Raw genomic sequence first — 69,406 nt, forward strand, 5'->3', positions numbered from 1 at the left:
ACCTTAGGCTCCCCTCACCCAGCCCAGGGCACAGGGCGGGCCTTGGCCGCCCCTCCTTCCTGCCCTCTCCTCTCCTGAGTCAAGCCTGGGACCGCTGGTCATGGGAGGTTGGGCCCACCCTGCCCTGCCCTGCAGCCCCGAGCCGCGGGGGGAGCTGACGGCACACCCCTCTTCCGAGGAATTAGGGCTTACCTGGGTGGGGTCCCCAGGCCTTGCAAGTGAATTACTGTCACCCTCCCCGTGGGGTCCGGGGCAGGCTTGGCCGGCTGCTCGGCCTTGACGTCCACCTTCTGGGCCTCCCACCCCGTGCCTGCTTCAAGTCCGGGCCCCCAAAGGCCTCGCTGTCAGGCTCTCCCCACTTTCCTATTATTCTGCAGCCCCAGCTCTGCTTCCTGGTATCCTTTCCCTCCGGTCTCCCCTCTCTAGTAGGTCTGCTCTTCCAGGGAGCCTTCCCGGACTGGCTAGGACCTCGCTGCTAAGTGTGGTCTACAGACGGACGGCAGGAGCACCCCTCGGGGGCTGGAGGAAACGCAGAAGCTCAGAGCCTGCATTTTATCCAGATCCCAAGAGGCCACATGCACGTTACAGCTTGAGAATTACTGAGCGAGGTCACTCTTGCTGTTCCAACCCCGACAAGATGGAGAGTCCGGGGGTCCGGGTCAGCCGGTCAGGCTGACTGGGGACAGAGGAGGGGGCGTCTCAAATTCTGTAAATCATGACGCAGGTCTGCTCGGGCCCCATCCTGAATCCGCCTTGGACAGCAGCCTGCCCACCAGCCTCTCCTGCTGGCTGAAACCTGGACACACCGACTCCCCTGGGAGGCCGCCCCCGGCGGACCCGCTCAGCTGAGGCGGAGGCCCCCTCAGGCCATGCCCGGCTGGTCTGCCACTACTGTGCTCCAGGGGGATGTCTCCCTGGGGCCCCAGAGTCTCCCTTCACCGGGGCTGAGGCAGACTGTGGCCCAGACCGGCTCCCTGCAGGGAGACAAGGTTGGGGCAGGGGGCTCTTTCTCGCTCTCTCTGCTCCCACGTGTGCAAGCCCTTCAAGCTTCTGGGGGTCCTGAGTGAAGAACGCTAACTGCTTAACCTCATCTCGAGTCTCCAAAACTTAGGCCTCCTCTGTCACTCAGCACCTAAGAACGTCCTGTGGGAATAACTTAGGGAAACGCGAATCTGATTCCTTTCTACACGCACGCGCGCGCACGCACATGCACGCGCACGGACGACGCACGCACGACGCACGCACGCAACAATGCGCGCAGGCACGCCCACGCGCACACACGTACGCCCATACAGCAGTTACGAAGGCTTTCATGTGAGGCTCTCTGGTGCTGAGGAACCCTTGCACCCTCGGAAGGTAGGAAGCTGACTCTGGGGGGGTTTCTCCCTGCCGCCCTCCGCGCAGCGGCCGTGGGGCTGAGGCGACGTCGCCTCGCCCGGGGTCTGTGGGGCACGTTGTCCTCACCAGCTTTTGTTTTGATTTCCAAAGGCGATGGTTCTCTCAAATCCACTAGCCTGGCCTGGCACTGGCACCCCTGCTGGTTGTAAACGGCGGAGGGAAGCGCCCTGTCTTGGCACCTGGAGGGCGGGTGGCAGCCTGGGCTTCTGCTGACGCTGTGGTTGGACGGAGGTGGAGCTGGCGGAGCCAGTCCTCATCCTCACCGCCTGACCTGCCAGCGGCATCGGCCGGGCCTCCCGCCCCGGGCAGATGCTGAGGAGGCGGGAGGCTGTGGGGTCTGGGCACCAACCCTGGGTACCCCCGCTCCTGCCTGGCCGGGAGCTGGGGCAGGCGGGGGCCGAGGTTCAGGCTCACACAGTCTCCGGAGGGCAGTGTGGGAGTTGGCCTGACTGTGGGCAGCTGCTGTCTACATGCAGCTAAAGGGGGGAAGAGTGGGAGCCTGGGCCTCAGACCGCGTTCAAGTTCCAAGTCTGTCACCTACTAGCTGTGTGACCTTGAACAAGTTACTGGGCCTCTCTGAACCGTAGTTTCTTCATCTGTGAACTGGGAGTGGTCGTGCCTACCTTGCGGATCGGCATCGATACAAAGATTTAGGTGATTAAATGTGTGGTCGTTGCTCTGTACGTCTACCTGTCCCCACGGCCCAGCTGTCCTCCAGGACAACCTCAGGCCCCAGAATGCAGGGAGGCGAGGCTGGGGAGGTCCAGACGACACACTAGGCTCAGCGGGGGCCCCCTTGGTCATGGAGACCCCGGTGAAGCTTTCCTCCTGAGAGAGGTGCACAGGGTGGGATTTTAATGGCCTTGTGTGGAAGGGGTGGCATTTATGGCCCAGAGATTCAGAACCACTTGATAAATGCCAAAGTGCTTTTTTATGAATTCACCAGGCATGAAACTTCCAAACGGTTGGCTAAAGGGCGTGAAGTCCTTTCTTACATGGGGTCCCTGCTGATCCGCCGTCAGGGGGCTCATTGGCATTGACGTGCATCCCCGAGAGGGCTGACATGCTGGTCGGTGACATTAGCCCTCTGCTGAGCCAGTGGCAGTTTCCAAAGGATGACCAGTTAGGCTGGGGGCGCTTGCTGGGGTCACTGAGGCATAGTTTGCCCTGTGGCCTCGCCCTCATGAGCCCCAGATTCTAACCAAGCAAACCGGCCGCCCCAGACGTGAGATCCTAGGAGGCCTCAGGCAGCACAAGCGCCCGAATCGCTGAAGCTTGAATGACACGCAGCGGAGCCCCCGTGTCCGGCTGTTCACGGGGTCCTCAGCTCTGACACTGGGATGTCCCCGTGGGCGGGGCCCCAGGAGGCCGCGTTCCCCGCCCCCCGGCTTGTGTCTCAGCCGTGCCGTGTGGCTCTGGGCCCGCCTCCCTGGGCCCGTTTCCTCTTCTATGAGGGGACGTTAGTGCCCTGAGCTCTGCCTGCCTCACCAGGGGAAGCAAACGAACACCCTAAGGCTTTGCAAGGTAACAGGCTTATGCTGTGGTCGCTCGAGTAAAAAGCCTGTTGTCAGGATGAAGAAGCTCCGTTCAGTCTTTCTCTGGGCGCGCTAAGAGGAGATGAGTGAGGCCTGCGGGGTCTCCAGGGCAGCCTGGGCTCTAGGAAGAAACGGCGTCACGGCTCGGGGCGGACTGGCTGTGGGCAACCTGGACCTGGGGCCTGGGAGGCTCAGGCTCAGGAGACCCCTTCTCACACTCCAGGCTTGCGGCGGCTCCTGGCGCCCCCGCTCTGCGCCCCCGCTGCCCTGGGGCCCCCTCGGCCTCCCACTCGCATCTGCAAATCCTCTGAGGGGCCAGAAGGGCCTGCGCCCTCTTGACCAGGGACGGCTAGATCACGCCCCTTCGGCACCCGTACACGTTAAATGCGCCACCGACCATATAGATCGGAGTTCTTTACCGTCAGTTTTACTTTCTCTGTCATCACATCACCTGTGTGGACTCCTGGGCAGGGAGACAACGAATCCACACGTGGTTTTCACGTTCGTAAACGCTGGACGTGAGGACGGTGGGGACGGAACATTGTATTTTGCATCGTAGGGTCGTCGCGAAAGGGCTGCTTCACAGCAGTGAGCGTGACCCAGACCAGCGGCGGACGAGCCCTGTGAACATGAGCTGCGGGGAGGGCCGAAGGGCGTGCCGACTCCGTTTATAAGAAGCACAGGTCAGTCGGGACAGGGGGCTGGCGCTCTGCGCTCAGTGGGCAGAGATTCACAGAGCCGCCCGCGCGGAAGCCGTGCGCTTTCCTGTGTGTACGCTTTGGTTAAGTGACAGCTCACCAATTAAACGCTTGATTTTATTTTTTTAAATTAAGCAGCCATTTTTAAAAAATTAATTAATTTACTTATTTTTGACTGCATTGGGCCTTCGTTGCTGCGCGCGGGCTTTCTCTAGTTGCGGCGAGCCAGGGCTACTCTTCGTTGCGGTGCACGGGCTTCTCATTGCGGTGGTTTCTCTTGTTGCGGAGCACGGGCTCTAGGTGCCCGGGCTTCAGTAGTTGTGGCTCATGGGCTCTAGAGCGCAGGCTCAGTAGTTGTGGCGCACGGGATTAGCTACTCTGCGGCATGTGGGATCTTCCCGGACCAGGGCTTGAACCCATGTCCCCTGCATCGGCTGGGGGATTCTTAACCACTGTGCCACCAGGGAAGTCCAAATGCTTACTGGTTTTGAATCTGTAGTTTCATCTCACATTTTGGAGGCCCCAGACCTGGTGTATCAACAATCTGGGCCACAGACCAGCCATCTTTCTCCCGCTAGGCTGAGGTAGAGCCCTCCTCCCTGGCCTTCCTGACCGTCACCAACTGAGGGATGACCCAGAGGTCAGGGCCATGGGCTCTACAGAGAGGTCACTGCCCTCCCAGGCTGTGAAGAGTCCTCTCCAGCCTTCCCTAAGCCTTTCCAGCCTCCTCCATCCGGGAGCCCACAGCCATACGTCTGACCGCCACTTGGAGCTTATGCCCTGTGACTTAGAAAGTTCCACGTGCCTGTCGTGTCCCTTACGAGCCTCTTGAGGCAGGGGGACCCAGGGAGGACATGCTTTCAGTAAACGTGAGGTCCTTTTGTAGTCCTGAAGCTCGCGCCCCCAGGTGCCTGCCTGGACATGTTCCCCTGGGGGTGGCGTTCCCTTTACAAGCTGTGGGACATTGGGCTTGTCTGTCCCCTCCCTAAGCCCCACGTGACTTATCGGTAAGATTAGGGCAGCCACACCAGTGTCCTGGAGACGAGGGTGGAATGTGGGACTCGGAGCAGGCGGTGCCCCCGCCCACGGTGACCCCAGTCCTTGCCTGGCGCAGGGTCAGCGAAAGGGGATCCCTAGAGGAAGTGAGCGGCCCCTCGGTCCTCAGCAGCTCCCCCAATAATCCACTGCTCGGAAGTGTTCGAAGAAATGCCAACAATTTATTGATTTCCTATATTTCCAAAAAAAGCAAACGCATAGCGTACCCCCCAGGGAAACGGGCCCGGCCAGCACAGGGTTCCTCCGCAAACATGGAACGGGGGGCAGGGGGAACGGGCTGCAGAGCGCCCCACCCTCCCTCCCTGCCCATCCAGAGCCCCTTCCTCTCCGCCCCAGCTGCCCCCGCCCCAGCCAGGCTGCAGGGCGGATGGGAGCAGCTCTGCCTCTGCGTGCCGGGAGCGGCCGCGTCTGCGCTGCCAGGCCGGCCCCGCTGGACCGGCTGCCGGTGGCCAGTGAGCAGGTCTGTCTGAAGCGCAGGAGGCCCCGGGTCGGGGCAGCGGCGGGGAGGACAGGGTCCTCCCCCACTCGGCGTTGGACTGTCCTGTTCCAGGTGAGGAGCCCGGCAGCACGCGGACGACGTGTACTTCACGTGCTGAGCCGGGCCTCAGCAGACCCCGTGCTCCTTCCCTCCAAGGTCTGCCTCTTCCAAAGTGACAGGCCCAGCTGGCTGGCCTCACACGTCATGAGAGAGGCGACCCAAGCCAGGCCTGGCCTGACTGTCCACCTGGCCCGCGGGGGTCTGAGAAGCTGCCCGTCCCCAAGGCAGAAGCTGGGCCCCGGCTCCTAACCCTGCGGGGGAAGGAAAGCCGAGGGAAGGGGCACCCCCACAGGGCCTGCCCGGACTGGACGGTCCTCTCACACTGGGGACCCCAGGGCCCCTCTTTCCTCCAGGAGAACGTGAGGTGGGGGTGTGGCCTCTCCGTTCACTGACGTATCCAGAGTGCTGTACAGCACTGCCTGGCTCCGTACGTGTGTCTTTTGGCCCTGAGGGCTGGCAGAGGGGAGTGTCTACCGGGGCCGGCTGCCCGCGGGCCCGAGAGCGAGGCCAGCCGCCACCACGAGGGGCGGGAGGACGCGGCACAGACCCGGCTCCAGAGTACGCCTGGCCGCGTGGCCGTCATCTCGGGTCTGTTCCCCACCCCCTCCCTAGTCCCGTCCTGCTGCCACATCTCTCATCGGGAGGGTCCTCAGCGCAGAGGCTCTGACTGCTGGGGTGGCGGCGGGGCTGGACGGGGCGTGGGGGAACTGCAGGCGGGGAGGAGGGGCGGCCAGGCAGCCAGTTCCCCTGGATTACCACCAGTGCCGCCGGGCGGGGACGCCGTGTCCTGCCCTGTCCTACAGTGCAGACCCAGGACCATTTACACAGCCCTTCTCCGGAGGCCCCTCCTCTACTTCTCATCTGAAACGCACAGGAGTCTGGGGTCTGGGGCGGCCAGTGTCCCTGGTGGGCCTCTTATCACGCCCCCTGCGGTTTGCACAAAGTAGAGACGGGGCTGGGGTCGGGGAAGAAGCGAGCGGCCTCTGGCTGGGACGGGGGCGGCTCCCCTTCCTGGTCTATCCAAATTCCCTTCCTCCAAGTCTCCCGGGACCCGAAACACTCCCTCGCTTGGGTCTTGGCAGGCGCACAGGGCAGGACCCTGCTGGCTGCCTCCCCGCCCTGCCCAGCCCGGCCTGCCCTCTGCTGGGGATACAAGGACCAGGCTGCCCGTCCCTGGACAGCTCCCGGGCTTTGAGCACCACCTGCCTTCTTTCTCCTGCAACAAGCGGACTCCAAGTGCCCGGAAGGCAGGGACTTTGCAGGCCGGGCCTGCTCTGACGGGTACGCAGCCTGCGAGAACGGCCAGCCCTGCTCTCCGGCACCTACCCTCGGGACGGCCTTCACACAGCACAGCCGGCGGGCCTGTCCCGGCCCGCCTCGCAGACGCGGCCCCGCGGCCCGGGCCTCACAAGCGCACAACTAGATCTTCCCAGGAGATACACCGAAACCCGCCAACCTCCCTCTCCCGCAGAGCTGCCTCTTAGCGGGGTTGAGCCCCCACCCCCTGCCGCGGTCCCCGTGGGCCTGGCGCTGGTGTGGCCCCGGCCCCGGCACACACAGCTCAGGACGACGGGGAAGCTGAACCCGAAGCACACGTCGTCCGCGCCCGTGAGGGTGAGTCCCTCCACCACCGCGAGCTGCAGTCCGGCAGCTCACACAGCTCTTTGCAGTTTGAGGCCCTGCCTTCAGCACATGCACGCGCGCACACACACACACACACACACACACACACAAACGCTATACACGTGTATATGTACCGTTTCTCGGTGAAAGAAGTATTGACATCAGACGTAAAAGCCCCCTTAACTGAAGAAAGGCCCCCTACCCTCCCCAATCCCTATCGCCTGTCAGTTCCCCCGAGGAAAAAAAAAAAAGAATCTGAAAGTATTTTTGTCATCCACAGCGTCCCGGTTTGCTCTCAGCTGTGGTTCAACGTTTCCCAATACTGTGCAGCTGGACAGAACAGCCCCTCCAGCAAGGCCCGAGTCTTCTCAGCTGGGTCGTATCACGTCTGGAAAAGGACAAGGCCTCTAGTGAGCGCCCACAGGGGGACAGCCACGCCGCTGGCCGCGCCAGGGCTGTCCCCCTCTCACCACGTCCGCACAGACGTGCCCCGGCCCGAGCCTGGGGTCAGGGTCGCCCTCGACACGTTCACAGGTTGCTCCTGTTGGGTCAGAGCCGCCCCCGCCCCCCCGCCGGTGGCCAGCGGAGCACCGAACGCCGTGACTGCATGCACCAGGCCTCTGCTGGTCTTGGTCTCCTCTCCTTTCCTGCCCTCATGTTGTTGGAGCGCATTTGCCAGGAGTGGGTGTCTGAGGTCTAAGGGAACCTTCATCTGGACTGAAGTTAGAGCCCCTATAACTTGGAGGGTCCAACCAGGACCCTCCCCGGGTGCTGGGATTGGGGTCCTGGCGGTAGCCGGGGTGCTAGGAAGTCCCCTTCAGCTCAGAAGACCCCGTGCTCATCCCGGGCTCTTTGCAGACGGCTCCACCCCACGGCTGCCTGCCTCTGCTGACCTTCGAGGGTTGACGAGGTCTGGTTTGAGCATCTCAGCGTGGTCCTGGGCTTACCTGCACCAGAATCACTTTGGATGCTTGTTTAACAATGCATTCTCCTGGACCCCGCTCCGGAGCCACTGAGTCAGGACTGCTGGGGACAGGGGCCAGGGCCAGGAGTGGGGCAGTTTAGCAAGCATCCCAGGTGAGTCCGATGAAGGTTAAGGCTTACGAGCCTTTGTCACAGACGCTGGACCTGAGGTTTTGGTCCCTAGAATCATCAGCTGGAAACAAGCTTGTCCACACTAGGCATGTTGCAGAGACTGGCAGGTGGATTATAAAAAGGAGAAGGTGGCGAGCTGGAGAAGCCCAAACCCCAAACGACACGCGGTGTCACTGCAGGGGCGCCGCTCACGCTGCAGTCCACATGATGCACCACCTGGGTCGTGCGGTGGCGACGCACGCGGCAGTCCCGCCCAGGCCTCCGGCCTGTCGACGCTACCGGGACGTCGCACACCCCTAACGTGCTGCGTGGGACGCTCACTGGCCAGGCGGTCTGCACGGCTGTCCTCACAGACAGCCTCACCGCGCGCCAGCTGCACTGAAGGATGCTTCTGGACCCCTGGGGAGCGCCGCCGGGCCCCCTTCTCTGGGACTGGCTGAGGCCGCGGTAGGGGTCCTGGGGGCGCCCCCTGCCCTGGAGGGGCCGACTCTTACCTGCAAGCCGGACTTGCCTGGGAGCCTCTTCTTAGAATCGGGAGGTGAAGTTCTGGAGGTTGCTGGCCCCAACTAAGGCTCTCAGCGTGCTCCTATCGAAACCTTGCTGTGGAGAAACAGCAGCGACATGAGACATCACGGGCCGGGCCGGTGTGGGCGTCCACGCGGTCAGAGACTGCCCCCAAGCATCCCTGAGCCCGCGCGAAGCTCTCTGGACACACTCTGTGCGTGTGTCGGGGCTAAAACTGGCCTGATTAAACGTGGGACCAAGCATGAGGTCACTGGCGCTCACGAGTTAGTGAGATGGCTCTGGCCTTCGGCACAACGGAACATCCTACTTTTGCCATCACAGAAATCTGAATCAAGGCGTGAGGGTTTAGCTAGTGCTTGTCACTCTAGCAACAGAGCAGCCACCGAAATCAGATTAGGAAAATTGTCTGTTTCTTCCTCTGACTGGCCCCGCTTTAAAAAAAAATAAATCCCGACAAGAGCTCTTGGCAGGGAGGTCGTGCGCGGCGGGGCGGGTCATGGGCTCTGTCTTCCTGTGTCTTCTGCCACCTCCAGCCTCGCCAGCCCCGAGCGCAGGCCGAGCAGAGACTGAATCTTACTCCTGTACGTCTCATAGCAGACAGCAGGTGCTCAGTAAAGGCTCTGGGGTGATCGAGGGCAGCCCTGGAGAAGGGGCGCCTGGCTCCAGCCCTGGCCTCTGAGAGCCTCGTCGGCGCTCACCGACCGGTGGGGACACAGGGGCCCAAGGCAGGCGGTTCAAAGCCCCGGTCCCACCTGGTCTGGGCATGGGCCACGTGATCGCCCCCCCATTCCCCCCACCCGCCGTCCCCCACAGGTTTGCAGGCTCTCTCCTGCCAAGCTTGGCGGGATGTGGTGGAAGGTCCCAGGAGAGACGAGTCCGGGGTGCCAGCCCCGCTGTCCTCCAACTGCCCGAGTCAAGGCCAGCTCTGCGGCCCCGTCTCCCTGGTCTGCAGGGGGGAACCAAGCCCATGGCGGCCTTGCTGGGGGGGCAACAGCCCCGTGAAGGTGGATGAGCACCGAAGCACCAGCCCACAGGCCCTGCGGGGCTGCGGTCAAAGCCGGCTCCGACTGCACGGCCCAGGAGAGCCTAACGAGGGGACTCTCTGTGCGCCCCGGGAGGGTGCCGCCTCCGTATCTGGGTGAGCCCAACCCTCGGGCCACCTCGGAGCCGCTGGAGGAAGCGCCCCCGGTCTTCTCACCCGCCGCCCCTCCGCTAGGCCTTGCTGGCAGCTGACACCTCGGTCTAAGGAGCGGCTGCCCCCGAGAAGGGCAAGGAAGTCAGTCAGCGTGAAGGGCTCCGACGGAACTGGACCCGACCGTGCGGCTGGGCGGGGGGGAGGTGTTGGGGACAGAGGGGCAAGGTTGCCACCGGGCAAACCCAGCAGCCTGGTCTCGTGTCCACTCCGCCCTGCAGTGCATGGAAGGAGCCTTCCTAGGGCTGGCTTCAGCACGTAACCCTCTCCTCCAAACCCTCAATGGCTCCCCAGCGCCGAAAGCAAACCCTTCAGTCTAAACTTGATGGGGTCTCGTCATGCAGCCCAAACCCGCCCTCCCAGCCGAGCGCACACGTGCCCGCAAGAGCGTGATGAGCCTTTGGTCCGCCTGCTTCTCAGTTCGTCCCCAGAAAGACCCCCCACTCCCAGGCCTCTGCGGCACCTCCTGCATTTCCTGTGTCCTCCACCCCCTCGGCACCTCCTCAGGCCCTGGGCGGGGATGGGTCAGCGCCCGGATCCCAGTCACCGAGGGGCCGGCCTCTCCCTTCCTGAGCCGCGCGGACCTGAGTCAGTGCCGGGAAGGAGCCGGAAAGCCTCGCCGGCAGGGGTGAAAGGTGTGGGCCCTTACCTGTCTGAGGACCCCCTGCAGCTCCCTGCTGGACCACATGTCGGCCAGGAGGAGTCGGGCGGCCTCTGCAGCCTTGGGGGAGGCACTGCACGGGTGGAAGTTCGTCAGGGGTGAGACTCCAGCAACTTGAGGATGAACGAACACCCCCTTCCGTCCCCCCGTCACCTCCCTGTGTGGCGGCCCCTGGGTGCCTGAGCGCGCAGCCCCACTGGGGGCCGCTCTACACGGGGCACAACCCCAGGCCCCTGCCCACCCAGAGGCGCCCGGGACTCTCTTTGGGGCCCCGGTCCCATCCCCCGGCCTTGTCCTCGGAGGAGAGAGGCCCGTGGAGCAGACGCAGTTCCCGCGCGGCCGCCTCCGCCGCTCCGTGCCTCCTGCTGGCCCACAAGGACTCAGCGTCCCTCGGTCCCCTGGCCCGGAAGGGTGCTGCCCGAGGCCTGGACGCTAGAGCTCAGCTTCTGGACTTCCCTCCTGGTCAGCCTCCCCGCCACTTCCCCCGAGCAGCGCACGGCCCGCCCAGGCTGCGGTGCTGCTCCGCGGGGCCGGGCCCGGAGGGGGCCCCCGTCCCGCCCACCTGCTGCGACACAGGTTGGCAACGTTGCTGATCATGCCGCTGGAGAAGTGCTGCTTGGCCGTGCCCGGCAGCGATGCCATCAGGTTCCTCACGGTGTAGCAGGTCGAGGACAGGATGTCCTCCGAGTTGCTGGTGTGGCCGGTGTGGCTGGTGAGGAGTCTGGTCACCTCTGGGAACACTTGGTTCCCTGGGAGAGAAAGGAGGGGAGGGCGCAGGCTCAGGTGACCGAGGGCTCCCATGGGGCCCCGGGCCGAGCGGCTCCAACTCGGGGCTTGGGACCGCATGGGACCTCGCACACCGGTGCCCCATCCTCAGGTGACCTGCCCCTTCCCGTGCCCGAGCCTCTCTTGGGCCAGCGCCCCCCGACCCCAGGGAGCGGTCAGAGGGTAACCTTTCGGTAGGCTCTGGAAAGCGGGGGTCCCTCTCGAGGGGCCGGGGGCCGGCCTGAGCCACGCGGCACTCACCCATCACCCTGTGCAGCGCGGGGTGGCGGGACATGTTGCTCAGGAGGGAAGCTCCGGACCGCACCACGTCTGAGTTGCCCGACTGCAGGAGGTTGGCGATGTGAGGCAGGCCCTTCTCCTTCAGCCCAATCAGCTGGCTCATGTCGCTGGACATCTGAGAGAAGGGACGGACGAGTGAGGCCTTGGCTGGGCTCCCCAGGCCACCCGGCGGGCCAGAGAGGGCCAGTGACCCCAGCCCGAGAGACCCCAGCACTTTCTCTCTTCTGTGTTGGAAGCAGAGACAGACACACGTTTGCTCCCACCCGGGTGACTGCAGAACAAGGCCCCGGGCAGACATGCGCCTGCACCTCACCCGGGGCAGCCTGGAGCCCAGGGAAGGAGGCAAGTCTCCGGCCCCTCATTCACGGTGGGAGGGGCCCCAGAGTCAACTTCCAGATTGAGCCGGTGCCAGCGGCTGCCGACCTGCCCGCCTCACCCTTCCCGGCCCTGGCTGCTCACGTGAAGCCTCGGGTCGAGGGCACCTGTCACCTGAGGAAGTGCCCACCTCCTCTGCCAACCTCCCTGCCTTCTGTGGAGTCGGGACATACTTGAGTCAAGGAGGGATAAGAGCAGGCCTGTGCCTCGTGGAGACGCGACCCAGGCCAGCCCGTCCGGGCCGCTGGCAGCAAAGCCATCCTGGCCGTCACCTGGTCCCGGCTGGCGTGGGGTTCTCGAGGACCCCCGGCCTATCCCCTCACGGTGGGGAGTCCTTTACCCTCAACTCGCCCTTGTCCTCCTTCCGCCCGACCCCCTTCTGTCCTGAGCAAAGAGGAGGGCGGCATAGCCGCAGACACGCCTCCCACGGTTCCACCCAGCCCGGCGAGTCCTCCGCCTGCCTGTGGCCTCAAAATCTCTCCCAATCCCGCCACACCTTCCTCTGGGCCTGCCCACGCCCCAGACCCTCTGTTTCCACCCCTGTCAGTCCAGCAAAGGGGAGACCCCTCTCCTACCACAAACACGCCCTTCATCCCGTCCCCCACGCCAGGCAGAGCCCGAGGCCAGCCCGGGGCGGGACACCAGGGGCTGACTCTGCGGCACAGCCAGAACCCAGGAGGGCCGGGTTCCGCAGCCCCTGTCCTCCAGCCGGGCGTCCCCAGGGGCTGGCCCAGCGCCTTCGCATGCCGGACCCTTGGCTCAGGCAGGCCCCGGCTCGCGGGGACGCGGGGAGCTGGGCCCGGGCGGGGCGGGGGCGCTCACCAGCCCCTTGCTGGCGGTCAGGTTTTGCAGGGCACCGGCGCAGGCCTCCAGGGTGGCGTCCTTCTTGCTCTTGCCCATGAGGTTCAGGTAGGTGCGGACGGCGCTCGAGTGGTACAGCCAGCTGCTGCCCTTGGGGTTGGGCTCCTCCTCAGGAAGTGGGCGGTCGGAGTTGTTGTTCTGGGGACAAGGAGCAAGTCGAGAGGGGCCGCACCCATGCACTTGGCTCCCCCGGCCTCGGGGTCATGGCTCCAGATGAGGACGCGCCTGCCGCCCCCTCCTCTGTGCACCGCAGCTGCTCTCCGGTGGGCGAGGGGCAACTGCGCCCTCCGCCGTCACCATGGGGCACAGGGCGTCCTCGGTGCCCCCACCCAGCTATGGGGCTGCGGTGGGTCTCACACACCCTGACACCTCCGGCCCTCCCAGAGTCACAGCCTGAAGCTGACCCTCCCCCGGCCGACACGGGTGGTCCAGGGCCTGGCTTCCACCGCCGGCCCAGTGACGGCAGCCGCCCTCCCTCCGCGGCATATCCCTCCGCTTCTGGGGAGACCTGGGGGGCTCAGGAGGTGGTGGGAACCAGGCTGCCCCCCAATCTTCAGGGGTGAGATGAAGAGGGGGAGACCTTACTAGTCACCACAGCAAGAGAGGCGAGGCCTGCAAACAGGGGGCTGGGGCTTTTGGCCTCTGGGGGTCTGAGCAGCTCCTACATCCCGAGCACACACACCCCCGTGTCGCAAGACGCCAAGGTCGGGCAAGGGTCCATCCCCGGGGACGGGTCTCAGGCTCCAGCAGGGCAGAGGGGTGGGGTGCGTGAGGCAGCGGGGTCCGGGGGACTCAACGGGGGCAGACGGACAGACGCACGGACAGACACCCATGCTCACCGCCATCCTGTGGCCCCTGCTGCTGAAGCAGCCGGTGGAGGACTTCTCGGTGTAGGCGCTGCGGCTGTTGCGCTCCAGCTGGCGGTAGCGGGTGGGCACCTCGGTGTCCAGGCGGTAGGAGAGGTTGTGCAAGATGCACATGCAGTTCTCCACAGACTGGGGGCCGAGCAGAGACGGCGCTGAGCCTCTGCCCGGCCCCCCGAACGCCTGGCTCAGTCCTGCTGCCACGATCCCCCAACGAGAGGGCGGGCCCCTCGGGCTGCCCGGGGCCAGCACAGACCCCCCCACGGCCCAAGAAGTTCCCGGGGGCAGCTGCTCCCAGATCTTTGCCTCTCGCCTTCCGTAAAGCCTCCCGGCTCAGGGGTGAGGCCGCAGATCTGCCCTCCTAATGTCTGACCCTGCTGGGGTTTGGGAGCCCCCGACTCCAGGGCCCGGGGTCACCCAGGTGGACGGGGTGCTCCATCCAGAGCAGAAGGCCACGGTGCTGCTGGGGCCAGTCTGAGCGGTCAAGTGACAGGCTGTGTCCTGAAGCCGCTTGTCACTTCCAGGGGAGGGAGCAGGAGACAAAACCCCTCCCCGGGGAGACCGGGTGCAGGACCCAGGGGCCGTGATGCCCGTCCCGTCCCCTGGGGACTGCTCGCCAGTCTCCATCCTGCTGTGCGGGAGGACCTCAGCCTCCGGTTTACCTTCCTGCCCTGATTTCCCCTTTCTGTCTGTCTGGGCAGGTGTCCAGAGTCCTAGGGGGTGGGTGGGTGGGAGGGCGGCTCTACCAGGGCCTTTGGGGGCGGCAGCGGACGCTCACAGACAGCTCGCCCTGAGCCGGGAGTTCTCTGCGTGTTTTGCTTATTAACTGAGTCCCCCAAACCCCCCCGCCCCCCCGAGGAACAGAGAGATGAGGGAAGTGTCACGGTGACAAAGCCTCTACGCGCGGGAGACGACCTGCCCCTGTAACCGCTGCTCGGACGCCACCCGCCAAGGAAGGGCCGGGGAGCTGAGCCCCCAGCCGCGCCTTCTGCTGGCCGGGCCGGCGGGTCCCCTCCGGCCACCAGGCCACGCCTGACAGGCTCCCCGGAGTGCGGCCCTGCCCTGTGGAATCTGGGAGAGGAAAGTACCAGGACCTGGAGAGCCAGGCCGCCCTCACCGACTGGAGATAGAGAGGAGTCGGGGTTCAGCGGTGCCACCTGGGGGCGACACTCACCTTGTCGTCACAGCAGCCGGCCTGCACGCGGTTCTGGATATAGACCATGAGGGAGTCAATGAGCCCCGTGTAGCTGCGCATGGTCTGGCGCCCCTTGTCCGCGGAGCTCAGGTTCCTGGTGGAGGACGTGAGGGGGGCGGGGCGGGGCGGGGGTGGGGGCAGGTGGGAGAGGAGGAGATGCAGGGAGGAGGGGAGCCGGGGAGAAGAGCAAAGGAACAAGCGGGGAAACAGGAATGAGGACCAAGGAAGGGAAGAGAAATTGTTCAGCCAATCCTGCTCAGTCCTGGCTGAGGCTGGGAAGGGGTCTCACTGGAACTCGGCCCTTTTCACCCTTCTTGCCCAGCTGGTCCCCAGGCCCGTAACTTTTATGCGTCCGGGGCTCCGGTGCCGCTGGCAGCCCAGGCGCACACCCTGCCCTCGTGGCGCCTGTTGGGCCGGGGACTGGACGTCCCTCCCCGCGGAAGCCGTGCTCTGCCCCCAGCAGTGGGCTCACTCCCACCCGACCCGCGCGGCCTGCGCCCCTCTGCCTGGGGCAGGTGGGGTGTCGCTGCTGTCACCCCACAAAGCCCTCGATTACCCAGCCCAAGCCAACTGTACCGCTGTTCTGGGGCTCCCAGGAGCTGGGGAAGACAAACCCCGTCACAGTGAGGTGGGACCCTTGGAGGGGGGGGATCTGCTCCACAGCTCCACCTCCGTACCGCCCACGCCCCTGGAAGCAGCACGCCAACAGCCTGCGGGGCCTTTGCCACACCCTGGGGCAGACCTCAGGGACCTCTGGGCTCTAGGGCAGCGCCATCTTCACGCCGAGGAACACGGCAGACGCTGTTCGCACCCCAGCCGGGAGCCCATCAGCACACCTGTGTCTAAAAATGCTCTTCAAGGGCTTCCCTGGTGGCTCAGTGGTTGAGAGTCCGCCTGCCGATGCAGGGGACATGGGTTCGTGCCCCGGTCCGGGAGGATCCCACATGCCGCGGAGCAACTAAGCCCGTGAGCCATGGCCGCTGAGCCTGTGCGTCCGGAGCCTGTGCTCCGCAACGGGAGAGGCCACAACAGTGAGAGGCCCGCGTACCGCAAAAAAAAAAAAAAAAAAAAAAAAAAAATGCTCTTCAAGACGGCACAAGAGAGGCATATTTTGTGGGGCGGAAGAAGGGGAAACAGCTGAGCCAGTCGAGCTATTCGGATCCAAGCATTTCCACCCAGATTCCTAAGGAAGACCCCCTCAGCAGTAGTGGTGGGGTCCTGGGCCTCCGCCAGGCCCAGGGAAGCCGGCACGCGGCCAGGCTGGTGTCAGCGGGGCTGCGCTCCCCGCCCTCACCTCAGGCAGCCGGTGGCGTTGAAGAAGACCTCGGCGTCCACGGCTTCCTGGGGCTGGCTGCTGTCGCCGTCGCACCAGCCGGAGAACGGGATGATGGCCCGGTCAACCAGGACGGGCAGGGCGTCCGAGATCAGCTCCTCCTTCAGCTCCTCGGTGGAGGACAGGTTCCAGAGCAGCCCTGGGGGTGGGGACCGCCAGGGTCAGGAGACCGGGGACCCAGCGCCACCCCTGGCTGGACCCCACCTCCCGGACGGGCCTCTGCCGTCGGAGCATCCCGCGAGCCCGCCTGCCCACGTCTCAACTAGACGGCAGGCTCTTGAGGGCAGAGCGTCTAGAATTCTCTGTGCAGGTCAAAGTTACACACAGGGAAGCTGATCAAAACAAATCTGACTCGGGGCTTCCCTGGTGGCGCAGCGGTTGAGAGTCCGCCCGCCGACGCGGGGGACGCGGGTTCGAGCCCCGGTCCGGGAGGATCCCACGTGCCGCGGAGCGGCTGGGCCCGTGAGCCGTGGCCGCTGAGCCTGCGCGTCCGGAGCCTGCGCTCCGCAACGGGAGAGGCCCGCGTACCGCAAAAAAAAAAAAAAACCAAAACAACAAAAAAAACCACATCTGACTCATCAGTGTTTTCTGATACAAATGCTAGCACTCAGAATCTTCTCACGGTCTCTGTTTTCCACCCAAAAATCAGCCCAGAAACTCTTCCTGTTGCTCTGTATGTGCTCCCATCTTCCCCGTCCCACTCAAGGTCTCCTCGGTGACTTCTGTGCCCTGTGTCCCCACCCTGAGTGCTTGCTGGCACAAGCCTTGGATACAGGCGCCGAAGACCTGTTGACCTGCTCTGTCCGCTTCCCCTGCAAATCCCAGGGTCTGCTGAGTATGGGTCCTGCCCGGACACCAACCCTCCAGCCCTGCCCTCTGTACCTCACACATAGATGGTGGGTGGATGGATGGATGGACGTGGACAGGTGGATGGAGGGACACAGTACCCAGGGTCACCAGCTGGACGTGCCCAACCTGGCCGGCACCGGTCCCACGGGACTCCTGGGTGCCAGCCTGAGGCCGCCCCCACCCCACCCTGTCCTGGGCTGTGGCCGCGCCAGCGCCTCCCAGCCGCCCCACTCGCTGCGGCCGCGCTCCGCACCGGTCAGCTGCTTCTGGACCTCCGTGCAGCCGGTCCTCGTCAGGAGGCTGACGGCCTCGCGGATGCCGCTCTGCCTCTGAGTCTCCAGCTTGTTGGCGGCGCTACGGAACACGAGGTTGCGCAGCGCCCCGGCCGCGGCCCGCTGCACGCTCTGGTTGGGGCTGCGGAGGAGGCCGACCAGCCTGCCGATGCCGCCCAGCTGGCACACCTGCGGGACGGGCGACGGGCGGGGCGGTGAGGCCGGGCTCACGGCCCTCCCCGTGGAGCAGCTCCACCTCGACCGCAGCGCCCGCGGCGGCCGAGATCCACAAGCAGTGCGGAGCCACGGCAGCGCTCGGCCGCCAGCTCTCTTGTCCCTCGGCCGGGACTCCCCGAGCCCCTGCTCCCCGGCCCTGCTTCCCCCTCGGGAGCCCGGTGTGAGGGCCAGGCGGGAACACGCACAGAAACACACTTCAGAACCCTCGGGCGGGGCTGCCCGTTCTAGGAAATGCATTCGCGGGGCTGCACCCTGGGGCTGACAGCAGAGCACCGGGTGAGTCCTCCCTGCCAGCCACGCTTAGAGGCACAGACAGCCCTGTTCTCCACCCCAGGTGCCTGGTGAGAGAGGATGGCGCCACGGAGGGACAGAGACAGACACAGAGAAAGAGAGAGACAGAAACAGAGAGAGAGAGAGAGAGACAGAGACAGGGAGAGAGACAAAGAGACAGAAACAAAGACATAGACACACGCAGAGACGTAGAGACAGACACAGACGAGAGAGAGACAGAGACAGGGACAGAGAGAGAGACAAAGAGACAGAAACAGAGAGAGACAGGCAGAGAGAGACATAGAGACAGAGACAGGGACAGACAAGACACAGAAACAGAGAGAGGGGGTGGGGGGGGAAGTTAAAGTGGAGGAAGGCGTCCCTCCTTGGTGGAATCTGAGGAGGGGTCTCTTTGGAACCCGTGGCCGTCACCGAGTGTCTCTTCCACGGCCAACAGGGGAAACACGGCCAAGTGGCGTCCCCTCCGCCAGGGGCTCGGCTCCCACAGGGGGTTAAGGTGCCCGTTCTGAGCTCGGGCAGTGCCAGGCCCACTGCTGGCCGCAGGCAGCTGGGCCGGGGGAGAAGGAGCCAACGGCAAATGCCCCCACCAGCTCAAGCGCAGGGTCGGGCTGCCGTGCCCAGGCCCCGCCCAGGCCACTTACCTGCTGCTTGGCAGACTCATCCTGGAAGCAGGTGTGCTGGATGTAATAGGCCCCGATGGCCTGGCACTTCTTGTCCTGGGAGCTCAGGTACTGCACGGCCTTGGGGATGGTCAGCCCGCTGCACTCAATGTCCTCGCTGCAGATCCTGTGGGGACGGGCGGTGTGGGGTGCGGGAGGGTTACGGGGGCTCGGAATCCCCCTTGCGTGCCCGAGAGCCAGAACGAGGCAGCCCCAGGCCCCGCCGTGGACACGGCTCCTCCACAGGCGGCGGAGGGTTCACCCCACCGTGAACGTTTGCTGCGACGAGGCCCTGTCATGGGTTCGTGTCCGAGCAGCAAGTCACCTCTGCCCTGAGAAGAAACTCGGCCCTGCTCCTGAGGGGAAGCTCTCCGCCCACCCTGCCGTCTCATGTCTGTGCCTGGTGCTGGGAAAACGGAAGAGAACGGCTGGGGGCCTGTCCGTCTATCCACGTCCTGCCCATCTTGTCTCCACCCACACATCCATCCATCTACCCATTTATCCATCTTCTCTCCCTCCATCCGTTACCCATTTACCTGTGCATCTAGCCATCCACCCACCCACCCATCTTCTCTCCATCCACACCTCCACCCACCCACCCACGCATCCATCTCTCTCTCCTCCCTTCACATCTAAGTCTGGCTAATTCTTCTGTTAACACAAGAATGCTCACACCTACACTCTCTCTTCCACCCTCACGGCCACCGCCTTCCTTCAGACCACGGTCACTCTCACTGGGGCTGCAGGGAGACCCCCGCAACTGGTGTCTCCCCCGAGCGCTCCCGTCCAACGCGTTAGCCCCCTTTCCCAGGTGAGCGCTCTTAACACTCTGTGCACTGGGTTGTCCCCCTCAGCAGCTTTTCTCATACCGCACGTTCAAGTTCAGACGGCTTAAACTGATACGCGAGGGCACGTGTTAGGTGGAACCACACTAGCTGGCCGATGATCAGCTTTTCTGAGCCACAAGACCAGAACCATCATGTTCTAGCCCAACAGTCTGGCTCTGCCGTGTCCGGAACACGCTCTCGCCCTAACGCGGCTCTGCTCCGGCAAGACTGCTCCCTGCGCTGAGCCCTGATCGGGGCTCAGGGGTGCCTCCCCTCACCATCCCCGTGACCCACCGAAGACCCACTGCTTTCCCGGGGTGCTGGCTACAGGCTGCCTCCCCAGCTGCCTGTGTCCTGGGCCCCACAAGACAGCGGGGACAGCTCCTTCGTGGCACCCGGCCCCGCCCCGCTAGAGGTCTTCCCAGCGTTTCTAGAGGGGGAAACACTCCTCACGTGTACCGGCCTCGTGCCTTTCCATAGCAGGTGCCCGACTCCATTTCTGCAAAGATCACCCACGGGGCAGCGCCCCCCAGTCTCCCCCGCCCTCACTGAGAGACCGTCGCCCGGAATCTGACAGTCGGACGTCACCTCCAAATGGCCTGTCACTCACGCGCTCCATGGCTCACCTGACCACGTCCTCTTGGGGCCTCCAGTTTGGGGCAATGAGCCGGGGCCAGGCGCTGCCCTGGCCAGTCTCCAGGGGAGAGAGGCTTCTTAGTCCTTCTCCGGAGCATCATAAATACCCCTTTACGGCCTCTGAGTAGCCAGGAGACGGCCGGCTTTGTAACAGTTCTGCTTATGATCGGGACAGCACGGTGAGCGGGGCGGGGGGGCACAGGGTGTGGCCTCGGCTGTGTGGTCTTGGGCAAGCTACCTAACGTCTCTGTGCCTGTTTCTCCTCAGGTCCTAGCCTGGAAGGGCTCTGAGGGTTAGAAATGAAGATGGCGAGGCTCTTGGGCTCCACGGAAGGGGGTTAATCCTGCGGCTGCGGGATGGCCCTAGGCCGTCCTTCTCCTCACGGCCGTCTCCCTGCTCTGACCACAGACCACACACGCTCAGTGAATGTCAAACACGCGAATAAAGGACCACGCGGTGGTGACACAGGACGGCTCCGAGGCTCACGGGGCTCTGAGCTCTGGAGGGCAGAGGCCTCGAGACCCGCGAGACACCGTGGCCGTCCCCACGCCGCCCTGTGCCCCGGGCTCTCCACAGGACTCCCGCCCCATCTCCTGCGTTCCCACCCCCGGCACGAGATCTCAGCAGTTTTCGTGTCTCTTGCCCTGCAAGACGGACCCGGCTCTTTCCCACTGTTGAGCCCAGGGCACGCTCCTCTGCTCTTTCAGAGCGTGGGGAGAGGTGTACGCGCCCAAGCCCAGGGGCTCTCAAACCCGGGCAGGGTCTCCATCTCCTGCAGGCTGGTGGGCCCCACCCAGGGTTTCTGCGCTGGAGGTCTGGGAGGGCCTCACGGGAGGGCCTCTCTCAAGCCGCACGGTGGCCCTGCGGCTCCTGGCCAGAGGAGCGCACTTGGAGAACCGCCGGCCCCGCTAGCTTCTGGGCTCCCCCCGCCTTGTTCATGACCTGCGACCCTTGGACACTCACACGCTCGACCAGTTTGCTCAGGCTCTCCACGCTGAGAACCTCCCGGGCTGACGGTCTGTCTCCCGTGCCCCGCGCCCCCCCCGCCCCCCCACCGCTGAGTGACACTCACTTGGAGCTGGCCCTCGAGTGAATGAAGGCCTGGTCCTTGGTGCAGGAGGCGGGCTGGACGTACACGGGGTCCTGCTTGGACACACCGGAGGGCGGGCACACCAGGTACCTCTTGACCGCCTTCTGGCCGCTGCAGGTGCTGTAGATGCTGTGGCGGTTCTGGGCGGTCCTGTAGCTTTTGCCGCCCAGCGTGCCCTTGCGCAGGGTACCGCGGGGGTCGCGGTAGAGGTCGGGCTCGCTGCGGCTGGCCTTGATCTTCTGCATGAAGCAGATGTCGCTGCCGGTGCCGGGGGGATTGCAGCCACTGCGGGGGTACTGCCGGCCCCAGCTCTCCATCTGGCTGTAGGAGCTGAAGTGTCTGTTGTCTGCCTCCCGCTTAAGGGTCCCATTGTAGATCTGGCCAGAGAAGGGGAGGGAGGCTCAGCCGAGGGTCCCGACCCGGGATCCTGGGTCCAGCCGGCCTCGGGACACGGCCCCCCGCTGCCCCCGTGACGACATGCTCAGAGAATCCCGGGGTGTCTGGCGTGGAGGGAACCTTGGCCAGCATCTCAGACTACTTTTCAAACTGCAGGCTGGGACCCGTTATGGACTATGAAATCAAGTTAGCAGACTGTGACCATCTTTTTTTTTTAATGGGATTGAGTAATATATACTGGAATAAAAACTATCAGAGTGCAGTGCAGATAGAAAGGACTGGGCTATAATGTAAAATGTACTTCATACTGTGGGTTGTAGCCAAGAACGTTTGACGGCCACTGATCCCGTCCCAGTGGGCCCGGTCCAGGAGGGGAGTCAAAGGCCCAGGGAGGAGAGGGCCCTTCCTACAGACGGAAGGACAACAGTGAGACTTGAACGCAAGCCCCCAGGCCCTCGCCCTGCCGCCCCGTGCCCTTCCCAGACACCAGCAGCTCCTGATCGCCTTGGCCGCCTGTACTCAGCACAGGGAAATGTCTCCTGCCCTGGCCAGGACCTCTTTCCACGGTTATTCCTCTGCTCAACTCCCCATCTCTGCCTCCCGTCTGCCAAGCCAAGAAGCAAACGGCAAGAGGCATTCTAGGGGGGCCCCTCGAAGGCCAGAGAGGGAAAATATCCTGCTCCCCGGGCCTCCTGCCCCCACGGAGGCCGGCCCGGGGCTGCAGCAGGGGCGCAGGGCGGCCTCCTAGGCTGTGCCATCAGGCTGGCAGCAGGGGAGAGGTGGGCAGGGCTCCATCCAGCAGGAAACTTATAATAACGAGGCGCCCCCAGGGCTCTGTGTGAGCCCAGCTGGGGAGTCAGGTGCCCTGGGAAGAGCCTGCAAAGCCGGAGACGTGGAGGGAGCGAAGCCCTCACAGGGCCGTCCGAGGAGCTTTCCCAGGAGCTCAAGGGCGGTGGGTCTGCCTGCTCTGACTTGTCCCGAGACTAGAGGATCAACACGCAGCCTGAGAAAATGTCTCCGCACAGGTGCTGACCTGGGACTCAGCTTTGCCAGGATGAGCTGGGGCCAGTCCAGCAGCCCAGAGCCTGCCCGCCCCACCCCGTGAGTGAGCGCGTGCGTGTGCGCGCGTGTGTGTGTGCGCGTGCGTGCGTGTGCGCGTGTGTGTGCGTGTGCGCGCGCGCCCACACACAGGGGAGTCGTCGGGAGGCTGGGAACTCCCCCCACCCCAGATCTAGTCACCGGCCCTTGGCCGGGCCCCGTTCCTTTGGAGCAGGAGACCGCCTGTGGGTCCCCTTCCGTCAGCAGTGACACCCAGCGCGCCGAAGCCACCCACTGTCGACCTTGGCCAAGGCGCTCCGGTCAGCTCCGCCCACGCGTGCAGCTATGCACTCAGGCGGGCAAGGCGTTCACCCCCAAACTGGGTCAAGCCAGCCAACTCCACCGGGAGCTGGGGCTCCCAGTGGGGCGGGGCAGAGGCACAAAGGGACAAGAGGAGGCAGAGGCCAGAGGGGTGGGCCGTCGTCCGACCGTCCTGTGGGCAACCTGCACGGCTCACGAGAAACGTGAGAAACACGCAAGCAGGCCTCAGGCCTCAGGCTGGCGGCCACACCCCACCCTCCTCTGGGGGAGGAAGATGGCGTGGTGCTGTGCAGGGAAGGCTGGGCCCCCCTGCTCCTCGGTGATGACACTCCTGGTCGTCACCCCAGACAGTGACGCCGGAGAGGCCACACGCTTCCCCGGCCCAAACCCACCGCACACGCCGTCCCGCTGACGGAGCTCAGGGCTTGCTCTCCTGCCCTGGCCAGGGGTCAGCGGGCGCTGCCCACAGGGGCCGGGGTGCCGGCTGTGCTGCGGGAGGGCAGGTACGGGAGAGGCAGCGGCCCCAGGGGGCAGCATTTCTCAGCCACAGCCACATCGCGCACCCCACCTGGCTCCTGTGGCGCGGCCTGCTGGCGGGCTGGCGGTGGCCAAGCCAGCTGTGGATGACTCTCCCGCCCTCAGGACCCTTGCTGTCGCTCTGGCAAGCGTGAGAAAGGGTTCCTCTCGGCCGGGCACCATCCCCTCCTAGTGCACAGGGGGCCTGGGCTCCCCTCCAAGGCGCAGACGAGCCCTCCCAGAGCAGGCAGCCCGTGGCCTAGCTGACGCCTGGGCCCTTTGCCCCTTTTCCTCTATCTGCCTGAAATGACAGGGGCGTTGTGGGCTCGGTGGGCTGAGACTTCTGCAGCAGAGGGAGACTCGGGGGCCAAGGACACAGACTCGGGAGCCAGACGGCCTGGGTTGAGCTCTGCCCACGTCAACTGCCCGATGGGTGGCCTTGAGCTCGTGCGTCTTGGTTTCTTCATTGGTAAAGTGGCATCCTGGTGCCCAGTGTGCAGGGCCGGTGGGAGAATTTGGTGCGTGGATGTTTGAGAGGCACAGAGCATGACGTAAACGTCCCTCTCGCGCTCAGACTGGGGGCAGGCTGGCTGCCTCTGGGTCGTGCCGAAGGAGCTGCCGGGTGGGCACAGGACGGCCTGGGAAAGGGGTGCGTGCCGGCTCCCAGGGTCCAGGCTGCTCTCACCCCACAGCCACAGAACAGCCTCCATGGGTTTCAGAAAAACAGAGGAGCCTGGTCCGCCCAGATGGGTGGCTTTACGATGAAACGGCCTGGCGTTTCGTTTTTTTTTTTGCGGTACGTGGGCCTCTCACAGCTGTGGCCTCTCCCGTTGCGGAGCACAGGCTCCGGACGCGCAGGCGCAGCGGCCACGGCTCACGGGCCCAGCCGCCCCGCGGCACGTGGGATCTTCCCGGACCGGGGCTCGAACCCGCGTCCCCCGCATTGGCAGGCGGACTCTCAACCACTGCGCCACCAGGGAAGCCCCACGGCCTGGTGTTTCTTCGCGTGGGCGATGTCGGCCTTCAGGCCGGACAGTTCTTCACTGTATAGGATGCCCCAAGCATTGTGGGACGTCTGGTGCCCTGGCCGGAAGGCCCTAAATACCAGTAACACCTCACAGCCACTGTGACCGGTGAGAACAGCCCACACGACTCCCAACGCTGCCTTGTGGGTCCTGAGCGGCCGCCGGACTAGACCAGAGGGCGAGGCAGCGCGGCACGGTGCTCCCTCCCACGCTCAGAGAGTCACCTGCCGGCAGCGTCCTCCGCCGGGCCCCAAAGGACAGTCACACGCACGCACCGCGTGCTCTGGTCATCTCACGCTTCCTTGGGAAACTCTGGCCTCGGGTGCGACGGCCCATGGATCAAAACACGCCAGAGGCTAGACTCTTGATCTCCCGGGAGCACAGCTGACCCCTCGGCCAGGAGCGGGCTGGGCCAGGCAGCCTTGGGGATGCCTGGGCGGTGTGTCCAGAGAGACACGTTTCAGCACCTGGAACCACCCAGGGAGCCTCCCGGAGCCCTGCCCTGCTCTGCTAGTGACTTTGGTCTTATGACCCATTTTCTCTCTCTCTCCCCTCCCTTCGTGGAAAAGGGGAATTCTGCCCCCCGAGCGCCCTCACCCCCGCCGTGGGCCCCCAATGTAATCTCTCTTTCCATCCCTCCTGAAGTCAGCAAGCTCGCAGAGGCCAACCCTCTCCTTTGCAGGCAAGGAAGCCGGTCCTACAGGGCGGCCGGGCCGAAGTGAAGCAACAGAAGCCCGGAAGCCAGGGCCCCAAAGCACCAAGTGCGGGCGGCCCCCCGCGAGCCCCCCTCGGCCTGCAGCAGCCAGGGGCGCGCCAGGCGGGCGGGCCCAGATGAAAAGAGGGTCTGTGTCTGTGGACGAGCCCTGTCTGAAACCAAGCGTTGCCAGGCCGGCGGGGCTGGGCAAACCTGCTCGGGAGGACACGCCCGGAGCCTCCCGCCGAGGCGCACTCAGAGAAGAGTCACGTCCCGTGCCCTCCCGTGAGAACCAGTGCGCGGGCCACTTCGCGGGCTCCTTGCCCTCGTGGCCCAGGGAGGGGGCTCCTGAGAAAGGACCCGGATCAGAGACGCCTCAGGGACAGACCCCATCGGCCATTGCCCTGCGCCTGCCACCCGACTCGGCACCTAGCCGGGCCCCCGGGGCGGCAGGCAGACAGCAGGCCTCCCTCCCCCTGGGGGTGCGGTCGGGATGGCACCGCAGCTGGTCACAGGCAGCAGGGGGCCTTCCCATGCTGCGTGGTGGCCCGGGGGGTCTGGAGGGCACAGGTCCCCGCCCAGCAAGGGCTCCCGGGGGGAAACTTAGGGCCCAGGGTGTGAGGGGCTCCCCCGGGCGTGGGGCGGCTGCTTGCTTGGCGGCTTGCATCAGTGTGGGAACCACCGGCCTGAGTCACCAAAGGTGGGACCTCGGCGGGGGGGGGGGTGTGCCGGTCCCCGCCGCCCCTGGGCACCACTCCCTCTCTGGCTAGGAGCAGGCGTCCCGCCCTGGGCCGGCCCTCCCCTCCTTCCCCGGCACGCGGCTTCGCGCGCAGCGTGGAGGACAGACAGAGCAGCCCCTGGGCTCGGAGGCCCTGCCGTGTGGGCCCGGAGGAGGCTGTGCGGGTACCCCGGCCAGGCAGTCCCTCAGGGCGGGAGGAGCCGCCCTCGAGAGTCCGTCACGCATACCCGGTGGCCAGCAGTGCCCACCCGGGGGGACCTCGGCTTGAGGACCGGGCGACACTGATGGAGGCCCGGCTCCCAGGCTCAGGGGAGGCGCCGCAGAAATCTGAAATTCAGTGCCGGGGGCTGGGCATCTTTTATCACCTGAATGTTTTCAATGTGAAAAAGAAGAAAGTTTTGATGTTCATTCTGAGAGCAGAGATTTCACCAGAGAGCTGGTTCATCATGGCGTGTCCCTTAGAACCTTGTAGGGTCAGGACTGAACTCCCAGTGACCAGGGCAGGGGTAAGAAGCGTCGTGGGTAATTCAGAAAAGTTTTCTGAAGTATCTGGACCAGGAAGCCCAGGTAGAAAAAAGCCTATGACACTGCAGACTGTAGCCTGTGGGTCTTTCACGTGGGCGCTGCTCTCTCCAGGGACAGTGGCCACAACTCTGGGGACAGAAGCCACCTGAGCTCCTGGGCTCCAGGCTCCAAGTCTGCCTCTCGGGCCGGGGGCAAGGGTCAGGCCCACTGTGGCTCTTCCTGCTCCGGGCAATGGGGCGGGGACGGGGGGCACAAAGTGCGTCTGTGTGCCCCAGCACCTTGCCGAGAGCTGGCCTCCATGATACGTGATGTCTGAAAAAACAACAGTGCCGGTTCCAGCACCCAGCGCCCAGCTGCTCCAGCGGCCGGCACCCACCTCCAGCACCAAGCACCCAGCTCCCGGACCCAGCTCCAGCTCCAGCATCCAGCACCCAGCTCCAGCTCCCAGCTCTAGCACCCAGCTCCAGCTCCCAGCTCTAGCACCCAGCTCCAGCTCCAGCATCCAGCACCCAGCTCCAGCACCCAGCTCCAGCTCCCAGCTCCAGCATCCAGCTCTGCCTTCACATCCTGCTCCCTGTTTCATCACTAGACTGTGGGAGAAACTATTTCCTGAAACTCTGTTCTTGGACCTCTCCCCCTGCACACCTGAGATGTGGGCTTTTCTCAGCTCCTCACCCACCGGGATGGGTTTGGGGAACAAGGACCTCAGGTTTTGTACGTGGAAACCTCAGGCTTCACTTTGGGAAGTCCCCCCTGGCAGGTGTCTGCCTTTCAGAGGCAGCTCTCAACAGTCCCAAGAGGCAAAGGCTCCCTGCACCTCGGCCACCTCTCTCATGGGCCCAAGTGTCCGCCTTTCAGAGGCAGCTCTCAACTGTCCCAAGAGGCAAAGGCTCCCTGCACCTCGGCCACCTCTCTCATGGGCTCAAGTGTCTGAGGCACGGTCCTCCTGCCCCCCAGAAGCCCCGTGTTCCGTGGTCACTTTTGAACCCAGAGGCCGACCCCTTCTTCCCCGTGACGGCTCATCCTGGGGAGGGAAAAGTGAGGGCCCCTCCAAGGTTCCCACGTGAAAGAACTCCTGGAACCTCAAGGGAAGTGCCAGCTTCCTGAGACAGCACACCTGAGCGTCAGGGAGATCCCCCTGGGCCAGGCACCCCACCTTGTGCAGGGAGACCGGGGGTGCCCCTGAACTGCCACCCGAGCCCCGAGCCAGGAGGCGCTCGCCAGCCGTAAGAGGAGGGCCAGACGCTGCAAGACGGCAACATGCTGAGGAGCAGATTCTTCCCTGGCCGAAACAGAGCTCCTTGGAGACTCCTTGGTGAAAAAAACACTCCCACCGAGGAGACAGCCAACTATTTCACAGGAAGGAAGTGATGACTGGCTGGACCCTCCAGGGCTTGGTGACACAGCCCCGACCGGAAGACAAGCCTGTGTGCGTGTGCATACACACACACACACACACACACACTCCACGTGCACACCTGCCTGTGTGGGACACACGTCACTTGGCTGGGGGTGGACTCAGGCGGGTAGGTCTCTGGAAGTGCCTTGAGCTTATCCTAAGAAGCCCATAGCAGGCCTGGTACCTCACAGTTTGTAAAGAGCCCTCCCATTCATCCTCTCGCTGGAAGCTCACAGCCTCCGGCCCCCGCCTGGCCGAGGAGGTGCCAGGACAGGTAGCGGCATCTGTGTTCTCTCTGAGAGCACCTTTTAAGCTCGGAGTACTCGAAGCTGGGCCACGGCCATGAGGCTACGACGGGGCAGACCCTGAAGCTGGATCCAGGCCTCTGAGCTTCCGGGCGTTTGTCCTCCAGCCACTTGGCCACCAGAGTCTGGTGACAGGAGTGAAGTCTAAATGGCCCAGAGCTTCTGCAGGACAGGCTCCACCACCACCTCGGGCTACTCGCTGGCCCGTCACCTAGAAACCCCTCCCCAGAGCCCCAGACACAAGAGATGCCTGCTCCTCCCCTTTGGCTGACGGTGGGAAACGTTTAAGAAGAGTGCAGCTGACCGGCTGTGTGACGCGTGATAAGGCTCTACTGCCCACGGAGCCCGGCTGCAAGGCCCTCTGTCCCGAGAGACGCCTACGGGTGAGGCGGCCTGTGATCACAGCAGGGCTGGCCGGGGGGGGGTCTCGAGAGGGAGGGCACGGAGGAGTGAGTGCGGGCCCCCATGCCCTGCACCCATGCTTCTTCCTGGTGCACACAAACTGCCCTGAGACATCAGGACATCACGTCACGACTGCCGACTGAGGCCGAGCCCAGAGTCTCCTGCAATGAGCCGAGTCTTACTGAGCTTCTTGGGGCTCTAGAAGCCGAGCCCCCTCCCTCCCAGCCTCGGGGGCAGTCAGAGGGAGGAGAAGGGCCTGCCCCGAGCCCCCCAGCTCCCTCCCGGCCTCCTCCCATGGCACCTCGCCCTTCCCCCAGCTCTGTGGGCCTCCCAGAGCTGCTTAGGGCTGCGGGGAGATCGGGAGAGCCTGGGGTCTCCTGCCGACCCTCCCCACGAGAGGGCCACAGACCTTGGCCGGAGACCTCATCTTTAAATGCTCCATTCAAGGGATTTCCCTGGTGGTCCAGTGGGTAAGACTCTGTGCTCCCAACGCAGGGGGCCCGGGTTCCATCCCTGGTCGGGGAACTAGATCCCGCATGCGTGCCGCAACTAAGAGTTTGCGTGCCACAAATGAAAAAAAAACCCCAAAAAACATGCCACAGCGAAGATCCCGCAGGCCACCACTAAGACCTGGCGTGGCCCAAATAAATAAATATTAAAAAAAGAAAAAGAAAAGAAAAGATCTAAATGCTCCGCTCAAAAAGGCCTTCAGCACGGGGCAGCCACCGGTGAGGGGAGGGGGTGCCGCCCGGTAACCTTTCTCCTTGGCCCTCGGCTCTACCTGACCAGCTGGACCAGCTTTGGGAAAATTACCCTGGATGATGAGCTTATGGCCCAGAACACCCCCAAGTGTGGGTCAGGCTCCATCAGCAGTTGTGAGGTGACTTCAGGGCGTTTAAGGGCACAGCTAATAAGTAGCACTGAGGCTCATAGAAAACTCCTCTTTCCCTTTGATTACCATGAGGAGAAGGTCCAGGTTGGTGCCAGGATGTGTCTTTAACGTTTGCCAACCTCCCTTTCTGAGCAGAAAGAAAAAAAAGCCTTGCCCATTTGGAATGAGACAATGATTTCTTTTCATTCTATTTATTATTACTGATTCTAAATTATGGTAAGCCTTCTTTTATGGCAAAGGATACTTTTTTTTTCTCTCAAGTTACTGATACAAAGGTTTTTTTCAAAATGAATGCACTGAAATTTAAAAGGAAGTTTATTAAAAATAAGTAAATAGAGCTTCCCTGGTGGCGCAGTGGTGGAGAGTCCGCCTGCCGATGCAGGGGACGCGGGTTCGAGCCCCGGTCCAGGAGGATCCCACGTGCCGCGGAGCGGCTGGGCCCGTGAGCCGTGGCCGCTGAGCCCGCGCGTCCGGAGCCTGTGCTCCGCAACGGGAGAGGCCGCGGCGGTGAGAGGCCCGCGCACCGCAAAAAAAAAGTAAATAACAGTTGGTGTGATGATTTTGTAAAAAGTGTGACAGCAGAGATCAGATGAAACTCCACTGCCTACAGTGGCCAGGGTCCCCTCCTGTGCCAGCGTGGCCAGGATCATCAGGCGGGGGTGCCAGAGGTCGGGCTCTAGTCCTGGTCCTTCCCTGAGTGGCTGTGCAGCCTTGGGCAGTCACCTCACCCCTCTGAGCCTCTCCGTTTCCCCAACCAGAGCCACAGCGCCATGAGGCTTCTGACTTTCAGTGTCGTTCAGCCCCTCCGGAGTCACACTCGCCCTCCTCCCCAGCCTGGCTCAGAGCTTCGGAGCAAACCCCGGAGGCTGCCTTCAGCCCACTCCGGGCCACGCCCTTGTGCGGGTGTGTGTGTGGGGGTGCCCCCTGCTAGAGTCTCCAAAGCTGCATCCCTCCCCAGCTGTGTCTCCACCTCCTCCCCCAGCCCCCGCCCCACTGGATTTTCGTTTTCAGCTAAGTTTGCTCTCCTGCGGCTGGAAGTCCTTGGTAGCTGCATGCCAGGGCAGGGCCCTGGTGGGCGCGGCTGAGCCCCACCCTAGGGAGGGGTGAGCTCCTCACCCATGGCCGCTGCATTTGTCAGCCAGCGGAGCCCGGTGACAAAAGGCCGCTGCAACCAGAGAAGAGGCACTGGACGTCCCGCCCAGGGCTTTGCTTTGGCCGCCTCCCTCAGGGCCCCCTCCTCCCTCCAGGCTCTGGAGCCCGTGCCGCTGGCCTGCCAGGGCCAGGCAGGAGACAAGGTCCTGACCCTTCCTCCTCCTCCTCCTCCTCATGCCGCCGACACCCCGCGCAGAGCTGACTGGCCTCTGGAGCCGGTTCTGCCCAGTCTACCTGTGAGGCACCCCCCGGGCAAGCCCCTGCACTTCTCCGTAGCCTGACTTCTCTGCTAGTAAAATCGGAATAACAGGAACCGATCCACCTCCAGATCGCGCAAAGGTGGAAGGATCAGGTCGGCCAGTGGAAACAGGATTACCTTGTATACGTTCAAACCGCTCCATCACTCAAGGGGTTCTGAGGATTGGACTCCCTGCCACTGACAGCCCACCAAACACGAAGGTGGTGGTCCTGGCAAAGCCGGCACTTGCCTGATAACCCGGAACCCCAGGGCTCCGTTCCCAAACCTCCAGGACCCCGGGGACCAGGGCTGGTGCCAGGGAAGAAGGCTGGGTGGTCACCTGGTCCCACCTGCCGATGACAGACCAGGAGACTGAGGCCCGGAGAGGGTTAAGGAGCTCGTGCTGCAAACCCCAGCATTTCATCCCACACCCCCTCACGCTGCTGTTTCATCTGTTAGTTGTTTTTCTTTTAGATAAATTTATTTGTTTATTTATTTTCGGCTGCGTCGGGTCTTCGTTGCCGCGCGCGGGCTTTCTCTAGTCGCGGCGAGCGGGGGCTACTCTTTGCTGCGGTGCACGTGCTTCTCACTGCGGTGGCTTCTCTTGTTGCGGAGCACGGGCTCTAGGCACGCGGGCTTCAGTACTTGCGGCTCGTGGACTCAGTAGTTGTGGCTCACGGGCTCTAGGGCGCAGGCTCAGTAGCTGTGGCGCACGGGCTCAGTTGCTCCGTGGCATGTGGGATCTTCTTAGACCAGGGCTTGAACCTGTGCCCCCCGCATTGGCAGGCGGATTCTTTTTTTTTTTTTTTTCTGTACGCGGGCCTCTCACTGTCGTGGCCTCTCCCGTTGCGGAGCACAGGCTCCGGACGCGCAGGCTCAGCGGCCACGGCTCACGGGCCCAGCCGCTCCGCGGCACGTGGGATCTTCCCGGACCGGGGCACAAACCCGTGTCCCCTGCATCGGCAGGCGGACTCCCAACCGCTGCGCCACCAGGGAAGCCCCCTGTTAGTTGTTTTTAACTACAGTGTTAGGGCTTTAAAGTCTTGTTGGCTCCGTTGATTAGTTCTTGTTAGGACTTAAGAAAAAAAAAAAAAAGGCAAAACTAAAACTCACTAATTTTCTTCTGGAGTGAGATAAAGATGTTTGCAATTGTCCTTGATTCTTCAAATCTTCCCTCTAAAGTTTCAGCAGCTCTACTGTGACACGTAGGTGAGAAGGAAGGCAGATCACAGCGGAGCAGCTGACGGGAAGTGACAGGTGAATTAGAGCCACAGGAAGATGTAAAAGCAGGCTCGGTCCTCTCTCAGCGGAGGGGAACTCCTTCCTGAGGCCCACTCCGGAGGGTCCCTGCAGACCGTCCAGGGCTGGCAAAGCCCAATGCTCCCACCAACCACACAGTGGCCACGCTGAGTCCCCTGCACAGACACGCCCCTCTGGACACTGCGACCAACTGCCTGCCTCCCTCCCCCACAAGGGTCCACCATCTGGGACAGTGACAGGTGACAGCCTGCCTTCTCCTGGGCCTGGCCTCTGGAGCTGCCCTTCTCGGAGCGACGCCTGTGCCTTGTGAGCACCCACAAAGGACGGCCCAGGGGCTACGGTGCCAGCTCCAAGCCTGGCAGCACCTCTCTGCCCCCTCCTGTCGGCTAAGGGCCGCCCCCAAGCCCAGCTCCCCGCCTGGAGCCCGTCCTGGGACTCCGCTTGCAGTGATCTGCCGGCCGCGTCCTCTCCCTCCACAGGCCCACGGTGCCGACTTCTCCCCCCCCAGGGAGGACGCACAACACAGGACGTCAGCGCCGAGGAGACAGCCTGATGGCGCACCTGGCGTGGGCAGGGATGGAGGGCCGGCAGCGCTCTCTGGGCGCTGCCGGGGAGCCCCACGCCCAGGCCAGTGGCCTTTCCTCCACCTCACCCCTGGCCTCTAAAGAGTCCCTGCCCCCCCAAACCTGAGCCAGGAAGAGCAGGCTCTCCGAGGCCGGGAGAGGGCCACCCCATGCACACGGCCACTATGAGGGACACCCCAAGGGACACCCCGGCTTGGGCGTCTGAGTTTGAACAGAGGGGACGTCTCCGGCCTCAGCGATGCCCAGCCAGGCGCTGCTCCTACAGGGAGGGAGCCCGGGCGGGGGGCGGGGGGCCGGCCCGCGGCCCCCACCCCGTCGCCTCCTCCTCTCTCGGACAAATTCTGTCCCTCGGCAGCAGCATCCTCGTTGGGCGAGAGCCTGGGGCCCGCGGGACCGGGCGGGGGTGCGTCGCTGCTGGCAGGGAGACGCCGGACTGGCCAGCACGACGATCACTCCCTCTTGGGGCCGGAGCCGTGTCCGCGTGGGCCGGGAGCTCGCGGCCCCTCCGTCCTTCTCTCGCCAGACTTTCCCAACCGACCAGGCCCGGCAGGCACCGCCAGAGAACCCAGCTGAGAGAGGGGAGCAGGGCAGGAGGCAGGACGGGGTTTTTAAGCAGTGGGAATTAGCGGCCCGCCTCCCCTCTGTAAAGCGAAAGGAAATGAGGGCCTACCAGCTCTCCATCCTGCTGCAAGGGTTAATCACCTGCTGTTTCCCCGGTGCCTGGAGGCGCCCAGACGAAAGCGGGGGGTCATGCCGAAGTCCTCACCCATCTGCAGGCCCCGGGGTGGGGGGGCCGCCCCAGAGACCACCGTGAGGCCAGGCTGTGGGCCCCGCAGCTGTCCAGAGGAAGCTCCCGAGCCACACAGAACCCTGAAAAGTCGGGACTGAAGGAGTCCTTGGCTAGGTCCAGTCCAACAGCCTTGCTCCGTGGTTGAGAAAAGGTCTCAGGAGGTGAAGACCCCGCAGGTCCTTCCCTCCGCCGGCAGGAGCCAAGCTGAGACCAGAATCCAGGCCTCCTACCCCATCGATCGATCGATCGATCGGGTGTGTCCTATCTGCAGCCCGGACTGCCCTCTGAGATAGGAATTCTCACCTATTTCAGAGACAGGCAAGCAGCTGGGGTTAAGATTCCCCGAAGGTCAGCCAGCCAGCTGAGGGCGCAGGGCTGGTTCCTCCACACCACCTGCCATGGGAGGGGCCTGTGTTTATTGCGACCTTTCTCTGCTTCAAGGGCGAGAGTCCTGCCGTTTTCTCTCCGGCAGCCCCTCGGCCGTGGGCCCTGCCGCCTGCAGACCCTGAGCACACGTGGCTCACCAGAGCCTGGGATCCCTGCGCCCCCCGGAGCTTTGCACAGCCTCAGCCCTCTCATCTACAGAAGAGGGCCACCCAGGTGTCTCCGGGTCTGGGGTGGGCGGGACCAGTCCCCCTCGGGGAAAGGGTCCACAGCACGTGGTCCAGGAAACCCTGTCGTGATGGGATCATCAAATACTGACACATCAGTTAAGCCAGTACAGCAGAGAAGAGGCCGGGAGGAAGATTTGCTAGCGAATCCTGGAATTTTTTTTTTTTTTTTTTGGCCTCCCCGTGCGGCATGCGGGATCTCAGTTCCCCGACTAGGGATCGAACCCGTGCCCCCTGCGCTGGCAGCACAGAGTCCTAACCATGGGATTCCCTGAGCCCTGGATTCAAGTGGAGAAATGGCGTCAGTGACCAGGAGGAAGGCGGAATCTCCTCTGGCCGTTCTCCCGGGGAGTCTCGGCCTGCCCCCGCCCCGAGTGCTGGGCTGGTATAACTGGGCTCGGCGGCGGGATTCAGCACGATGCCCCCACGGGGTACCCCGGCCCAGAGCGCCCGGCAGCGGCTGCACGCACGGGATCGGCTCCCGGGAGGGCGCTCTCGGCCCGTCCATAACCAAAGCACGTGCCCCTGCATGTGACGCCCGGAGGGACGCAGGCGCCCTAGATGTGCTTCTTGATTTGTAAATAGGAAAACCATTCGGGGCTGGAGGCTGCAGAACAGGAGACCCTCCTCTTCATCCAGACCCTTCCCTGGAAGCTAAACTGTCCACCCGCCGCAACTTCATCCAGGACAGAGCCGCGTGACGGAAGCCCGCGTTCAGCTTTGGAGCAGGAGGGCTCTGCGCCTCAGTGTGCTTCCTGCCCCGTCAACCTGCTGTCACACGACCCAGGGGACGCGTTCAGAGTGCCCCGTACACGGACCTCCGGCGGGCCGTCGGCCTCCCTTTGCTCCCCTAAAGTAATTCCGCCTGGGTCCCCAACCTAGGAGAGGGGCACTCAGGGAGCCTTGCTTTTATTACAGGAATGAGGGGAGATACACCCCGACCTGCGGAACGCCAGACCCAGCAAATAAAAACGCAGGACACCCAGTTACGTTGCAATACCAGGTAAACAACGAATAACACTGTAGGGTCAGTATGTCACAAGTATTGCATTTCTCTACGTTTCACTTGGTAGCCCACCCGGACCCCCACGGCTGAGTGGCTCCAGCTTGAGTCCAGGAAGGAAAAAGGGGCCACTGCCCTGCATCTTTTGTGTGAGGCTGACTCCTCAAGGAAGGAGGAGGCTTGGCTGGGGCACAGAGGGAGGCAACGAAGGCATCTGAACTCGTGCGTCTGTTCCAAGTCCCCAGAAACCACCAGAAAACGTCCCATAAGATGACCAACAAAGGAGCGCAAATGTCTGGAGCGATGAAAGGAAACTCCGTCAGGTCAGGAGTTAGGAGGCCAGGGGTCTCGTCTGCTCTCCCGTTAACCAGCCGTGTGACCCCTGTCCTTGCGGGGCCTGAGTGTCCTCGACTACGAAATGCCAACCTTGCCGGCCTCTAATCGTCCCCGCGTCTGGTTCTGAGAGCTGGGGCAGAAGAGCTGCGCCTGCTCATCTGAGAAACAGGGCGCGATGGGCCCCACGCTTGGCCCCAGCCCACCTGCTCCTCCCGGGGCCCCGGGGCTCCAGCGATGCTGGCCGGCACACGCCGTCTCCGAGGACCAGGAGGCCGGAGCGGCCAGGAGAGCGTGGAGAACGACGGGCCAACGACTTTCTCGGGACCAGTTCTTCCTTTCCTTCTAAGCCCCTTGATGCGTTCTGTGTGACAGACTCGCTTTGTTTCGTTCTATTGCAAGACCGTCTATATTCAATTTTCTTATCTTGGGATGTAAGTGATCACAGATTATAAATAGCATGATAAGACACACATATATATACATGTCTCATCTGTTTCTTTTAAAATTAGAAGGCTCTTGCTGAAATAGAATATAAGGTAAATTCATAAGGTGACACCACTGCTTTTTAAACATTTTTAGAACTTTCTTTTTGGAAATGCCCACAGATCCTTTGCATATTTAAGTAAAATATATAGTCAGTGGTGATGAATCTTTGTTATTTGAAGTTGATTTGATATTTGAAGCTGAAGACAAATGTGAGGAATGAGGCTCTCAGAGGGCTAGTGTCATTGCTGCTCAAACGCAGGTCCCGACAACACAGAAACGGGGCTGGCTTTCTTAGGTGGCCCCTAAAATGGCACTAACAGCAATTATATATATATTTTTTATTTTTAATTTTTATTTTATATATATATATATATATATTTAAATGTCTTCCAGAGGTTCCAGAAACACTTCCGGCAAGGGCAGCACAGCTGGACTCTTCCAGCTTAGCATCCGACACCTGCATTCGATTTGTCTGCGGTCCTCCCAGGGCCGATGGAGGCTCCTCGCATGAAGGTCCGCGTGCCCCGTTCCCTTCCCTTGCTCTCTGCGCTGGTTTCTTGGGAGGGGGGGGCACTGAACTCCCCTGGCTCAGCTGTGCCACCCCTGGGAAAATCCCAGGGCATCTCTATCGCCTCACCCCCTGCTCCCCTTCCCCGGAGTCCTGACTAGAGGTTCTGCCATCACGGCTGACGTGCTCGGCTCCAGCATCAATTCTTCCACCCGCCCCCCTCCCTCCACCAAATCCCCGGGTGCCCCAGAGCCCCTCCTGAGCTAAGCAAGCCGGGACGCGTCCAGGCAGCTCCCGACCTGAATCACTCTGAAATCTCGCTGGCGGAGACAAGCAGCGAGGAGGGCTGGGCCTTGGGGTTGGGGAAAGGAAGGAATTCTCACCGGGCGTCAGAAAACAGTCACAGGGAGGGTGTAGGGGCAGCTGGGAGCCGGTGAGGATCGAGTGAACGGACCGGAAGCAGGGCTCCACCCAGCCGCACACAGGTTCTCCCAAGAAGGCCCTCAGAGCGGGTTCCCTGCAGGTCCCGGTTACAGGTCTCCACGTGGAATAAGCCCTCACTGCCCGTCCGATGACACGGCCCGGTTCATTTCACACGTCAACCCGAGTGGAGGCGAGGCGCGCGCAGATGAGAATGCTGACACCCGGAGAAATCAGAGCTCGGTCGCAAGTCACAGAGCCAGAGAGCAGCTGCCAGGGTGGGGACCCAAGCGCCAGGCTCGGATTGTAGAGACACACAACCTCTGCGCGCTCAGCACCATTACTCATCTGACTGCTGCTGCCGTCCAGGGGCCTCTACCCGCCTCGGGGCTCCTCCTAAGCCTCTCCCCGCGGCGTTACGAAGCCATCGTCTCAGATTCTGCCTGGTAATCGGTCTCTCTGTCAGAGCCCTTTACTCACCACCTACGCCTGCTCTGCCAGCTGACTGGACTCCGTCAACTGCACTTATCAGCTATCGACACCGAGGGTATCAACTGACATCGAGAATCAGGAAAAAGGGAGGGAAATAAATCCACAACACACCTAGTTAAACCTGTAACGTGCAAGAAAGACAGATCCTCCCAAATCGGCCCCAGTGAGAGCGCAGGTAGGAAGGAATCAAGCAGATGACAAAGAACGCTAACTCATAAACCTCCCGCCTCTCCCTTGCCCGGGACCCCGACATCTGTGAGCAATGTGGACTCAAAGCAAAAGCGGCTAAAACGTGAGGCCCAAGCAGCCGGAGCCCAGAGTCCCAGGGAGAAGCAGCCTTTATCCCCAGCTGCACAGGCCTGAAGGGCCTCACAGAAGAATTTCCAGAACAATACAGGCTAATGTTGAAATCAGCAAAACTAAAGCAAAGCCACAGAATTTGCAGACTGGGAGAAAACCTGGGCATCACCTAGCCCAACACCCCAGATTGTGGAGTAGAAGAAAACTCCTGCGTGGGCTTGTATTGTTGAACCAGGGCATCTGCCCTGGTGCTTGGTGGAGAGTTAGGGCTAAAGAAATATTTGTTCAGGGCTTCCCTGGTGGCACGGCAGTGGAGAGTCCGCCCGCCGATGCGGGGGACGCGGGTTCGAGCCCAGGTCCGGGAGGATCCCACGTGCCGCGGAGCGGCTGGGCCCGTGAGCCGTGGCCGCTGAGCCTGCGCGTCCGGAGCCTGTGCTCCGCAACGGGAGAGGCCACGGTGGTGAGAGGCCCGCGTGCCGTCAAAAAAAAAAAAAAAAATTGTTCAGTAATGGGTGGATGGGCATAGCAGGATGAGATCACACAGAAAGATGGTCACAGGGCAGGATTAAAGGATCTAGGATCACCTCTACTCCTGCTAATTAAAAAAAACTTCTTAAGAATGATCATACTCAGGTTTTTTTCTTTTTGCACATTATTTTGTTTGGTCCTGACAAGAATCCCCAGAGGTAGACTTTGTTATAGCCATTTTACATGAGGGGGAACTGAGACCCAGAGGTAGAAGAATCTCACCCAAGGTCACATGCTCAGCGGTAACACAGCTAGAACCTGAACGCTGGTTTGTCCAACTTACAAACTCGAGCCACATTCCCCGCCCCCCCGCCCGGGCACATGCTGAGGAGAGGGTCCCTTCGGGATATTTCTAGAAACAGCTCATCTATACATGACTGGACCATGAGGATTCAAACTGCTTTCAAATCTATGATCAAATCAGATATATTGGGAAATGGACTTTTTAAAAAATATGATGTTTTCTTTATGCTTTTTCTAAAACGTTCTCATCTGAGACATTCAGAAATATCCAGTCAGACAGGAGGCTGCCGTAAGAGCCACGTGTGAGATGATGGCCAAGCAAACGGACCCGGTCAGAGCTGGGGGGCCTCCCCTCGGGGACCCTTCCCAGCCCGCAGCACCGTCTCGGCAACCAGGACACGCCTCCTCCCCCACAAAGCCCGAACCTGCACCCTGCGGGAAGCAGCTCCTTACCGGGTAAGCCCACGGGCCGCTCCCCGCCTGCAACTTCGAGTAGTAGACGCTCCGGCTGGTGGTTCCGCAGCCGTTGTAGCCGTCGGCCAGCTCATCATACGTGGAACCTTGAGGACAGGGGCAGGGGTTAGGCCCTTGGCTCCCCACGGCGTCCCCTCTGCATCTGGTGCCCTGCGGCCCTCGGAGGAGAGCAGAGCTGAGGCCTTGCGGGCGGAGGACGGAGAACCAGCGTTCTGCTCCTCTTCTCCCTCCGCCCGCCCCTCCACAGCCAGACGGCTGCAGGGGCAGCTCCGAGGGCCTCCGCCGACCCCTTCCTGGGGGTCTAGCCCTGTGGCCGGGGGTGGGCTGACACCTCGAGGCCAGGAGTCGGCCCGGAGGGCCTCAGGCCCTCGTTGTCCCGGTCCAGGGAAGCACAACTCCGACTTCCACAAGGATGACCTTCCCTCTCACGGACGACACAGCCAGGAGCCCCACACGCCGGCCCCAGAGCCTCAGGGCCGCAGGGCAGCTCCGGAGGATCCGGGGCCAACGCCACGCGGGACTCGTTCCCGAGCCCGGCCTTCCGCCCCCTCCTGCACCTCCCGGGTGCGCCAGCTGCCACCGGGGGACCGGTCACCAGCCTCAAAGGCCTGGCGAGGCTTAATGAACTGTTTTCTGAATGCCGGGGGCCACAGGTGACAGGCTCCGGGGAGGACAGAGCGCCATTACTATCGTTAAGAGTAAAGTGGCTTTGGATCTCAGAAGGCAGCCTGGACGCCAGGCCCGGGGAACCCGAAAGGACAGCCTAATTCTTCCCGCCGTACTGCTGCCCTTGAAGCGTGACGGACAGTGACCTGCCCGGGGCTTTGCTCAGGCCGTGCCCCGTGCCAACTCTGCCTTCCTTCCTGGGCCACAGCTACTGAATCACAACCGTCTGTAAACCCAAGTTCAAAACCTGCAACCGGGCCCGGCCCAAGAGGCTGTCTGGCTGTCCGTACCCCAGGTCACATCCTGCCCGGTGCCCCGTTTCCTGGGCCTCCGGAGCAAGGGTGGCCCTACACGCTTACTAAGCGATGGCCCTGGGGAAAGTCGACCCAGGGAGAGGGCGTTGACCCCAGCATCCGGGGAAGGGTCCGGCCGGGATCCCACCCGGCTCAATTCACCCCCCCCCGTCGGCCGTGCCCCCTCAGACTCCCAAGCCTTTGCGGGTGGGCGCTGGAGCATCTGAGCCGGGGGGAGAAGACGGAGCAGAGGGGCAGCTTTGGGTTGCGGCAGATGTCCCTGCCTGGTGCCGCCTCCTCCGTCCAGAGCCAGGTGACCCCCAACAGCTCACAGGAGGGGCAGTGCCCCCCACCACGGAGGGTCAGCTGGTCACCGGGGCTGCCGGCTGTGGCAGACACCCCCCGCCCCGGGTGCCTAGTGGTGTTGGAGGTGGTCCTGGCTCTGGCATCCGGGCAAAGGCACTTGCCTTCTCTGGGCCTCGGCTGCCTCTTCTACAGAAAGAGGGGTTCGGCCTCCCTGTACCTCAAGGTCCTGTGGTTGTGTGATTGGAGTGACTTGTGCCTGAGGGCATTCAGAGAAGCCGGACCTCTCTTCTCTAGAGACAGGGTTCAGCAAGGAAGAAGTCTGGGCATGAAAGGTTACAGCACCACCTCCTTTGCTGCCCGCCTCAGGGTCCCCCAGAGGTGTCCCCAGCCCAGAAATCCCCAGGCCCAGGCCTGGCTCCAGGAGGGACGGCCCCGAGGCTCTGAATTACTCGAAGCTCCCCGCTGAATGCAGGCAGCTCGTTCCTCTTCATTTCTCCAGAAGCTCCGGAAAAGCTGCCTTCATCAGGAGTGTGTGGAGGCAACCTCATGGCCGTGGACCCCCGGAACTCGCTCTCACCGAGAAAAGGGGCTGCGGCCAGGAACCCCGGGGGCCGACGGCCAGCGTCCCGTCCATCTCCCCTCCGTCCAGCCCACTCCTGACGTCCCTTCCAGGGCAGGGCGGGGCAGGGCAGGCTTCACTTGGGCAGGGATTTCTCACCCAAGGGCAAGCGTGGGTCAGCCAGCTGCTTTAGATGGAACATCTGGGGCGGTGACAGACACAGAGTTCTGGGAGAGGCGTCCCCAGGAGGCTCCGTGAAGGGCAGGTTCCCACGGAGGCTCCGCCCTGCTCGGGAGGTGGTCTGTCAGCAGTGATGTCACCCGTCCTCTTGGTAATCAGGTGAAGCATATCCTCCCCGACACCCTGCACCTGCCCGCCTGCCTCTCATTCTCCTCTGTGTGACGGGTGGGGAGTTCTCTGCCGTGGAGGCAGATGACCTCTGGAGTACCCTATTGTTCCAAGGCCAGTCCCCGTGACCCAGCGGGGACTGTGGTGATGACAGGTATGGGTTGTAACTCTCACTTCTGGTTGGGCCAAGGCCTCCAGGCCCTTCCGGGCAGCTCCTGAAGGCATCTCCCCAAGATCACCTGCAACTGGGGGTCAAACTGCCTGACTCCCACGGTGAGCTGCTTGGCCTGGCCTCCTGGTGAGAATGAGGCTGCCATCACACCAGCCAGCACCGCTTCTCCGGCAGGAGGCAGCTGCCCTTGCGCTGAGGTTTCGAGGGTGGGGAGTCCAGAGACCTTACACGCTTGCAGTCACACCTTGCGGTGTGCCAGATACCCGAAGGGGTGCAGGCGGGAGGCGAGCCGCTGGTGAGACTGCTGCTCCCACAGCAGAAGCGAGAGCTCCCTCTCCTGACCCTGGGGGGGTCTGGTTGGGAAGTACCACCCTCTGAAAGTCAAGTTCAGCAGGAAGAACGTGGAACTTCTCACTGAGAGGGATGGGACAGCTCTGGTGGCCTGCGCTTCTCCACTGGCCCCTTGACCTCTCTGGACGTCCCTTCTGGGAAGCCTTTCCTGACGACCCCCACCTGGTGTCCGTGCTCCAGGCTGCCTGTCCTCTCAGTGCGGGCTACGGTGGGGTACGGTGCCCCCGCCCAGCTCTGGGGCCCTGAGGCTCAGTGTCCCCATAACCGCAGCAGGGGACTGGGGTCCTTGACTCCACTCAACCAGGCCCCCCTTCCACCCAAAGAGGTCCCTGGCACGTCGGTGAACCAGGGAGAGGCTGGAGCCAGAACGCCCAAGGCTACATTCTCAGGGAGGATTCTTGGTCCAGGGGTGGGAAGGGAGGGGGGGGTCCCAGCACCAGCTCGCCCCACAGTCACCCCGCCTCCCGGGGAGCACCGCATCCGCTGTTGTCGCTGCAAGGGCCCACGGGCCTTTCCGTGTGGCCCAGCTGTGTGTCTGCCTCGCGGCATCTGCCCTCCCACAGAAGCCCGGCGTCAGAGAGCAGAGGTCCGCCTTCCCTGCGGACCGGCACCGCTGGCCGCTCCCGGCGCTGCGAGCCGCACCCCGGGTCACCGCTCCGGGTGACGAGCCGTCTCAGAAAACCCACCCCGCACACGGCAGCACCCCGGTGCCCCTCCCCTTTGGCCCTGCACGGCCACCTGACTCTCCCTGTGTCACTGGGCAGCCCTTTGTCAGGACCCCCGGGATCCCCTCCCCACTGGGACGCGTGAACCTTCGCAAGGATGACTCACCCTTCCACCCCCAAGCTTTCCATGGGTCACACCCGCCACGCCTGAAACATTCCTGCTCTCCTTCCCAGCCAAGCCTCTCCCTGGAGTCCAAGCCCTGCACAAAACCAGCTCCTCCTGGAGAAGACCCACCTCCCCCCCCGGCACCCCAACTCCCCCTCGGAGCCGCGTCAGCACTCGGTCTGCCTGCCCGACACACGCGGTGTACAGCTACGCTCTCCGTGTGTGTCTGCCGGGGGCGCTCTCCACCCAACCCGACCCGGGCCCGGACTCCACCTGGAGCAGGTCCTCGGGGCACCGGCCAGCCTGGCCGGACGGCCGCCCCAGGGGCAGAGGTTGCCCGAAACGCCTCTCCTCCACCCCAGCCTCCCCACACCCCCGTCCCTGCCAGCCACAGGCCCTCACAGAGAGGGGTGTCTGTGAACCTGCCTCTTCTAGCTGCCTCTGCACTCACATCTGTTCCTTAGCACAAAAAGCTTCAGGAGGGAAGCCCGCCGTCTCTCGGCCTCAGAAGCGCCTTTACTTCACCCCCTAATTCCCTCCCATCCAGGGTGCTCGGCAGGGCGAGGCCCACAGCAAGAGGAATTTAAGTTAGATAATAAGAAGAACTGTCGGAAGAGGGCACGGAGATGTCTGGGAGCCCTGGGCTGTCCCGCAGCCCAGCTCCTGCCCCTCGAACATCGCAGGGGATGTTCTGCCCTCCAGCCAGGCCAGCGGGGCGCGCGTGGACACGCCGCCCTGTCCTGGACGGGAGGAGTTCAGCTCAACCCCACCACACACTCTGGCGCAGTCTCTGCCCTTTCCTGGGCACGTGTACAGAACAGAAACACCAAAGCACACCGGGCTGCGTTCAAACCCAGCTCTGCTGGAATCCTGCCTCTCCTCCTGATGATCTGTGTGTGGCCACCGCTAGCCTAAGTGTTGGACTGAAGGCAGGAGCATGCTGGGGCCTGGGCTCAGCCCCCGAGGGGGGTCCAGGTCAAAACATCGTCACCAGCAACTGCCACCCTAGATGTCCATCCGTGCGTGTGTGTGCGTGTGTGTGTGTGTGTGTGTGCGTGTGTGCGCGCGCGCGCAGAGATGTGTGCCTGTGCTGGGGGTGGTCCCCACAGTGGGTCTCCGTGGGAGGGAGGGTGAGAACAAGAACAAGGATTCTTGAACTTTGCTGCGTATCAGAATCTCCTGGGAGCCTTGAAAGGCCACATGCTCACGCTGTCCCCATACGAACTGAACCAGAAGCTCTGGGGCGGGACCCAGGTGCTGGCATTCTTTAAAATTCCCAGACTATCCGATGTGTAACCATGCTTAAGAACAGTGCTTTGGGGGATATTTTTTGGTGATCTGATGTTTCCTGGAAGGAAACCGTGAGGGCCGTGTCTTGAGGGGAGGAGTTTTTTTTGCAGCTGCAGACGGTCTGGGGAAACGGTCTGCAGGCAGAGAGTTATACATCTATTTCCAGTGGAATATCTGGAGATGATCTCACTCCACCTCTTACAGTTGCACAGACCCAGAGAGGGGCAGCCGTTTGCCCGAGATCACACACCAGCTGGCAGCAGATCGGAGAGAACTCAAGCCTCCTGACACCAGGTGGCCTCCTGCCGCTGCACAAGCTGCGAGGCGGGCTTGTGTGCACGTGCGTGTGCGTGACGACACGTGTGTGTGCACAGCGGTGGCTATACGTGTGCACACGTGCGTGCCTGTGTGGTGTGTGCCTACAAAGAACCTCACATGAGGCTACCTTCCATGGAAGACAGTCCTCCATTTTGTTTCGTTCAAACATCACATAACTTCTACGAGTCATACCCTATCACAGAAGTAGCTCCCAGAGTTGTAAAGCCAGAACAAGTGGCTTATTGGTATTTACAATTCCGTGTGTGGGGAGAGGAATTTCTTTTGTCTTGTTTATTTGTTTTCTAATCTCTGTCAATGAGCTTAGCAAAGGAGCAGGATGGTGGGGGGACATCCCAGAATACTCGGCATTTTCGCATGTGTTGTAAAGTTGGAAATTCTGGCTAAGCTCTCAGCTCCCAGACCAGAGGCATTGTGAAGAAATGAGAACTGGTCCGCCTGAAGTTTAACTAAGATGTTTCCCTGCTGGGGCCTAAGCACAGATACCACGTACCCCCTCCTGTCTCAGCTTTGGTCCCGAGGAAATAACCCCAGAAGAGACACCTGTGCCCGGCCTGTGGTCAGGGCAGGACACCTTCCAGGAGAGTAGAGACAGCAGAACCTCCCCGGGTGGAGGCTCACGCCGAGACACAGCCCCCCACGAATCCAGGGAGCCGGCCAGCAGGGCCCTAAGACGGGGTCTTGGCTCCCGTGGGCACAAGCCTGCCCCCAGGAGGGCCCCGGGGAGCAGGACACCTGCCCAGCGCACCCCACCCCACTCTGACCATCACAGGTGGGAAATGGTGCTTCTGAGAAGAGTGGAGACAGCACCCTCGGGCCCAAGGCTGACGCTGGCTCACGGGGCAGTGGGCAGAGCGCGTGGGTTCGGACTCCCTGGAGTGATGTGCGGAAGGCAGCGGGTTCCACCGAGCTGTGTGTGTGCGTGTGTGTGTGCATATGTGTATGTGTGCGCGCGCGTGCGTGTGCGTGTGTGTGCATGTGTGTGTGTGTGGCAGAAGCGGCTTTGGACTTGCATCAGAGGAGATTTGGGCTCAGCTTTAGGAAGAGATCCCAAGCGGAGTAGAAAGGACGTGGATATGGCAGTGTCTCCCCTCGGGCCAACGACGGTGCACCAGTCCCTCACCCCACGGTCCACCCCGCAGGGGCTCCCTGCCCGCCGCAAGGAGGTCACGCTGCCCAGCCCTGATGTCCGGCTGGGCAGCCACGTCCCCGGGTTCCCCCCGCTTCCCACATGGTCTTACACCCGCTGCCCACGGGGACCCTCGGGAAGCGTGGGCAGCGGCGCTCAGGGGCCGCATTCAGGAAAAGATGGGTGGGCAGGTCCCGAGCAGCCTCCCCCTGCAGGGAGTCCGGGTCCCAGAGAAGCCCTCCCTAACCGGGGACTGCCTGACAGGGTGGGCCATGTGTCTGGGCCCCTGTTTTGGGGAGGGCACGGCAGAGACGGGCATTCATGCCGGGCTTCTCCCCTGGGGTCCCGCACCCAGCCCTCGGCGGCTCAAGGCCCCTCCGGGACAGGATGGAAGGCAGCCCTATGGGGCCGGCTCCGAACAAAAGACACTCCTACTGCCGGCACCTTGGGTGGCTGATTCCTGACTCCTCCGTGGGCTACGGAGAGAGGCAGCGCCTCTGCGGGCAGCGGGGCGCACCTGGTCTTCTTCAGGGCGGGGGCCCAGGAGAATCAAAGACCCCAGAGAAACCTGCTCTTCTCTCTCAGGCAACTGAAAGGGAATTCGAGTCTGTCCCGGGCGAGGGGGATGGCCTGGGGCGTGGTCCTTTCACAGCCGCCAATCACCCCTCCCCGGAACCAGAGCAGACACACGCAGTGAAACCAACAGGACAAAGAGGGACCAAAGCGGGGGGAGGCATCACAGAGCAAGCAGGGGGACGCTTGGGCGGTGCTGGCGAAGAGACAGAGCCAGATATACCAGAAACGCCAGCTGCAGGTGGCCGCACGGCCTCTCTCGGCTACCACGCCGCTGGGGAAACCGGTCAGAGCCGAGGGTAGAGGGGACACGCTTACAGGGTCAGCCCTCGGAGGGACGTACTAGCCATCAGAGTCCACCCCTGCCTGCTGACGCCCCCGGAGGACCTTGCGGTGGAGAAGTGGAGAGAAGGGGGATGGATGTCACCCACAGAGAGGCCAGCGCCCCACTGCGGGGAATGAGACGGGGTGTCTGGGCCACCGGGGCTGGTCTGAGACTTTTCTGGAGCCGTGAGCCTCAAGTTCAGGCCAGCGACGGAGCAGGAGTGGGATATGGGGACAGGTGAGCCTTCAGCAAGGGAGACGGGAGGTTGGCTTGAGCTGTGACTGGGCTGTGGCCAGAAGGAGGGGCACGTCGTTTCCCAAACCTACTTCCAAAAAAGGCTGGAAGCAGCTACCAAGGCACCAAACAAAAGGGAAGGGGGCAAGCGCTCTGGAGGCTGTGACCTTGAGTGGGGGTCTGGCGGGAGAGGAGCGGGGGGCCAGGGCAAGGGGCACAGCCGCACAGGCCTTTGGGTTTGGGGTGCACGGGAGTCCTCCACCAGCCATTTCCTCCCCCTCAGCTCTACACGGGGGCCACTTGGGCGGGGGCACAGAGGTTGAAATCGTGAGCTGGCGTGTGTGTGTGTGTGTGTGTGTGTGTGTGTGTGTGTGTGTGTGTGTGTGTGTGTGTGTGTGTGTGTGTGTGAGAATCGGTGAGGATTCATCTCCTTTGTCCCCCTCTCTTTACTACCCCCATTCTCCCCGCTCTCTCACGAACACCTGACTTGATCAATATAACTCTTTTTTTCAATAAATAAATCTTGGTTGACCTGTACTGGTTTGCAGTCTGCAGCGTCTTCATTAGCGTTTAAATAAATAAATAGAAGGTGCCCTGATTTGTGTGTAATTCTCACTGGGAAAGCTTTGTATGAAAGCGTTTGGTCTAAAAATCCTCCGCAAAGGGCCCTGTCAGGTATCATACCTTCCTCCTGTGTTTCTCCTGGCCGCCCCCAGGTGGGGGACCTCACCGTGGCGGGGAGAGGGCTGGCCAGGCCGGCACCTAGATGGACCAGCGCCCACCACGAGGGCCCAGCGCGGCGGGAGCCGGGGGCGCGGGATTCCCAACCTTGTACATCAAATTCCCTACTTGCCCCTAAGACGCTTGTTTCTAGGCAAGCTGAGTGGGTCGGGGCGAATCCCGTGGGAAAGTGGGTTTCTCTCAGCCACGGGAAAGAGGGCATCCTGGACCCCTTCCCGGGCTCAGTCCCCAGGGTCCGCACTGGCCCCGGGCGACCTTGCAACCACCCATACCTCTTCCACGTGCGAGGTTCCCGCTACCACGCCGCGCAGTCACAAGGGCTTGTCCGCTCGCTGCGCCACCGCCCCGGCCGCCCACCCCTCCTGGGCCTCCACTCGGGTCTCCGTAACTCCCTGCTCGCCCAGCAGCCGCGCACCGCCCTTCCCCCGGAGCCCCCCAGCCACTGGGATCCCGCAGCTAAGACGGGGTGAGGGAGGCGCATGACGCCGAGCGACCGGGTAGGACAGGACGCGGAGACAGTTCCCCGGAGCGGGCCGGGGAAGAGAAAGCCCTGGGCCCCGAGAACGGCCCTGACTGCGTCTCCCACCGCGCCCCCACCCCCCAACCCCGTGAGCACGCCGCCCAGCGGCTCGGGCCGCGGCTGCACAGTAGCCCCGGAGGCGGGAGGGAGCGCTGCCGGGGTCTGCGCGCGCCCCACGCCCCGCCGCCTGGGAGGAGCGCACGGCCACGCGCGCATCCGGCCTTTACCTCGGTTGGAGCGGCTCAAGGTGGACGACTGGGAAGTCCTGGACTTCTGCCGCTGGACGGTCATCATCACCTGCTCCTGCACGCGCTGCCGGCCCGACGTGCCGGTCTTTATCTTCTGGTCCGACGGCAGAGCCAGCGTCGAGCTGTCCTGGTCCTGGAAGCACTCGTAGGCCAGGGCGGTCTTGAGCGGCGAGTGGTTCATGGCGGCGCGGGGCGCGGGCCCGGAGAGCGAGCGGCGAGGTGCGAGGTGCGAGGTGCGGGCGCGCGGGCGGGCGGGGCGGCGGCAGCGAGAGCGGGCTCTTCTCGTGCTCAGCGGCTCCCTGGGCTCAGAGAGCGACGGTCCACGCGCGCGACGCCTCCCGGCTGCGGCTCCCGGCGCTTCCACCCGGCGCGTCCCGGTCCAGGCACTGGCGGGCCCGCCCTCCGCCGGACGGGATATACGCCCCGCCCGGCGCCGCCCCCGCCCCGCCGCGGCCGCTCCAGCGGAGCCCCGGGCGCTGAGCTGCGTGCGGGCCGGGCGCTCTGGGGGCAGGGCTTCAAGTCCCGAGCCCGGACCGCGCTCTCTCTTCCTTTGGCCCCCTTCCCTCTGCCCGCGACCCGCCGAGGCGAGGCCTCCGCCGGGGAGCCGCCCTCTGTCCCGGTCCTGCGCGCCCAGGGGTAGAGTGCGTGCTCAGCTCGGCACCGAGGGAGACTCCTCTCTAGGAAAAAGGCGTCTTTCTCCACTGCGCCCCCTGCACAGCCAGGTGCTCATCTGCCTCCGTGCAGAGGTCACTGCGGAGACCGGCCCTGTGGATGGGGGCCCCCAGGTTGACGGCAAGGAGCACAGCCCGGTCCACAGGCTCTGCTCTAAGACAGCTTCCAACCTGCAGGGAGGGGGTGAGGGCCTGAAGCCCACACCAGGATGAGACTTGAGATGCAAAACCACAAAGTAGGACCCAGCCCCCAGGGCATGGGCGTGCCAGGGGAAACACCAGGTGAACTGTGGATGTCTCTGAAACTCCAGACTTAGCCCCTAAAATGGGGGCCTGGGACATCTTCGGGGCTCAATAAAAAACTGTTTTAATGGATGAATAAATGAAGACTAGCTAATTTAAGGTAAATGAAGTTTAATTTGAATCCTACCCAGATCCTTACTGAAACGCCGTGAGGTTGCCTAACCCTTAAAACTGTCCGGCCGTGGACTTATTATCCTAGGACGTTGTGTGCACCCTCCCATACTCCCTGGGGCGTGTGTAGTGATGCCTCATTCTTGTGGCATGGTCCTCAGGCCCCGAGGTAGACGCCACGCCGTCAGGGACTCTGGTGTGTGACAGGAACTGAATATTTTAAACCTATGCTGATGGAAATCTTTCTAAGGGCAGCACACTCCCTGCCTTTCCCCCTCTAGCAAAAGACCCTGCGCACATTTATGCACTTCCTGGCAACTCGGGGTTCCCATGCTGGACATCCAGCGCGGAACTGGCGGTGCCGTCGGGTCGGCTTCTTTGTGTTCCGGGCTCCCCCAGCCATCCCCCACGCTGTCGTTTGTAGCTGGCCCTCACAGCTCACACCCTTCACTTTCAGCTCGCCCTTCTGCTCTGCAGAGGCGGGGACCCTCAGAATCCGTGCTCGTCAGGAGTCCTGTGAGGTAGACTTGAGAAGCCCAGGGATGGTCTCAGGGACCACACGATGGTCCCTCGCTCGCTTCCCGAGACGTGGATGCTGTATGCAGGAGCCCAGCTGTTCTCCGTGACGCGTTCCTAGGAGCCACGTGCAGAGAAGAAAATCCTAAAGCACACCGTGGATTCAACAGAAGTGCTTTTATAATTGAGGGTTGTGTCCCTAAGAACTCAGAGTCCAATAAACCGGAGGTGTGACCAACGATATGTCACGGATACCAAAGTTCAACCCCCGTAGACCTTGATTATCACTTCAGATTGGAAGATTCTGCTTTGAGCCGCAGTCTGTCAGGGCTGGACCGAGCCCTGGACTTCATCCAGCCCGGCCTCTGCACTTTTCTGACTCGAAGAGGAGGTAGCTTGCCCGCGGTCACCAGTTCATACGTGGCAAAGCCTACATTTCAGTCGGGCCTGCTGACTCCAGGGCCGGTGCTCTCCCCTCCACACTATCTGGCCTCCCTTATAAAAGTCCTATCAAATGGCCCTTAAAGTACAGTGCACACCGATGACAGAAGGGCCCCAGCATCCTATAAAGTATACGTGACAGCACATAAAACACAAGTCCATTGCATGATGCCTTTGGCGCATCTACAACCCAACATGCTAGCCATAATAAATGTTAATTACATCTTTAAATAATGATAACTTTGCCACCTTTAGGATGTAGAAGGGCCCTGAAGGAGGTCACAGGAGTAGCCCATATTGCTGTAATAGGCCATACTTAGACCCCGGAGCTTGAAACTGATTATCTTTAAAATGGTTTCCAGATATGAAGTTTTTCTAGAAGCTTCTCTCTCTCTTTTTTTTTTTTTTTTTTTTTTTGCGGTATGCGGGCCTCTCACTGTTGTGGCCTCTCCCGTTGCAGAGCACAGGCTCCGGACACGCAGGCTCAGCGCAGCCATGGCTCACGGGCCCAGCCGCTCCGTGGCACGTGGGATCCTCCCAGACCGGGGCACGAACCTGCGTCCCCTGCATCGGCAGGCGGACTCTCAACCACTGCGCCACCAGGGAAGCCCCATTATTTTGATATTAACATTTTGATATGCTGATAGCCACAGCAAGTATTTGCTGTCCCCCTACAAAGCAGGCACAGTCCGGGCCCTGGACATAGACCATCTCACTTGAGTCCTTATGATCATCCTATGAGGTGGGTTCCAGCACCTTCATGTTTCTTTTTCAGATGAGGAGACAGGCTCCACACGATCACAAGGCTGGTAAGTGGCAGAGGCGGGGCCGAGCACAGGCAGCCTGGATCCAGCACCTGGGCACTCGGTGACGGTGCCAGGCTACCTCCTTGAGATTTCCCTGTGACGAGCAGCGGCTAAAAGCCTTCCATGGACCAACCTTTTAACAGCATCTGTTTCCATCCCAAGGCACGAAAGCCAGGCCAGCTGGGATCCAGTTCCAACTGTATCCCTAACTCGATTCATGATGCTGGACAGGTGCCCTCCTCCATCCTCCCCACCAAATCTGTAAAGCAAGGAGGTAGATTTGACAGCTCCCCAAGTCCACCGTAGCCCAAACACTCTATAATGCAGCTGTCAGTCATGGGGGTTTTCAGAGCAGGAGAATCTTGAATCAGGCCTTCTGGACTTTGCCTCTCCTACCCCAGTAACAAGGTGGAGCGAAGTCTGAATGTGGACACGGATGGAGGGAGGGCGGCACCAACAGTTCGTCCACTCTGCAGACACTGTCGTACCTCCCAGTAACCCCCCAGGAGGTATTGTTTTGCAGCTGAGAAAACACACTCAGAAACCTGACGTCAGCGGTGCATCCGGGATCTGACCCCTGACCTGGGACAAGGAAAGGAAGGTGACTCGAGCCACAGGTCTGGGGCCACAGGGAGCTTTGTTCTGGCTGGGAAGATTGGTCTGGGCCGCAGCTTTTCCTGGCCCCTCTCTCTCCTGCCTGGCCAAGCCCCGCCCCTTAGGGGCCCTGCCCCTGAAACAGGCCAGAGGAGAGGGACACGGTCCCCGAGTGAGGAACAGAGGTCACAGAGGCCCCGGAGAGGAGTACGCTCTGAATGGCATGTCTTTAGATGGTGAAAACACCCTAGTGGGTGTAGGTGGATTTGAGTTTAGAGGGTGTGGGGTGGCCTAGGGAGAGCGTCTTGGAAGAGGTTAATTTTGACTTGATTCGGAGCAAGATGAGTCAATTTCATCTTCAAAGACATGGGATGTTGAGTATGGATGGAGGTCTTATCCTCTGCTGCCCGCCCTGCGGACTGCCTGGGACCCAGATTCCACTCTCAACACTCAGGGCTCCCTGAGAAGCGGAATACGGACTCATTCGTGCGGTGAGGATCTCCCACGAGGCAGGGCCCGTCCTAGGACACGAGGCCGAAAGAGACAAAGTTCCCGCCTCTATCCGGCTCACCTCCGAGGGGTGGGGGAGGCAGGGTCGGCTGGGCCAGGCAGGAGCACTGGCTCAGGAGGAGGCTGAGAGGGTGCCTCTGGGGCTCCTGCTGCTTCTAAGGGTTGAAGCTACTCCTTGCTGTTTCCAGCCCCTCAGGTGAGGGGGCCACCTCCACCCGAACCCCAACCGGAGCTGGAAGCGCTAGCTCCCTGGGTGGACCCCTCAGCTGGAAGGCACGGCCCCACCTTGTGCAGCCCAGTTCTTCCTCACCTGCCCCCTCCCTGTCCCGGGCAGCTTTGGGCTTCCTGCTCCCGGCTGCCTGGTCTCTTCCAGCTGAGTCCCCGGTCAGCTAGTGGGAACCCCGGTGGCAGCCCAACTCAGGAGCTGTAGCGCCTTCCCTGGGGGACCCCGCTGCCCCTTCCCCGCCTCTCAGTAGCCTCCCCTCTCATTCTGTTCCTGCCAGCCCTGCCCGACTCGCCTGGCGCCGACGCCCCCCCCGTGCCTTTGCACGTACGTCCCTCTGCGTGCGGCTCCCTCGGGCTGTCACGTAAGTCTGTCCCGAGCGCCAAGCGGCTACACGGCAGGCCAGTCCCCGGACAAAACTGTGATGGATGGCCGGGTCCGTTCTCACTCGCCCTCCGAGCGGTGGTCCGGGAGGGGTGAGAGAGGGGCGCGCCGGCCACCCATCTCAGCAGTGGGGGGCAAAGGCCCTGAGCCTGGCGCGTCCTCGGGGCCCGCAGAGCGGTGTGGCCTCGGCGTGGGGAGGAGAAGGTGCGCGCACGCGGACGCAGGCGGGCGGGGTGCGCTGTCCTGCGCGGCTCTGGGTGATGACGGCAATGTCCTGTGTCCGTGCTGACCGAACCACTTACAGCTAAATGCAGTAAGCGGGGGGGGGGGGGGGGGGGCAGGATAAGCTAGGAGTGTGGGATTAGCAGATACAAACCCCTATACATAAAACAGATAAACAATCGGGACCTACTGTCTAGCACAGGGAACTCTGCTCAGTATCCTGTGATAACCTATAAGGAAAAACAATCTGAAAAAGAATGTGTGTATGTATAACTGAACCACTTTGCTGAACTCCTGAAACGCATTATAAATGAACTATATACTTCAGTTAAAAGGTTTTTCTTTAATAAATTAAAAAAAATTCACCTCCTCAGACACACCAGCCACATTTCAAATGCTTCAATGAGTGAATACGGTGGCCCCCAGCACGGGATCGTGCCGGGCCCTCTAGACCTCTGTCCGGGCTTTGAATCTTATTCTAAGAGGGTGGAGAGGCCACGGAGAGGCCTGAAACGAGGGGGACAAGACCCTCCACCCATGCCTCCTGCCACCTGTCGGCTCGTCAGTCCTGTTTTTCCCTGCCCAGGAATTCCCCAGCAATGAATGAACTCAGCGCCCTCTCCTGGGACGCTCTGTAGCAGGCGGCTACCCGTGTTACAGTCCCGTCACCTTCTTCGCCTGAGGCCGGGGCTGCGCGCTACTCGCCTCTCCCCCGCCGTCCACGCGGCCGGTGCTCAGTAAATGCTTCTTGTGTGCACCCGAGCCCACCCTCTTTGCCCCAGAGCCACGTCTCTGCGATAATGGACGCTGAGTGCAGCCTGGTCGAGTCTTTGCCTTTCTAAACACTGATTCCGCTCACGACCTTCGTCTCACCCCCTGCTGTCAGGGATACCCGGGGGTGCGCCCGCGGCCCCAGCCCATCCCCCCACGCCTCCGGGGAGCCTGGCCTCGCACTTCCTGGGGGAAACCCACATCGGGAAGTCCGAATTCCCTCCCTGCCTGCCCTGGCCTGGTCATCTTGGGAGAAAGCAATCTAGGCAGTCACCTCCCCAAGGATCTGAATGAAGGGACTTTGTGCTGACCCCTCGCAGAATCCTGGAACCTTGCTGCCCTCAGGGGAACAGGGTAGGAATGGACAGACCCCGGGCCTGACTCCCGGTGTGACCTCACGCCACCCTAGGTGCGGGTGCCCGTGGCCCTGTCGTCCAGGGTCGTTTTCCCCGGAGGGTCCAGAGGGGCTGCAGACAGGCTCCCGGCCCCCACTGGGGGTATGGAAAACGGAGGGGCTGGGAACGGCAGGGGCCACGCCCCAAGCCCTCCGCAAGGACCCTGATTGGACGACGAGAGCGCGTGACGGGGCCCCCCAGGCCCGAGGCTGGGACGAGAGGGGCGCCTGTGCCCGTTCAGCGGCCCCTGCTGTGCTCAGCCCAGGTGAGGGGGCAGGGCCGGCAGTGGAGGGAGAACAGGCAGGGGACAGGGTACCGAGGCCCGGAGAACGGGCCGGGGGGCTAAGGGGCGAGGCCAGGGTGTGCGCTCCATCCCCCAAAGCTCAGAAGCTTTCAGGGCTGCAGTTCTGGTCTCCCTGGGTGCGGTGGGTGGGGTGGCGGCCGGGGAGGCTGAGAAGGTGATGAATAACCCAGCCGTGGTCCAGCCCGGCCCAACTGACTGCTGTCAGCACTCGATCTGCTTGGGCCCCGCGCCTCTGCCAGCCCAAAATTCCAGTTCTGTGCACCCCACGCCGGCAAACCCAGCACCCGCCTTTCCAGCTGCCCTGCCCCCTGGCCAGCAGTGATGTTTTGCAAACCTGCCGTAGGACCGGGCTCGGGCGGAACCCCGGCCTCAGGATTGGGGGGCGGGGCCGGGGAGGCACATGGCTATGCGGGACCGGAAGCCGCTGGAGCGCAGACTCCGGGGCCTGCCCAGGAGGCAGCTGGGAAACAAGAACGGGGGCTTGGGGGACGGCTGCTAGCTGTGTGACCTCGAACAAGCCGCTTGACCTCTCTGTGCCTCAGGTTCCTCCTTTGTAACATGGGGTTAGCCACACCTACCTCACAGGCTCCTTGTGACCATAAATACGTATAAAATATTGATTAAACGTCCAGCCTGGCGCCTGGTATGCTGCAGGAGCTTAATGGTAATCAGAGCGGCCTTCCTTCCTCCGGCAGCACCTCCTGTCTAGCTGCGCCCCCCTCCAGACCCTCCCTCCCCTGGGCCTGCTACCCCCTCGCCCGCCCCGCCCCGCCTCTCCGCTAGCAGTCGTGACTCTTCACCGACCTAGGGGGCCTCAGAACATCAGAGGTCGACGGGGTCTCAGAGACCGTCTGGTCAACCCCTTGCTTCGTGGGAAGAGGCCCCTGAGAGCGGAGGGGCCTGGTGACCCAAGGCCTCCCACACCCCGGGGGCCGGGTCGCTGCTCCCTTTGGGGGACAGTGGGGATGGGTGACAGGCCTGAGGGGAGTCTGAGAGCGGGTTCCTGTGCTGGGAGGATCGCGGCATTTGGGAGGTGGAGACGCAGCCCCAGAACTGCCGTGGGAGGTGCAGAGCTGGCAGGCCTGGGGTGTGAGCGCCACCCCCCCGCCCCCGCCCCCGGCGGGCCCTGCACCCCCCTGGGTCTCTCACCGGCACCAGCCCCAGCCCTCGCCCCTCCTGATAATTGGATGCGTCATCCGCGGGCGCCCGCGGGCAGGCAGCCCCACCCAGGGTAGCTGTCACCCCGGCAGGGCAGCGTTTCTGTTCTGAGCTGCTGGGCTGCAGGCTGCCAGGCCGCGGCTGGGCCGGGCACCGGTGGGAACCGGGATGCTCGGGCCCGGGGCTCGGCTGAGACCCCGCTGGGAGGCAGAGCCCGGTCTGCGTCGCCCCTCGCCTCGGCCCGGGCTGCCCGTCTGGCTGCCTTCTTACCCGGAGCCCCAGCAACGAGCAGGCCGGCGCCTCGGCATGGCACCTGTGCTCCGCGGGGCCCTGGGCTGCGGGCTGCTTCCAAAGGCTCTGTCACCTCCCACTGACCCGCCTGAGCTGGGAGCCACGGGGGGTCACTTGCGGCCCGTCTGCCTGGCGGGCGCTCAACCCCATCACAGCCACGCGCCCCCGGCCCGGCTCACGCGCCGCCCTCCCGCCCCCGCTCCTCGTGCAACTCAGCACATCTTGCGCCCCCCAGCTCACCGTGAGGTCCCCGCATCACCGGTCGGCCTGGGCATCGCAGTGGCCTGGAGAGCGTTCGCCCAGCCAGCGACATTCCGTGCGTTCTCTTATGACGTCCTGCGGCCGGAGGCTTCTTTGGGCACCGTGTTGCCCGCCCCCCCACCAACCCTCCTTCCAGGAGGTACTGTCGTCCCAGAGGCCCTGCTGGGGTTGGAGCTGGACCTGGGCCTGTTGTGACAAGGAGCTGGGGAGGAACTGGGGGCCCCCCAGACACCCTGACTCTCAAGCCATCTCCAGCCTGAGCTCTGCACTGGCCACCACGGCTGCAGAGGAAGCAGGGGCAGGGCCAGGCGGCCGGGCTCGGCTCACTCCTTCCCAAAGGCGCCTCTCCACACGCTTCGCGTCTGCCGGCGTTGGCCCCCTCCGGCCCCCAGGAGACCCTGGGTGGCCTGGCTTCTGTCACGGAGGGCTCTGTCCCCCACCCCACTGTCTTGGAAACTGGTGACTTCTGAACTCTGCTTAAGCCAGATAAAACCATTCCAACTGCCCTCAGCTCAGAACTTGGGCTGGGGAGGGTGCAAAGTGACATAGGGACAAAACTTGAGGCCTTTTAGGACACAGGGAACGCGGGTGACCGCAGAACAGTGGAAGGCGAACGTGTGGCCCAGGATGGAGAGTTTTGCTCCTAGGCCCGCAAAGGGAAGTCGTAGGTGGCCCTCAGGAGTGAGTACTTCTTGGATCACTCGCTGGCCTGGACAGCTTTGGCCTCTGCTCTTGTCTTTTTGCACATGGATTCATGACCCTGTTTCATATTGCCCTAGTCCTTTAGTCTACAGAGTGGTCTCCTGTCCTGGTCTCTTGGGATCTGCCCATCAGCTTCCTGAGAGACGTGTCCGCCCCCGTTAATGCCCCATTGGGCGGATGGGGCCCAGAGGGGCTGCAGGGACTCGGTGGCCGAGCTGAGTCTCAGAGGTCCTTCCTGCAACGCCGAGCCGAGGGCTTTCTCTCCGCGCCCGCCCACCACACAGCACGGGACAGTCTGGGGTGTACAGAGCTGCACACGGTCGTCGGGGGACACTGTGGCATCCCCCGAAAGAGATGTGTCCATGGCCTGACCACGGAACCCATGAAGGGGACCGTATCTGAGCCAAGGGTCCTTGCAGATGTAATTAAGGTAAGGATCTTGAGATGAGGTCGCGCTGCGTTTTGGGTGGGCCCTGGAGCCCACGACGAGTGTCCTTCCAGGAAAAGGCAGAGGGTGATGGAACCAGAGAAGAAGGCAGAGGGTGTGTGTGGGGGTGTGTGGCCACAAACCCAGGACGCCAGGACCCCCAGAGGCCGGAGCCTCCGCAGAGCCTCCAGGAGGAACCAGCCCTGCCCAGACCTTGATTGTGGAGTTTTGACCTCCAGACTCTGAGAGAAGGCATTGCTGGTGTTAAGACACCGAGTGGGTGGTGATGTGTGCGTCCACCCTGGGAATCCGAGACACTCCCTCCGAAACGCTCTCGGTCACCTGGCCTGAGCTGTCGGCCTCCCAGCAAGCCCGTGGGGCGCCTGGCCGGTGGGGGTGTGAGAGCCTGGGCTGGCCCCTGGAGCCGGGGAGGGGCTCCGGATGACACAGCCCCTCGGCAGCAGGCAGCACGCAGGGGCCGGCAGCCCCGCCCCGCACCGGACTGCCAGCCTCTCGCCCCTTGCACGTTGCCACCGACGTTTCGCTTGGTTTCACTCGTACCCAGAAAAGAACGTGCTCCAAGGGCTCTGGGAAAAGTAGCCACGGTGATGTCACCTCCCCGGGAGGAATTTACAAAGCCACTTACACACCTCGGCCAGGAAGTCAGCCTCGCGGCCCCCCACCCCACGGGGGGCCACGGCTCTTACATCCCGCTTAATGGGACGTCTTTAGGCAGCTACTGCGGTGCAGCCACAGTTAAAGCCGGCAAGCGAACACAATGGGGCCCTGTCTGCTGATGGGCCTTTTTTCGCTCTGAGAGCCTGGGGCGGTTTTATGCATCTGGGAGGCCCTGATGCCTCTTTTCAGGCAGGTGGACTGGGCTGCTTCTCTGGGAGGAAAGCCAGAGCAGGTCTCCAGTCCAGTTACTGCTCTGTGTTACTGGCCAAGAACCTGGTTCCCGGGGTCCATCCTCACGGTAGGATGGTCCACCAGGCTTCGACAGCAAGCTTCGTTTCGTTTCGTTTTGCTCTTTCCAGAAATTTCCTCAGGATTTGCTGGCCCTTCTTACAGACAGTCACGCCGGGGCTCGGCTGGCTTGGCTTAAGGAGCAATGAATGGGAGGTGGACAGGAGAGGGGAGGGTGGGTTTCGGGGGGGAAGGAGCGCTGCCCTGGGGTCTCTGTCCCCCACGCTCCCTGGTACGAAGCAGGGGTCTGAGCCTGGCTTGGCCTCCAGCTTGCTGTGTGACTTTGGACAAGTCGTTGCCCCTCTGGGTTTCAGTTTCCTCGCTTGTGAAACGAGGGGCTTGGGGTGGACGCTCTAAGTCGGTGCTTCTCACATCCGAACGCGTGCTGAAGCCCCCGGGAATCTCCCTACGGTACAGGCTCTGCTTCAGCAGGTCCGGGCCTCAAGCAGCTCGGCGATGCCTGTGCTCCGACCACGCTTACAGCGACGGCTCTCAGGCCAGGTCGCCTGGCTGGGATCCCTCCAACGCGCCGTGGCGTCTCAGCCACCGCCCTCCCCAGGGCGCTGTTTGGAGAACGGACCGGCCACTGGCGTGAGCACTCCGTGGGCTGCACGTGCTGAAGACCCAGAACAGGGCGATTACGACCCCACGTTTGCAGACAAAGGCACCTCTCATCGGCTGCCGACCTCTTGGGCAAACTCGTCATTTCTCGGAGCCTGTGAGATGGGGGTGACGGCACCCACCTGGCAGGCTTGTTACGAGGATTAACAAAGCAAGGCGGTTGAGGGCGGCACCCCACAGAAGGCGCCAGGCCACCAGCGCCCCTCTTGACCGCTGTCCCCTTTAGATGGGGACGGCCAGGGAGCTGCTGCAGCCACCCTCGCCCCTACTTGCCCCTCTCACCCGAGAGTCCAACCTGCCGGGCGATGGCATAACGGCCACCTGGTCCCCAGGGGCCCCCGGGTCCCGCCCAGCTCCTCCCCTTTGCCCGCTGTCTTGGAGGCGGGGCCCCAGCTCCTCTCCACTGGGAGCGGCTGGGGAGGCTGTGAGCTGGGCCGCAGCTGCCGAGGGGGTCCGGGCAGGAGGGAGGCGCAGGTCAGGTGGATCCGAGGTTCCTTTCCCTCGGGAAACAGCCGCCCCGAGGTGCTTGGGCGGGCGTGGCTGTCAGCCTCCAGGGCGATGTCGTTTGTGGGTGCAGGCGGGCAGGCAAGGCGGCGCCAGCGGGTGCTGGGGGCAGGCTCAGAGCCCCCCTCCGGCCACCAGGGGCTTTTCCTTTCCCCGCCCGACCTCGCGTCCGCCCCGCTCTCCTTCCACGAGCCCTGGCGGGGTGGCCACTGTGACAGCCAGCCGGGACGGCCGCGGGCAGCCCCCTAGGGACGCTGCCGGGCGGAGACCCTCTCGACCCTCGCAGTGACGTCGGGTTACATCTAAACAGAACAATTACCTAATTGCTGTTGGTGCTTTGGTCTGACAATGAGAGACGCCTTACTCAGCCCACTGGCCACGGAGGCCCTCCCGCGGGCCAGAGCCGAGCCCCTGGGGAGGGGGCTCGGGGGACCCGGTGCCCAGCCCGGTCCTGTCTGAACCGCTGTTCCAGGCTCCAGGCCGGGGGTCTCTGACCAAGACTGGGGCATCTCTCAATTTCTAGGTAGAAAGCTTTAGGTTTGTAGATGTGTAATGTTTACATAATGTACTTAAATATACCAAAAAAAAAAAAAAAAGTAAGCTACCTTATCGTCGACACCAAATTCCAGGGAACTCACTGGCCCACTTTCTGGTTCTGATCGTGGTGCAGAACCACTAGTAGGAAACAAACCAACTTGCGCACTTCAGGTAACTGGGGTGCTGGTTCACAATGATCTGGCTTCTATTCTTTCCCAGTCGCTTGGGTGAATGATGAATTCAACACTGAAACTGCACGTCAGGGCTCTTACCGCTCATCTCAAGGGCGCCCGAGGGCGCGCTCTCCTGGGTCTGCCCTCCGCCCTCTGCTTGCAGGTCCCCTGCCCCGTCCCGGGTGAGGCCCTGGGGCTGCTCCTAGGGGGGCCCGGCGCCCCCCACCTCAGCTCTCCTGGCCCCGAAGATGCCTGAGCCCTGGTCGTGACCAAACCTCCTCCCCAGCCTGGGCGTGTGGCACGTCCTGCAGCCTTGTGGCTGCTTTGCCCGCTCCAGCTCCCGGCAAATCTGGCAGGCGGCACTCTCAGGACCTCCTGCAGCTTCGGGGGGGGGGGCAGGACCCTGGAGAAGCCCCACGTGCCTCAGCGAGCCCGTAGGAAGCTGGGGGACAAGAGCACAGGACCACCTCTCCAGACACCTCATCTGCTGCTCTGTCCCTTTTTGGACGTGGCCCCATGGGGACCACTGGGCTTTTCTAAGGGGCCTGCCATTCGTGGGTCCATATACTAAGAAGCTAGGAGGGTGGCTCCTGCATGGGGACCCCCACCAAACTCTCTGGGTGTTTCTACCCCTAATTTACACTTCTTCCCTCCCCTGAATGGAACCCGGTGGTGGGGGGAGGGCAGGACCCTCATGCCTCCCCTGCCCGCCTGTGCCACCCAGGGTCTCAGGAGTGGCTTCCTCCTCCTTCTGTTGGGTGGAAGGCTCTCGACATCATCCCCTTTCTACATGGCCAAGAAGTCTCCCAGATTAGTCTAATCACAGAGGAACTACAGGGAAAAGAAGAAGAAAAGCCTGGACCCCATTCACCGCTTTACGCAGAAAACTCGCAGCAGCTGCGGCACAGGATTGGGAGCCAGAGGACTGGTGTGTGTCCTGGCCCCGCTCCTGCCCAGCTCTGCTTTTCTGGACAGAAGAGCTTCTGCAAAGACAGGGATGTGGGAGCCGTCAGGGAAGACGGGGTGGGTGGGGGAGAGGCTGGGCAGCCCCTAGGTGTCAGCACAGGACCGCGTGCAGATCAGGACCCTTGGGGCTCCGCTTGTTTGGGAACGACCCCCCTCCTCACATCAGTTCCTGGGAGGTGGCAGCAGCGGGGGTCCCAGAGCCCGCTCACCGGTTTGGCCACGGTGGACCGATCCAGGCGGCGTAACCCTGAAAGTGGGGCTGGGGTGCTCTGGGTGCCGGGGACCCACCTGTCAACCACGCTGCCCGGCAGGCAGAGGACCCGGGTGCAGAGACAGGAAGAGAGAGAGGCCGGGCCCCGGGGAGGAGGGGGGAGGAGGGGAGGGACCCCCAGCCCCTGGTTCCGGAGGGGGGCCTTGCAGTGCCCTCCTGTTTGGGATCCCTGGTAACTGCGAAGAGGGGCTGTTCTGGGCAGGGGGTGGGCCTGGTCCAGGGGGGACAAAAGCAGCGGTGACAACGCTCCCCTGCAGCCGGGTGATTCCCCGTGCTGTGGCGCGACCCGCAGGCCGCCAGCCAGCGCGCCCCCCGCTCCCAGACGCGTCCCGCGGACACTCGCCTGTGGATGAAACTCTGTGAGCAGTGAACCCCGCTGGGACCCAGACAGGGGAGGGTCACGGGTACGAGGGGATCTGGCAGGGGTGGAAAGAGGAACCAGGGGCCCTGCTGGACCCTCCCCGTCCCCAGGGCCTCTCTTTGCAAGGGAACGGCCCCGCCGGTGGTGTCAGCGAGGCAGACGTGGGTCAGACCCTCGCCCCTGGGGCTCCCTGGAGCTGCTGCCCCCAGGCTTCTCCCAGAGGTGGCCGGCTGCCCAGGAGGGGGTCCTGGACCAGCAGGAAGAGTGTATCTCCCGGGCACAGCCCGCCGGCCTCGGGAAGACGGGTCCCCTGCACGGGCTCCTCCAGCGCGCTTGTCTGCCACCAGTCAGCTCTCCATCCGGGCCAGTGGTCCTTCAACTAGAGAGCAGGAGAACCACTGGAGTGCTTCTCTTGGAAGGCACACCTTAGGGACCCACCCAAGTCCAGGGTGAGGCCGAGGAACCTGAATTTTTAAAGAACATGACAGGTCCAGCTACTCCATGGGGTTGCATTTTAAAAATCGTGATAAAATATACATAACGTAAAATTGACCATTTTCGCAATTTTTAAGTGCACAGCTCAGTGGCATTAAGTGCATCACATGTTCTACGACCATCACCACCATCCAGCCCCAGAACCGTTTCACCTTCTCAAACAGGAACTCTGTACCTATTAAATAAATTAGCCCCTAGCCCTCACCCCCCAACCCCTGGCACCCACTCTTCTCCCTTCTGTCTCTCTGAGTTCGACTATTCTAGGTCATGTAAGTGGGTCACACGATATTTGTCCTTTTGCGACTGGTTTATTTCACCGAGCGTAATGTCTTCCAGGTTCATCCATGTGTAGAGGTGTCAGAATTTCCTTCCTTTTGAAGGCTGAATGATATTCTGCTGTACGCGTAGATCCCATGGTGCTTCTCCATTCATCTGTCAGTGGACACCTGGGTGGCTTCCGCCCCTCGGTTGGTGTGAATGACGCTGTTGTGAACATGGGTGTGCAAGTATCTGCTCAAGTCCCTGCTTTCAGCTCTTTGGGGACAGACCCAGACTCTCTTCTCACTTCTACCTCTGCCATGTCTTCCTTTTTGCTTCCATTACTCAGAACTCCTTGATCTCTGTCTTCCAAGCCCCACCCTATCTCCCTTGCCTCTTCTAAAACTGCCCACACTTCTTTTTTTTTTTTTTTAACATCTTTATTGGAGTATAATTGCTTTACAACAGTTTGTTAGTTTTTCCTTTACAACAAAGTGAATCAGCTATACATATACATATGTTCCCATATCTCTTCCCTCTTGCATCTCCCTCCCTCCCACCCTCTCTATCCCACCCCTCTAGGTGGTCACAAAGCACCGAGCTGATCTCCCTGTGCTATGCGGCTGCTTCCCACTAGCTATGTATTTTACGTTTGGTAGTGTGTATATGTCCATGCCACTCTCTCACTTTGTCCCAGCTTACCCTTCCCCCTCCCCATATCCTCAAGTCCATGCTCTAGTAGGTCTGTGTTTTATTCCCGTCCTACCCCTAGTCTCTTCACGACATTTTTTTTTTAGATTCCATATATATGTGTTAACATATGGTATTTGTTTTTCTCCTTCTCACTTACTTCACTCTGTATGACAGACTCCAGGTCTATCCACCTCATGACAAATAACTCAGTTTCATTTCTTTTTATGACTGAGTAATATTCCATTGTGTATATGTGCCACATCTTCTTTATCCATTCATCTGTCGATGGACACTTAGGTTGCTTCCATGTCCTGGCTATCGTAAATAGAGCTGCAATGAACATTGTGGTACGTGACTCTTTTTGAATTATGGTTTTCTCAGGGTATATGCCCAGTAGTGGGATTGTTGGGTCGTATGGTTGCCCACACTTCTTGAAGGCCAACTTGGGAGGCAGCAGCGGGAGAAGCAAGGCTTTGGGGGACAGGGTGGTCTGTGTTCCCGTCTGGGAAGTTCACCTGTCTATGTCCTTGGACTAGTTACCTAACTTCTCTGTACTTCAATATTCTCATCTGTGAAGAGAAACTGATGAAAACCAGCTTGTAGGAGAGCTTTGAGAGGACTAAGAGGGAAGATAAACAGCAAGCGCCCAGCACAGAGGAGGTATTTATTAAACGCTGGTAGCGTTGGTGTTCAAGAAAACGTTCCCTAACAGGTTGGATGCGAGGTGTGGAAGCTTCTCAAACAAACTCTCTACCCAGAGGAGATGGGAGAACAAAACCCCCTCCCCAACTGAAATAAGCTCAAGCTTTTTGGCTCCTGTAAATTTAGTGTCAGGTGAATTCTTGGAATTTAGCAAGTTATGCTTTCTGAGTAACCTCAATGTCTCTTGTGTAATTTAAACACATTTTCTCTTGCTTTGCCCTTCATAAGCTCCCAGAACAGCTGTGGAGAGTCCTCTGTAATTATAAAAATGTCTCTCAGGGCTTGAGAACTTGGTTCAGCACCGACCTGTGGTCACTGGAGTTAGAACTCAGACGGCCCCTGCATGTGGCATATGCCCAATGGGGAGCAGAGGAGGGTGAAGAATGGCTCTTGTCCTCAGGACACTGAAGGCATGAGGGCAAGACTTACATGCATGAGGCAATCCGGGGAACAATACGAGACAGATGTGACTCATCCGCTTTATATCACAGCTAATGGAGGGTGTGGATGGGGCCATTGTGTCAGCATAAGCAGTATGGAAAAGAAATAGCACAGCAACTCTGCAAATATGCTGTGGGTGCAGGGAGACGGTGTGGGGGTGGGGGTGCAGGGGGAGGAGAAAGGCGTGAAAGAGATGGGGGAAGAATCCAGTCTGGAAGAAAACCTGAGCGGAAAGCAGAAGCAGATTCCTCCCTAGTGCGTCCTGTTTTAGAGAAGGTGTTACTACAATATTCAAAGACTGGATAATAAAACTGAATGGGACAAAAAGAGATTGCAGGGTCAGGAAGACAAACTGAGAACTAGCGACCATTACTAACCCAATAAATGATTTAGAAACAACAACAAGCAAGGCTAAAAATAGGATGGCACAAAGGAGAGGCTTGAAACCGTCACAATCAATGCAGAGAAAAGCAATTAGAGAGGCAAAAATAAATAAATAAAGATCAGCTAATGTAAGAATAATTAATATCCTTAAAGTAGAAACCATACAAATGAAATAGAAAAGATATTTGGGGATATTGTACAGAAAAGGCTACCCTTACATAAAGGATGGACTGAATTTACCGACGGAAAGGACACCAGGAATAATCCCAGAAAAAAATAGAGAGTTGGTCAACACAGAGACGTAACCTGTTTAAGTTACCGAACTTCAAAGCATGAACAATTTTTCAGGCGTCCAGGCAGAGAAAAAACAAGTCATTCCAAGAAGGAAACTCAGGATAGCCTCAGATTTCCCCACATCCAACACCAGGAGACCATGAAGAAATGTCCACAACACACGGAGGGAAGGAAAGCGTGGCCAAAGTCTAAAGTCAGCAGAGGGACCCTCAGACATGAGAGCCTGTCTTGGAAATACCATCCAACAATAAAAGGCAGAAAAGCAGAGTGACTCAAGCTGAGGAACCCAGAGAAGAAGGGCTGGTGGTGAGCGGTGCATCCATTTACATGCAGAGCAGAATAGGAGCACTTAAAACTCCCAACATGATGAAAATTCTATAAGAACAAAAATCAGGATGTGGAAGAAGGGGAGGTCTGGAGTGCAGGGGTCAGAGCACTGTCTACAATAAAAGCATAACTCAAAAACACCAACGACTACAGGCTTTTTAAATGATTTCAAAAATAATTTATTTCCTTGTCTGTAGAGGGATCTTATAGGTACAGATGTCTCTTGTGGTTATGAATCATTTATCCAAGGTCAAATAATGCCTTCAGCTTTCCTTTTCTTTTTCTATCATATGTAAGCATAGATAAACTTAACCTTTTCACATTTTCAAAGCATGTAATGCGATCCCATTCTTATACCATTATTTCTGTTTGTCTATCATCTGTCTACCATTCTATCTGTCTTTATGCTTAGACATGTGTCAAGACTGATGTTCAGCAAATATTTATGTTGGTTATTTCTGGGTGGTGGGATCTGGGGTGTCTTATTACTTTCTCCTTTGTGGATTTCTGTGCTATTTGGATTTTTATGATAAGCATGTACCATGTTGACAAAAAACATCAAAATCACTACTTAGAAACATTAAAGGAAAAGTTAAAGTCAGAGGCCAGACAGCAGAAGCAAGAAGAACTACAATCCTGAGCCTGTGGAATGAAAACCACATTCACAGAAAGATAGACAAAATGAAAAGGCAGAGGACCATGTACCAGATGAAGGAACAAGATAAAACACCAGAAAAACAAGTAAACGAAGTGGAGATAGGCAACCGTCCAGAGAAAGAATTCAGAATAATGACAGTGAAGATGATCCAGGACCTCGGAAAGAGAATGGAGACAAAGATCGAGAAGATGCAAGAAATGTTTAACAAAGACCTAGAGGAATTAAAGAACAAACAAACAGAGATGAACAATACAATAACTGAAATGAAAAATACACTAGAAGGAATCAAGAGCAGAATAACTGAGGCAGAAGTGACCTGGAAAACAGAATGGTGGAATTCACTGCCATGGAACAGAATAAAGAAAAAAGAATGAAAAGAAATGAAGACAGCCTAAGAGACCTCTGGGACAACATTAAATGCAGCAACATTCGCATTATAGGGGTCCCAGAATCCCAGAAGGAAAAGAGAGAGAGAAAGGACCTCAGAAAATATCTGAAGAGATTATAGTTGAAAACTTCCCTAACATGGGAAAGGAAATGGCCACCCAAGTCCAGGAAGCGCAGAGAGTCCCAGGCAGAATAAACCCAAGGAGAAACACGCCGAGACACATAGTAATTAAACTGGCAAAAATCAAAGACAAAGAAAAAGTATTGAAAGCAGCAAGGGAAAATGACAAATAACATACAAGGGAACTCCCATAAGGTTAACAACTGATCTCTCAGCAGAAACTCTACAAGCCAGAAGGGAGTGGCATGATATACTTAAAGTGATGAAAGGGAAGAAACTACAACCAAGATTACTCTACCCGGCAAGGATCTCTTTCAGATCTGATGGAAAAATAAAAAGCTTTACAGACAAGCGAAAGCTAAGAGAATTCAGCACCACCAAACCAGCTCTACAACAAATGCTAAAGGAACTTCTCTCAGTGGGAAACACAAGAGAAGAAAAGGACCTACAAAAGCAAACCCAAAACAATTAAGAAAATGGTAACAGGAAAATACATATCAATAATTAACCTTAAATGTGAATGGATTAAATGCTCCAACCAAAAGACACAGGCTTGGGCTTCCCTGGTGGCGCAGTGGTTGGGAGTCTGCCTGCCGATGCGGGGGACACGGGTTCGCGCCCCGGTCCGGGAGGATCCCACGTGCCGTGGAGCGGCTGGGCCCGTGAGCCGTGGCCGCTGAGCCTGCACGTCCGCAGCCTGTGCTCCGCAATGGGAGAGGCCACAACAGTGAGAGGCCCGCATACCGCAAAAAAATAAAAAAATAAAAATAAAACAAAAGACACAGGCTTGCTGAATGGATACAAAAACAAGACCCATATATATGTTGTCTACAAGAGACCCACTTCAGACCGAGGGACACATAGAGGCTGAAAGTGAGGGGATGGAGAAAGATATTCCATGCAAATGGAAATCAAAAGAAAGCTGGAGTAGCAATACTCATATCAGATAAAATAGACTTTAAAATAAAGAGTGTTACAAGAGATAAGGAAGGTCACTACATAATGATCAAGGGATCAATCCAAGAAGGAGATATAACAATTATAAATATATATGCACCCAACATAGGAGCACCTCAATACATAAGGCAAATGCTAACAGCTATAAAAGAGGAAATCGACAGTAACACAAAAATAAATGAGTTAAATGAGACTTTAACACCTCACTTACACCAATGGACAGATCATCCAGACAGAAAATTAATAAGGAAACACAAGCTTTAAATGACACAGTAGACCAGATAGACTTAATTGATATTTATAGGACATTCCATCCCCAAACGGCAGATTACACTTTCTTCTCAAGTGCGCACGGAACATTCTCCAGTTCAGATCACATCTTGGGTCACAAATCAGGCCTCAATAAATTTAAGAAAACTGAAATCATATCAAGCATCTTTTCCAACCACAACGCTATGAGATTAGAAATAAATTACGGGGAAAAAAAACGTAAAAAACACAAACACAAGGAGCCTAAACAACAACTTACTAAATAACCAAGAGATCCCTGAAAGAGGAAATCAAAAAATACCTAGAGACAAATGACAACAAAAACACAATGATTCAAAACCTATGGGATGCAGCAAAAGCAGTTCTAAGAGGGAAGTTTACAGCAATACAATCCTACCTCAAGAAAGAAGAAAAATCTCAAATAAACAATCTAACCTTACACCTAAAGGAACTGGAGAAAGAAGAACAAACAAAACCCAAAGTTAGTAGAAGGAAAGAAATCATAAAGATCAGAACAGAAATAAATGAAATAGAAACAAGGAAAACAATAGCTAAGATCAATAAAACTAAAAGCTGGTTCTTTGAGAAGGTAAACAAAATTGATAAACCATTAGCCAGACTCATCAAAAAAAGAGGGAGAGGATTCAAATCAATAAAATTAGAAATGAAAAAGGAGAAGTTATAACAGACACGGCAGAAATACAAGGCATCCTAAGAGATTACTACAAGCAATTCTATGCCAATAAAATGGACAACCTGGAAGAAATGGACGAATGCTTAGAAAGGTATAACCTTCCAAGTCTGAACCAGGAAGAAATAGAAAATATGAACAGACCAATCACAAGTAATGAAATTGAAACTGTGATTAAAAATCTTCCAACAAACAAAAGCCCAGGACCAGATGGCTTCACAGGTGAATTCTATCAAAGATTTAGAGAAGAGCTAACACACTTCCTTCTCAAACTCTTCCAAAAAATTGCAGAGGAAGGAACACTCCCAAACTCATTCTACGAGGTCACCATCACCCTGATACCAAAACCAGACAAAGATACTACAAAAAAAAGAAAGTTACAAACCAATATCACTGATGAACATAGATGCAAAATCCTCAACAAGATACTAGCAAACAGAATCCAACAACACATTAAAAGGATCACACACCATGATCAAGTGGGATTTATCCCAGGGAATATACGCAAATCAATCAATGTGATACAGCATATTAACAAGTTGAAGAAAAAAACCCATATGATCATCTCAATAGATGCAGAAAAAACTTTCAACAAATTTCAACACCCATTTATGATAAAAACCCTCCAGAAAGTGGGCATAGAGGGAACCTACCTCAACATAATAAAGGCCATATACAACAAACCCACAACAAACATCATTCTCAATGGTGAAAAACTGAAAGCATTTCCTCTAAGATCAGGAACAAGACAAGGTTGCCCACTCTCACCACTATTATTCAACATAGTTTTGGAAGTCCTAGCCACAGCAATCAGAGAAGAAAGTGAAATAAAAGGAATTCAAATTGGAAAAGAGGAAGTAAAACTGTCACTGTTTGCAAATGACATGATACCATACGTAGAGAATCCTAACGATGTCACCAGAAAACTACTAGAACTCATGAATGAATTTGGTGAAGTTGCAGGATACAAAATTAATGCACAGAACTCTCTTGCATTCCTATACACTAACAACAAAAGATCAGAAAGAGAAATCAAGGAAACAAACCCATTCCCCATTGCAACAAAAAGAATAAAATACCTAGGAATAAACCTAAATAAGGAGATAAAAGACCTGTACTCAGAAAACTATAAGACACTGATGAAAGAAATCAAAGATGACACAAACAGATGGAGAGATATATCATGTTTTTGGATTGGAATAATCAATATTGTGAAAATGACTATACTACCCAGAGCAATCTACAGATTCAGTGCAATCCCTATCAAATTACCAATGGCATTTTTTACAGAACTGAAACAAAAACTCTTAAGATTTGTATGGAGACACAAAAGACCCCAAATAGCCAAAGCAAGGTTGAGGGAAAAAAACAGAGCTGGAGGAATCAGACTCCCTGACTTCAAACTATACCACAAAGCTACAGCAATCAAGACAATATGGTACTGGCACAAAAACAGAAATAGATCAATGGAACAGGATAGAAAGCCCAGAGGTAAACCCACGCACCCATGGTTAACTAATCTATGACAAAGAAGGAAAGGATATACAATGGAGGAAAGACAGTCTGTTCAATAGTTGTGCTGGGAAATTAGAATACTCCTTAACACCATACACAAAAATAAACTCAAAATGGATTAAAGACCTAAATGTAAGACCAGACACTATAAAACTCTTAGAGGAAAACAGAAGAACATTCTTTGACATAAATCACAGCAAGATCCTTTTTGACCCACCTCCCAGAATAATGGAAATAAAAACAAAAATAAA

At 60.2% G+C, this 69,406-nt stretch overlaps 1 protein-coding gene across 1 annotated transcript; it reads right to left on the minus strand.

The window, feature by feature from the left end:
• Positions 1–6,980: 6,980 nt before the first annotated feature.
• Positions 6,981–47,855, minus strand: PKP1 (plakophilin 1). The gene is made up of 14 exons (XM_059059256.2): positions 47,453–47,855; positions 38,531–38,637; positions 20,857–21,251; positions 18,304–18,448; positions 17,116–17,323; positions 15,975–16,152; positions 14,660–14,774; positions 13,462–13,617; positions 12,584–12,760; positions 11,348–11,501; positions 10,884–11,070; positions 10,310–10,394; positions 8,438–8,543; positions 6,981–7,236 (listed from the first exon to the last, which is right to left on the minus strand). Exons 1-13 carry the CDS (start codon positions 47,652–47,654, stop codon positions 8,469–8,471), a joined length of 2,184 nt encoding a protein of 727 aa, XP_058915239.1. The 5' UTR covers positions 47,655–47,855; the 3' UTR covers positions 6,981–7,236; positions 8,438–8,468.
• Between the last annotated feature and the right edge of the window lie 21,551 nt (positions 47,856–69,406).

Source organism: Kogia breviceps, chromosome 1, assembly GCF_026419965.1.
Source record: "Kogia breviceps isolate mKogBre1 chromosome 1, mKogBre1 haplotype 1, whole genome shotgun sequence".
Lineage (NCBI taxonomy): Eukaryota > Metazoa > Chordata > Mammalia > Artiodactyla > Physeteridae > Kogia > Kogia breviceps.

Bases quoted from the DNA above. Each gene is read 5' to 3' on its own strand.
- PKP1 (XM_059059256.2), bottom strand. From the start codon at position 47,654: ATGAACCACTCGCCGCTCAAGACCGCCCTGGCCTACGAGTGCTTCCAG. The intron at 38,638-47,452 runs GTAAAGGCCGGA...CCTGTCCTCAAG, and splicing joins CTTGAGCCGCTCCAACCGAG to GTTCCACGTATGATGAGCTG. The intron at 21,252-38,530 runs GTAAGGAGCTGC...TTCTCTGGCCAG, and splicing joins GCGGCCCGTGGGCTTACCCG to ATCTACAATGGGACCCTTAA.